This window comes from Mastacembelus armatus, chromosome 5 (genome assembly GCF_900324485.2).
Source record: "Mastacembelus armatus chromosome 5, fMasArm1.2, whole genome shotgun sequence".
In the NCBI taxonomy this organism is placed as follows: domain Eukaryota; kingdom Metazoa; phylum Chordata; class Actinopteri; order Synbranchiformes; family Mastacembelidae; genus Mastacembelus; species Mastacembelus armatus.
In genome coordinates this window covers 17,106,692-17,178,780 of record NC_046637.1, presented here as the reverse complement: position 1 = coordinate 17,178,780, position 72,089 = coordinate 17,106,692, and the positions used below count along the sequence as shown (strand labels likewise).

The 72,089-nt window shown below is 41.4% G+C and overlaps 4 protein-coding genes across 5 annotated transcripts; 1 reads left to right on the top strand and 3 right to left on the bottom strand.

Moving 5' to 3' along the window:
• Nucleotides 1-12,612: 12,612 nt before the first annotated feature.
• pdrg1 (p53 and DNA-damage regulated 1) lies at nt 12,613-23,260 on the bottom strand. Its single transcript, XM_026307951.1, has 5 exons — nt 23,105-23,260; nt 21,971-22,046; nt 21,779-21,853; nt 21,583-21,663; nt 12,613-14,002 (listed from the first exon to the last, which is right to left on the bottom strand). The coding sequence occupies exons 1-5, from the start codon at nt 23,186-23,188 to the stop codon at nt 13,920-13,922; spliced, it is 399 nt and encodes a 132-aa protein (XP_026163736.1). The 5' UTR covers nt 23,189-23,260; the 3' UTR covers nt 12,613-13,919.
• Nucleotides 23,261-24,382: 1,122 nt separating this feature from the next.
• On the bottom strand, nt 24,383-26,128 carry LOC113130751 (uncharacterized). Its single transcript, XM_026307585.1, has 3 exons — nt 25,949-26,128; nt 25,809-25,861; nt 24,383-25,733 (listed from the first exon to the last, which is right to left on the bottom strand). Exons 1-3 carry the CDS (start codon nt 26,045-26,047, stop codon nt 24,383-24,385), a joined length of 1,503 nt encoding a protein of 500 aa, XP_026163370.1. The 5' UTR covers nt 26,048-26,128.
• A 1,619-nt stretch (nt 26,129-27,747) lies between these two features.
• Nucleotides 27,748-63,264, bottom strand: aldh1l1 (aldehyde dehydrogenase 1 family, member L1). The gene is made up of 23 exons (XM_026306616.2): nt 63,163-63,264; nt 61,989-62,134; nt 60,225-60,459; nt 59,978-60,143; nt 57,893-57,994; nt 57,303-57,392; nt 55,736-55,873; nt 38,769-38,894; nt 38,581-38,672; nt 38,169-38,316; nt 37,951-38,070; nt 37,372-37,499; nt 35,425-35,575; nt 35,198-35,268; nt 34,724-34,829; nt 34,525-34,612; nt 34,325-34,418; nt 34,137-34,236; nt 33,333-33,431; nt 31,930-32,095; nt 31,708-31,813; nt 31,407-31,606; nt 27,748-30,255 (listed from the first exon to the last, which is right to left on the bottom strand). The coding sequence occupies exons 2-23, from the start codon at nt 62,113-62,115 to the stop codon at nt 30,200-30,202; spliced, it is 2,709 nt and encodes a 902-aa protein (XP_026162401.1). The 5' UTR covers nt 62,116-62,134; nt 63,163-63,264; the 3' UTR covers nt 27,748-30,199.
• LOC113130208 (zinc finger protein 436-like) lies at nt 40,294-49,629 on the top strand. 2 transcript variants are annotated; one of them, XM_026306617.1, is made up of 2 exons: nt 40,294-40,522; nt 48,024-49,629. In XM_026306617.1, exons 1-2 carry the CDS (start codon nt 40,324-40,326, stop codon nt 48,803-48,805), a joined length of 981 nt encoding a protein of 326 aa, XP_026162402.1. In that variant the 5' UTR covers nt 40,294-40,323; the 3' UTR covers nt 48,806-49,629. The 2 variants fall into 2 exon arrangements, with proteins under 2 accessions (XP_026162402.1, XP_026162404.1); XM_026306619.2 differs by lacking the exon at nt 48,024-49,629 and adding an exon at nt 44,554-45,346.
• Nucleotides 63,265-72,089: the final 8,825 nt, after the last annotated feature.

The following is a 72,089-nucleotide window of genomic DNA, read 5'->3' as shown; positions in this document are numbered from 1 at the left end:
ACAGAGCTGACATTTTTTTCCTTGTTTGAAGAAAATTTTAGAGTATGTGATAAACAAAAGGTGAAAAAACAGTCAAGGAAATCTCTCTTCCCAGAAATACACTATGTTTTTTTCCTATTGTGCCTTGCTGACTGCTGTTTATTTTATCTGAGGCTGACCACATTGTTATGAGATCTAATGTCCAGAGCAGATTCATCCAAGTAATACCACAACTATACATATGTGGTCAAACCTTGCACCATCATTGCTGAAATGCAAAATTCAACTAGCATCTGAACAGTTGAGCAACACACAAAATAGTTCAGTCTTAGTGAGTGTTTTCTGACATGCACCTTTGTGACCTTCTGTGATCATCTGTCTACAGGTGTGTCAGAAACACATTCTATTACATAATGAGTTCAGGAGTTGAGGGTGAACACAGTTTCATTTCTGGCTATTTGAAGTCTGCCGCTTTTACCACTCTGCAGGATTTCTTTTCTCCATTTCATCTGTAGGAATTGAAAACAATGCAATGTATGCACTACATTAGAAAACTTTAGCCACTGTTGTGCAGCAATAAGAAGCTGTGAATAAGTAAGTAATCTTTACTTATATAACATCTTTCACAGATAAAATTACAAACTGCTTTAAAAAGTGCAGTAAAATGAATACAAAACAATAATAAAATTAAAATTAAAATCAAATTAAAACACAACAGAGATACAACCATAAAAAGGTTGTTCCAGTCTGAGAGCCACTGACTTAAAAGACAGATCCACCGAGTTTTAAAACGGGACTTAGGGACCACAAGGAGATTTTGACCTGATGACCTCAAGGCTCTGGTGGACCTGTAGGTGATCAACAGGTCAGAGATGTACTCAGGGGTTTGGCCATGAAGAGCTCTATAAGTGAGCACTAAAATTATAAAATCAATTCAAAATTTGGGCAGCACGGTGGATTAGTGGTTAGTGGTACCCCTGCCTTTCATGCAAAGAGAGCTGGGATAGGCTCCAGCGGATCCCCATGACCCTAATTATGAATAAACAGGTATAGATATAGGATGAATGAATGATTCTAAATTTGATTGGCAACCAGTGACGAGAATATAAAACTGGTGTGATGTGGACTCTTCTGATGATTCCTGTCAAACACCTTGTTGCTGAGTTTTGCATAATCTAGATCATATCTTCAGCTTTAGATCATGTTGGTTAAAACAAATAAAAAGTGAAAGAGTCTAAACGAGATGAGAAAAATGTAAATGTGAACACATACTTCTTTTGTTTGAAAAACACAACAAAGGAATTTTCCCATCCTAAACATGGATTCAGTTGCCTAAAAAAATTGGAACGCTGTAAATGACAATGCACAAATAAAAGGAACCTGTTTCTCTCTTACATGCTGGTAATTTACACTGACTTGTGTGGTTGATCACCTTCATTATATCACTAGCCCTGTGGACCACAGTCTGGTATCACTGCACCATCTCATATAACAAAACTTCAAGTTGTAGCTCATTTGTCAAGATAAAGGGTCTGGTATAAAGAGCAAAGAGAGATGACAGATGAGTTCTTCTCTCGGTAGTTGTATTAAATGTCTCTGTTCTTTCAAAACATGCACACATCTGTCAGGGCATATGTTCTTGTTAATCAACAAATTGACAGAGACACCAGGAGGACTGTCGGATTTCAACATGGTCTTATGATCACATTAGATTTACAGTATCTCACAGAAGTGAGTACATGGAGTTTACCAGAGCTTCACAGGTTGCTACTGGAATCCTCTTCCACTCCTCCAAGATGACATCACAGAGCTGGTGGATGTTAGAGACCTTGAACTCCTCCACCTTCCGTTTGAGGATGCTCAATAGGGTTTAGGTCTGGAGACATGCTTGGCCAGTCCATCACCTTTACCCTCAGCTTCTTTAGCAAGGCAGTGGTCATCTTGGAGGTGTGTTTGGGGTCGTTATCATGCTGGAATACTGCCCTGTGGCCCAGTCTCCAAAGGGAGGGGATCATGCTCTGCTTCAGTATGTCACAGTACATGTTGGCATTCATGGTTCCCTCAATGAACTGTAGCTCCCCAGTGCCGGCAGCACTCATGCAGCCCCAGACCATGACACTCCCACCACCATGCTTGACTGTAGGCAAGACACACTTTTCTTTGTACTCCTCACCTGGTTGCGGTCAGACACGCTTGACACCATCTGAACCAAATAAGTTTATCTTGGTCTCATCAGACCACAGGACACGGTTCCAGTAATCCATGTCCTTAGTCTGCTTGTATTCAGCAAACTGTTTGCGGGCTTTCTTGTGCATCATCTTTAGAAGAGGCTTCCTTCTGGGACGACAGCCATACAGACCAATTTGATGCAGTGTGCGGCGTATGGTCTGAGCACTGACAGGCTGACCTCCCACCCCTTGAACCTCTGGAGCAATCCTGGCAGCACTCATACGTCTATTTCCCAAAGACAACCTCTGGATATGATGCTGAGCACATGCACTCAACTTCTTTGGTCGACCATGGCGAGGCCTGTTCTGAGTGGAACCTGTACTGTTAAACTGCTGTATGGTCTTGGCCACCGTGCTGCAGCTCAGTTTCTGGGTCTTGGCAATCTTCTTATAGCCTAGGCCATCTTTATGTAGAGCAACAATTCTTTTTCAGATCCTCTGAGAGTTCTTTGCCATGAGGTGCCATGTTGAACTTCCAGTGACCAGTATGAGAGACTGAGAGAAATAACACCAAATTTAACACACCTGCTCCCCATTCACACCTGAGACCTTGTAACACTAACGAGTCACATGACACCGGGGAGGGAAAATGGCTAATTAGGCCCAATTTGGACATTTTCATTTTAGGGTGTACTCACTTTTGTTGCCAGCGGTTTAGACATTAATGGCTGTGTGTTGAGTTATTTGGAGGGGACAGCAAATTTATACTGTTATACAAGCCGTACACTCACTACTTTACATTGTAGCAAAGTGTCATTTCTTCAGTGTTGTCACATGAAAAGATATGATAAACTATTTACAAAAATGGGGTGTACTCACTTCTGTGAGATACTGTAGTTAACCCTGAGGTAAAGACGACACGTTAACGGACAAACAATGATGTCTTTGTTCCTTCCCTACAACTTTTCATGCAACAAGGTTTACCAACAGCAACTTTACACAACCGAAATTTTCATACTGTAGCTGTCAGGCATAAATCTAAACATAAAACTGATTATTTAGAAATAAAAGGAAGGATCTAAAAGAAAGAAGATGGTCACGTGTCTATGTGGTCATTCCAACTGCATCATTCCTCCAATTCATACTGCCAAATATTAAGACATTCCCCTCTAATACTCTCTCAGTGGAGTGACAGGGGATTAAATCCACAGTCCTTGTTTGACAAGGAGTGGAGCTTGTGGGAAACTGAGTTCATATAAATGTAATTGCGCACACATTTTTAAGGTGGAAAATCAGGGTAGACTACTAAAGTACCACATTTGTTTTCTTTTTCCTCAGGCTAGTTTGTTTTCAAATGACAACTGGCAGGAACGTTTGAGTTTATTGCTTCAGCTATTTGACAGGGGTGTCAGCAAATTTCAATTATTCTGTATTCTTTAAGACTAGGAAAATCAATACTGAACTCACAAACTTTGAAAAGCCAAAAAATAATCAGTTTGCTTTATTGAAAAATAACCAGCTGCTCTTTCCCACTCAGCCTGCTTCTGTGGAAATGAATGGGAGATGAATTCAGTAGATATCATGCTGTCCTGTGTATTTGTTTCTAATGCATCCTAGTTATGATTTTGTTGTTTTACCTGCATTTTTCTGAGAAAATTCTAATTTAGGGGGTCGGTCTTCATGTAGTGTCTGTGTTATATTCATTAACTTTGTTTGAAAGATGCTGATATTTTGATTTCAAAGCCCTCTGAAAAGCCCTTTAAACTTTACATAGAATGACAATGCAATTTCTGTTCTGCCAGAAACAGACAACCAGAATATGATTTATTCCATCCGCAGAGTCAGCATTTGTGCAAGTTACTGCAGTTGTTATGAGTAGAAACAATGTAGATTGAAAATGTCTGAAACCAAAGTACAAACTAAACCACATTGTCTCTTTTATCTTAACGTTTTGCTTCTCAGTCCTGTTCAATAGTCTGGAAGGTGAGAGCCTTATGAGGTGCACAGGAGACTGCAGCTCACTCAATCCTCACGCTTTCCAACTTTCACTTGTGAATCCAACCTATCTGTTGTCTTTACAACACAAGCATAGAGCACAACACTCAAAAAACAAAAGTGAGGTTAGGCTATGTCCAATATCCTGTGAAAATAATTTTGCTGTCATTTGCCCTATATGTCTTTTATACCTTTCCTTTCATTCTTGCTGACACTCTTTTGTCACACATCACACCTGACACTTTCCTCCACCTGTTCCAACCTGCTTGCACACATCTCTTCACTTCTTTTCCACACTCTCTGTTGCTCTGGACTGTTGACCCTGGGTACTAAAAATCCTCCACCTTCTTCACCTCTACTCCCTGTAACCTCACCGTTCTACCTGAGTCCCTCTCATTTACACACATGTACTCTGTTTTACTGCAGCTAACCTTCATTCTTCTCCTTTCCAGAGCAAACTTCCACTTCTCTAGATTTTCCTCCACCTGCTCCCTGCTCTCACTACAGATGAGATGCTTGCAAACATCATGGTCCACAGAGATTCCTGTCTAACCACATCTGTCAATCTGTTCATCACCACAGCAAACAAGAAGGGGCTCAAAGCCGATCCTTGGTGCAGTCCCACCTCCACTTTGAACTCCTCTGTCACACCTATAGCGCACTCACCACTGTCTTACAGCTCTCATACATGTCCTGCATCACTCTAGACTTCCTCATATAAAACAGCTCCTCTCTCGGCACCCTGTCATACGCTTTTCCAAATATAATTTGCCCTATATTTACAGTAAACTCTGAACAGACATTAGCCATGGACTATGTACCACATATCATTTCAACATTTAAGTTAAATTGCGTCAAATAGACACAGTCTTATTTGCGTTTGGCTCCTCTTCAACTCAAGCTGTGTCAAGATGATTAGATGCCTTTGACCTTCAAACGTTTTCATATCAAAACCAGATACATAAAGTTTCCATTGCAGTACGCAGATGCAACACAATAGTGTTAAAGTCTCGATTGACTATAAGCAACATTTGCACTGTAGCTAAGCTGGCACAGTTTCTCTATAAAAGTTTCACTTTAGTGGAAAAGCGTGTTTCTGGTTTTTCCTGTGGGCAATTCATGTTATTTCACCATTTCTATTTTGGTTAGTTTACTACAGTCCATACATGTATCCATTATCTATACCCGCTTATTCTTATTCAAGGTCACACGGATCTGCTGGAGCCTATCCCAGCTCTCTTTGGGTGAAAGGCCAGGGTACAGCCTGGACAGGTCAGCAGTCTATCACAGGGGGGCTCATTACAATCCATGTTCACTAATTCTTGTTGCCCACACTACTTACTTTTGTATTCTTTAGTCAGTGTAATCTACAATATGTGCTCCCAGTGACATTTTTCTGTGACCTGCTTGAAAGACGTGACCACATATAAAGTGACTGCTCTGCATGTTCAAGGGATTACATTTCTCTCTCAAAGAATCCATTCTCTTCTGTGCAAAATTAAATATGTGTTTTCTGTGTATATTTATTTCCCTTTACATCAGAGATATGCAAAGAGTTTTTACATAAAAAAGGGTGTACAGGTCAGCACACAAAAGTCAATGCCTAGTGTGCACAGTTTATCCTCCCAAAACTCCTCCTGCCATAAATCGTCTCATCATGAAATTGATGATGTTGAAACTGTTTTAGAGAGGAATGTTCAACCCCTTTTGTCAGCCATTAAACAGAACAAAAATGCACTCAACTTACTGTAGCAAACTGACAAAGTCCAAAATACTGACATAGAATCATGCAGCTATTTGACAGCTACTCACCAGCACCTCATGAACACACAAAACTCTTTAAACCTTTAAACAGCTGCATGCATAATCCATCTCAAAGTGTAGCCTGTTTAAATGTGCTGATTTGCTGACCTAATGTATTATAATGTCATTTCAAATGAAATGCAAATGAAACGAATGGTCTGATCTTGGTTAAAGTTGAAAAAGCAAGACTGCTTCTATCTTTTTTTTAACATTATTAGCACTCAGCCTTAGCTAATGAATACTGACATTGCTGGGGCCACAAGGTGTCATTACAAATATTTGTGATATGAAGGCATTCAAACCTAACTTTAACTCTGAACTGTGACATCTCTGTAGCAAAGAAAATTTAAATTGTGTCTGTGAATGATTTGCCCCAGGAGTACCATGTGTATAGTAAATAAAGAGGAACCCAGAATAGACTCCTAGAGGAATCCACAAAATAAGAGGAGCAGGCACAGAGGAGTCCATCCATCCATCCATCCATCTTCTATACCCGCTTTTCCTGTTCAGGGTCACGGGGATCCGCTGGAGCCCATCCCAGCTCTCTCTCGGGTGGAAGGCAGGGGTACACCCTAGACAGGTCACCAGTCTGTCGCAGGGCCACATATAGACACACAAAGACAGACAACCTCACACACTCACACTCACTCCTACGGGCAATTTTAGAGTCACCAATCAACCTGACATGCATGTTTTTGGACTGTGGGAGGAAACCGGAGTACCCGGAGTAAACCCACGCAAGCACAGGGAGAACATGCAAACTCCACACAGAAAGGCCGGGATGCGAACCCACGACCTTCTTGCTGTGAGGCAACAGTGCTAACCACTCAGCCACCATGCTGCCCTCACAGAGGAGTCAATACATAAAATCCAGAGCCAGAATGCTAATCACCTGTGTGGTAACAACTTCTCTCTATTCTAAAGAGGAAAACATTTTTCTTTTAAGGGTACATGTGCTCACTTTTTGCATATATTTTGTTGTATTTACGTATTTGAACTAATGTATAAATATACCTAAGCAAATGGGATAACAGAAACAGAAATCATTGATGTATGGTCCTTGGTCCATTTACTTTAATATAACGTCAATAACCATTATTCCATCATCAAAACCACACCAGACTAGAAATTTTCAAACTGATGGATTTCAGTATCTACATGTTTTGTAATACATAGATGCACATATGTGACATATAGTATACAGTTTATGTATTGCACTCATCTGTACAGTATATGCATATGTATTGAGTTTAGAGTGTAGAATCTAGATTTAAGATGATAAGCAATGCATAAGCTAAAGTCTCTTTCTAAATCTAAAATCAAGAAAAAAAGTAGTGTTTCTGTTAATTGATGGTTTTAATGACATTTATAATAATCCTAAAAATGTGTGTAGAGTATTGGTACTATGATAACATGTGGTATCATGTCATAGCTCAAGATTAAGAAGATTTTTTACTGTGATATCAATATTTCATTTAAGATATTTTATTACAATAAGCTTTGCTTGTTATAATGTGATAAGCTGGTGTTTTGCTATCCACGCGCGAAGTATAACTTTTTGTTTTAGAGAAACACTCATATCACTCAAAAAATGTTGTTTTGTACAGCTATAGTATGTTTACATTTTGTGCAAAAGTAATATATATGCCTATTATTAATACATATTAAATGTATTTCCCCAAAGAAAACAACACTCTATGATTGAATATAGAAAAAAAATATAACTCCATAAAATAGTTAGCCAAATAATATGTCAAACCAAATGCATATTTTAAGCATGGGATCTACATGGGATCTAAGCCTGTTATGCCTAAATCAGGAATGTGTCCGAAAACAGTTTACAAAATGCTGATTACATACACACACGTCTTATCTATAAAACAGGCAACATATCCAGATATATCTCAGAGGCACTATAAACCATTTAAACAGTTTTTTTCACAAGTGGAGAGTGAACGCAGATGTCACATCTCGTTTATCGTGTGTAATGGTGAAGGCCTGAGGTCAGCAGCAGAGCCAGCACTGGATCTGAGAGCTCTCTCAATGAAAAACACCTCCCACCTTTCATCAACTATGTTGTCATAGCTGGTTTCTTGTTCACTGTAAAGCTTTTAAAGCTAATGGTTTCTTCATGCAGAAAATAGACAACTGTAATATAAGAATTATTTTTATATCATTTGTAACGATCAGATTTGGAGTATGTCTCCCAGTCAGTGTTCTAATTTATCCCATAGGTGTGGACTCCCTGCAGACCAATCGCATTATTCCACACCACACAGGGTAAACTGTTTCTTTAGGGAACTGGGTTTGTGCACAACAGCATCATTATGTTGACACAGGAAAGGGGCCACAAACTGTTTCCATAAAGGTGGAATCACACTATTGTATAAAATATCATCATGCATAAGATATTAGGACTAAGGAGATTATTTCAAACCATGAAAAATCACAAACAGACCAGGACCATTATCTTGTCGAAAGCACAAGTCAGGCAGCTAGCGCTCTCTTCGCATTTTCCAACACCAGATTTGACTCTCATGTTTCCATTGCTAGGATCCACTAGTGGCGTGATTTACAACACTCCAGCCGACAACTGGCATCTTGCACAAGCATCTTGGGATTCTGTGTTGCTGCTTAACACAATGTGTCAATGAGTTGAATTTTCTGTCCGATGCAATTTAGTACTTGGCTGTGAGGATGATAACTGAAACAAATGATTTATTCACTCTTTAACACTCAGTGTTTTTGTACTGTCAACTTGTGAGGTTTACTTACTGTGTATTGGCTGAGCATCTGCTGTTCATAAAACTTTGTCATAAAAAATCTTTGTCATAATTACATCCACTGATTCCACACCTTATGACTTATGCCCAGTGACAACAATCAGTACTATGTCATACATGTAATGATGTATGTAAAACTGGGGATGGGACAAAGACCACGTATGCAATCAGCAACCAGAAACCTTCATCACTGAAGCTGTACCTTCAAAATAAAATGTTCCTCCCTCTATGAGACAGATCATTAGCATGCCTTCTGCATTCCCTAATACACATTTTCTCACTCTAGGCCATCTCTCAGTGTGTTTTTATTACGAGGACTGCACTCCTGAAGCCTTACACACCATCACTCTACATAGAAAATGAAATCAGAATCAATGTAAAACTAAAACAACAGAAACTCTTAACACTGTCATAAGAATAATCCAAGGATGCACAAACTAAAGCTGAACCTGGACTACAGACTGCTTGTCTGTAGTCAATCTGACCCCACCCCCCTTTATGAATCCAACTCACTGAGGCAAAGAGTGTACATCTCTTCTCCTGACTGAAACACAACTCATTCAGCTCACAGACCCAAGTATACAATTGAGACGGAACTGTCAAAATTTGCTAAGCTTCATTCACATATAAAACTAACGACACTTGGAAGGAATTTGGAAAGTGTGTAAAAGAACTGACTGTAATGTGAGAGGAGGTGAATAAATGTAGCAGTAATCTGAGAGTTTGAATAATGCAAGTTTTTCTTGAAGCACCTGAGTAGCAGGTAACTCTTAAGGAGAGAGGTACCTGTGGTTAAACATCGTGCTGGAAGACATTCTCAGATCATTTACTTAAGAGGAAGAAGCATTACCACAATGTAAACATACAGAATTACAAAGGTCCTATATTCAAAATTCTACTTAGAGGTGCAAAGTGTGTGAAAAATGAAGAGTAAAAACAAGTAAATGTGAAAGATTTAGCAGCATCTAGTGGTGACACTGCAGAATTCACCTCTTTCCTGGTGCAAGGGAAGGGTACAGTGGCTGTCACTTTCAAAATAAAACATGATTCCCTGTCTAGAGCCAGGGTTTGGTTTGTCTGCTCTGGGCTACTGTAGAGACATGGTAGTGCAACATGGCTGCCTCCATGAAAAGAGACCTGTTCTCTATTTACATTTAAAACTCATTCTTAGATTGAGAAAATGCAATGGTTGGTATATTTTGAAGATTACAAAACAATGAGAATATATTTAAACTGCACAGTGTTTATTTATGAATAATATATTAAATTTCTGCCAGGAACTAGCATGAGAGATTATATTTGTTCTATATTAACTAAAATCCAGAATATAATTTAAAATCCTTCTCACATACAAATCCCTTCATGATCAAGCTCCTTCATACCTTAAAGACCTCATAGTACCATATCATCCCAGTAGAGCACTTTGCTCTCAGAGTGCAGGTCTACTTGTGGTTTCCAGAGTTTACAAAAGTGGACTGGGAGGCAGAGCCTTTAGCTATCAAGCTCCTCTACCCTCTTCCCTCCCTCTATGCTCCTCTTTCTATCCTTCTCTCCCCCCTCACATGTATATGCCATCATTGAATGTCACTAACTTTGTGCCTTCTCTCTCTTGTAGTTTGTGCTCTCTCTGTCCTCTCTCTCTCTCTCTGTACCTTCTGCAGGTGTCCCTGGTCCTGGAGCTGTATATTGCTGATGTGCAGTTACTGGCCCCACCAACCTGCACAGTGTTGATTTGTTGTGTACTGTTGTTGTTCTTTTCTCTCTCCTCTATCCACTCAACCCAACTGGTCAAGCCAGGTGGCCCCCTAAACTGAGCCCGGTTCTGCTGGAGGTTTCTTCCGTTAAAGGGACTTTCTTCTCTCTACTGTCGACAAGTGCTTGCTCATAAGGGATTTGGTGGGTTTTGTTTTTGTTTTGTGGGATGTCTTCAAAGATAAGGACAGCAGTGAAAAGACTAGAAAGAGTAACAAAAGAAGCAGTTTAAGGCTGTTTCTGATTTACATGCAACACCAGCAGTGTGGTTTTACCACAGCTGTCAAAAGGCTGCAGGGTTGCCAGAAAATGTGAAATACCTACCACACACAAACACCTCTGGTGCATGAATATTAAAATTCATCACATATAGTAAGTGGCTTTAAATGTACTTCAGTCCAACTGTATATGAAACTCCACTGTAACAGGTAACACTGGCCATCCAAGTCTTCTAGCTGAGTTTGAGTGGCCTGCTAATTTAGAAATCTTATCAGGTCAGGTCACCTACATCCCAGTGACAAGAACTATGGCAGCATAAGGTTGAATTTCACTATAAATATTTCTAAATGAAAACTTTAAGCACCACAATATATGTGACAAAGCAGGGCTGTGTCATTTGAAATTTTTTGACACTAACAGTAAATACAATACCATGTGTTCTGGTATAAATGCCAAACCATTTTTCATTTAAGAAAACTAACCATGCTCCATAAATGTTGCACAAGTAGCCAAGTTGCCCTGAATAAACTTCATTATATTTTGATAACATTAGAATTTAACGCTACATTCATTGATTTCCATAATGGAAGAATTATGGTTCTTCCCATCATGGCATCTTGGTTTATGCAGATTAAGGGTGTGTCATACCAGATAAAGGTGGGCACCTGCCTTGATGAGAAGACTGATAGTTTGTATTTCCATTTCACTTTTGACACCAAAATATGGCCATATGAAATGTAATTGACTTAGATTTCATTTCAAAAAATTCAAACTATAAAATTGCAGTTTTGCAAAATTATTTGCAAATTGAATAAAGTGGACAAAAACATCCATACTATAATGTTGATATGGCTCAGGTATCTGGCAAACAATTGCCTAATCAGATATCCAAACAGTATGGAGCCACATTTTGGTATTATACAACATGCGAATCGTTGAATAGTCCCAGGCAGATGTCTCAGTAGCAGAGATACCACTAAGTGTGTGTCCTTCGGGTTATTTGGGTGTACTGGCCCCCGAGAATTAGACTGGCATTGCTGAAAAAAAAACCCCTGCAAATGTAAATCAGCAGGCAAAACATCTCACTTTACACATTCTCACTAATAAGCACTGAAGTCTCCAATTAAGTTTGCTGACGCCGCTCACATCCACGTGTGTAAAAAGAAAAATATCTGTCCCACATGTGAAATCATGGCTGCCCTTTAATCTGTTACTGTCACTATAGGTTTTGCATAGATATGTGTTTGGCCTTTAATACATCTCAATGCTACCCTGTTAAACCCACTGTAATGAATCATAGTTTATAGTTTATTTTAATTCCACTTGGGTGTGAATTATTTTGACCCTTTAGTCTCTTGTGTGGGTTATCAAAATGTCCTGATATAAAGTTTCCCAGGTGGAAGACAAATGTAAAGCATCAGCATGTCATTTCTTAACATAGCACTGTTGCATGTCATGTTTGGTATAATTGTCTAACATTTAAGACCATCAGCACGTTCCAATCCTTTGACTCATGAATTCATTACTGTGACCTGGTTCCTGTGCTGAGTGCAGTCGCACGCAAGCAAACTGTGAGGAGAGTGAACTAAAACCACTATCACATCTGCACACGCACACACTGACAAATATAACTGCCATTGTTCCCCAACCCTCCACCCACCCCTCATTGCCACAGGCTTTTCATGTTCTGTCACGCTCACTAGTGTTTCAGACTGCGGAATTAACACACCTATTTATATTTATCACCCACATTGTGACTAAAGATGTATGGTATGTCTCATTTCAAGAAAGATATAAACAGAGAACAAACTGAAGAACAAAGGCTGTATAAAAAATATAAATGAGACAAAAATACCAACTATAAACACATTTATTTAAAGATTTGATATTAAATATAGGTGCACAAAACAGAAAAAAGTTAAAATGTTTTTTTATTCCATGCAGAATAAATTACGTGAATGAGAAAAGCAGTGCAATAATACTACAGCACTTAAAAACTAGTTGTGAGGATGTGGAGGCAGTTGGTAAATCAAGGACACATCTGTCTGCTGCACACCTGGACTGCACTGCCATCTTGTGATGGGGAACCAACTAAATGGCCTAATTTGATTTTCATTGAACCTAAACTGGAGGATCTCGCTTTCTTATGTTCAATCCCACAGAGCAATGTGAATTTTAAAGCACTTTCAAGGAAAACATATATTTCTTGTACTGTACAAAGTGACATGACACAGATGCTATAACAAATATACAGATTAACCTAATGTATTTGGAGGAGAAAATAAAGGCAGAAAGTAAAATAACCCCAAATGTGACAGATCATACAATGGGGGATTATTAGCAAAAATAAGGCTTACTTTCAGTTTGTCATTCTTGCAGACCCATTTAAGGTCACTGTGTTCTGAGATTTCAAGAAATGACTTTAGTGAGTACAGTACTGTCAGACAAAAATAAAACCATAGTTTTACTGAAACATGTTTTATTTACAGTTTGCTGGAATTTGATCGCGCTATGTTTATGATCAGAAAAATCCCTGGGGTGGATGTGGCTAGAAGTTAGCTGGCTGTAACGTGAGCTTTCAAGCTGAGGCACTTGACTACAGAGCACAGCCACACCACCGTTAATGTTTTTCAACCATAACAAAATATATCTAAAATTAAACACATCCAACAAGACACCAAGGTAACACTGACACTGTTAACATGTTTTGTTTGTACAGGATTTGAACATGCTGTCTTAGAAGAGACATACAATTTATACTGTGATGACTGTCCTTATAACATCTGTGCTTGTGTTACAATAAGGCAGTCCTGTAAATCACTGAACAGAACTGATTTATAGCAGTACTGTATTTTTAGATTTTTTGCATTAATACTATGAAATATTTTCTTAACTGTGTACATATATAGAGATTTGGCGAATTTTATGCATACTTCCCAACCCTTAATTTGAGCAGGCAAATGACAAAGACGAACAACTAAATGCACTTCCTGTCTCAAATTGCGTTTGTAGCTGTTATATGACGTTGGACAAAACTATAAAACACAGACCATAGGCTCTCAAGTTTCCAGATGGATATTGTTGATTGTTCTGGATAATAACTGACTGTTATCAGAACCTCCAGGACATCACAGCTCCACAATTGCAGGCAAGACAACTTCTTAACTTGTTTTCTTTGTCCTCACGTCCCAGAACTATGAAGCTGTTAGCAGAGCTGACGTCATCTCTTTAAAAGGCTGTTGATACCTTTGATTTCATCAGTAGACAGAGGGGAAAGGTTGTAGCCTCTTAGCTCAGGTTTACCTGCAGATAAACAGACACTCATCATGCTCACCTTTCTGGGGGCTAATGGGGTGATACTCAGTGTGGTGTATTGACCAGATTTGACTTAATTTATTATAAAGTCCTAAAGCTGTATCAGTAGCAATTACAATGGTTCTACAGCTATCTTACTGAACATAGACATTAAACTCTGCTCCCGCACCCTCTTCCAATAACTGAATCACTGGGAGACATTCAGAGCTGAAGTTGCATCAATCAGAGATGCAGCAGAAAACACTTGATTTCCTGTACAAACATAACAGTGGATTCCCCCTTTAGAGACTGCTGAAAGTTTTCACATGAGAAGTGACAGCCCTGGGGTTTCATTTATAAAACTGTGTGTAGGATTTAGAAATCACACACCACCCAGAAGTGTTTGAATGTGAAACAGCCTCATATCCCACCCTCATATCATGCACATTTTTAACCACACACGTGAAGGACCTCATGAATGCTGATCTGCATATTAATTGAGTCTGGCAGGCAACTGTTCTTTTCTTACAGTGAATTATGGAGACAGGCAAGAAAAGAAAGTATGCAGTCAGGCCATCTCCTCCTCCTCCTCCTCCTCCTCATTCTGCTATCCAGTGGACAATGTGACAGTGAAACAGTACTATTTACATATATAGAATCAATTTAAAGATTTGAGTTGGATTTTAAAAGAAAATTTTAACATCACTCACTGCAAGTGCAAAGAACACTTCTGAGTTTAATCTTCATGATGATGTGGATCAAACATATGACATTGAGTGAAATTACATGTGTGTGAAGCATAAATACTTACAATTGTTTCTCTCACATGTAATTTTCTACAATCTGACTTCAGTTCCACACCTCACCATCTGTGTTACCACTTTTGTCTCAGAATGCATGCAGTTTGCATACAGGTGGGCACAATCTATCTTCAAGTTCCTTACCTGCTACTTATGAAAAGCTATTTCTCCAGTCATCCTTACAGATTTTATCTTACTACTGAGCTAAAATTCAGCTTCGTGCAGAAATCCTGTTAGCATGACAAACATCCAATGAATAAAACCTTTTGAATTATATCAATGACAATGGAAGCCTTCTTTTTTTGTAACAAAGCATGTAGTAAACAATGAGGCTGTATTGCCAGTACAGCCTCAAATCATATTCTAAAACTACTATTTAGGCAAGAATCTGAATAAAGTAACAGAAACACCTGTTAGCTGAGAGTGTGGTCCAAAAGAACATCAATGCCATCTGCAGCCTTAAAAACAACCAGACTATTACTACAATTACAGCTTAAATGTTGTGAAATTACTTTCATCTGTGAGAGCCTTGAATGAACAGAGAACTGTTTTTGGACTAACAACAAACAGACGGAAGGCATCACAGATGACTTTAAATGCAGCACAGTGTCAGTGCCTTCATTCTATGTATACAGTCATGTTTTATGCACATTTCTTTACAGTGTTAACAGTTTGTAAAGAACCTAACACCAGAAGTTTAAAGTGTTGTGGAGTTGAATTTCAGTATACAGGATTTCTGGTGCTTTTATGATCAGAGTTTATGATCTGAGCCCCCTTTCTGCAAGAATATCTGGAGTGCAAGAAAGTATTTTAAAAAGAGAAAAGGTAGAATGCTTAAACATACCAGGAATTGAGTACTGCACAATCTACTTCTGCAAGTGCCTTACAAGTTACTAGCAACTCCCACCCATCTGTACTCCTAGAATGTGTATATGTGTATATATACATATATATATCCATCCATCCATCCATCTTCTACCGCTTATCCGGGGCCGGGTCGCGGGGGCAGTAGTCAAATCAGGGATACCCAGACTTCCTTCTCCCTGGACACTTCCTCCAGCTCTTCCGGGGGGACACCGAGGCGTTCCCAGGCCAGCCGGGAGACATAGTCCCTCCAACGTGTCCTGGGACTTCCCCGGGGCCTCCTCCCGGTGGGACATGCCCGGAACACCTCCCCAGGAAGGCGCCCAGGAGGCATCCGAAACAGATGCCCGAGCCACCTCAACTGACTCCTCTCGATGTGGAGGAGCAGCGGCTCTACTCCGAGCTCCTCCCGGGTGACCGAGCTCCTCACCCTATCTCTAAGGGAGCGCCCGGCCACCCTGCGGAGGAAGCTCATTTCAGCCGCTTGTATCCGCGATCTCGTTCTTTCGGTCATGACCCAGAGCTCATGACCATAGGTGAGAGTAGGAACGTAGATTGACGGGTAAATCGAGAGCTTCGCCTTCCGGCTCAGCTCCTTCTTCACGACAACGGACCGGTACACCGACCGCATTACTGCTGCCGATGCCCCGATCCGTCTGTCAATCTCACGTTCCGTCCTTCCCTCACTCGTGAACAAGACCCCGAGATACTTAAACTCCTCCACTTGAGGCAGGATCTCTCCCCTGGCCTGGAGATGGCAAACCACCTTTTTCCGGTTGAGTACCATGGCCTTGGACTTGGAGGTGCTGATTCTCATCCCAGCCGCTTCACACTCTGTTGCAAACCGCCCCAGAAAACGCTGGAGATCCTGGCTCGATGGAGCGAACAGGACAACATCATCTGCAAAAAGCAGAGATGAAATCCTGTGGTCCCCGAACTGGACTCCCTCCGGCCCCTGGCTGCGCCTAGAAGTTCTGTCCATGAAAGTAATGAACAGAACCGGTGACAAAGGGCAGCCCTGCCGGAGTCCAACGTGTACTGGGAACAGGTCTGACTTACAACCGGCAATGCGAACCAAGCTCCTGCTCCGATTGTACAGAGACCGGATAGCCCCCAGCAAAGAGCCCCGGACCCCATACTCCTGGAGCACCTCCCACAGGATGTCACCACGAGGGACCCGGTCGAATGCCTTCTCCAAGTCCACAAAACACATGTGGACTGGTTGGGCAAACTCCCATGAACCCTCGAGCACCCTCAAGAGTGTGTAGAGCTGGTCCAGTGTTCCACACCCAGGACGGAAACCGCATTGTTCCTCCTAGATCCGAGGTTCGACCACCGGCCGGATCCTCCTCTCCAGCACCCTGGCAAAGACCTTCCCCGGGAGGCTGAGGAGTTTGATCCCTCTGTAGTTGGAACACACCCTCCGGTCCCCCTTCTTAAAAAGAGGAACCACCACCCGGTCTGCCAATCCAGGGGTACTGTCCCCGAACAGTCTACTAACATATAAAAAAGCTCTCCGTAAAGCCAGAATTGCATACTATTCATCACTAATAGAGGAAAATAAGAACAATCCCAGGTTTCTTTTCAGCACTGTAGCCAGGCTGACAAAAAGTCACAGCTCCGTTGAGCCCAGTGTTCCCTTAGCTCTCAGCAGTGATGAATTTATGAGTTTCTTTACAAATAAAATCACAACTATTAGAGATAAAATTCAGCAGATGCTTCCTATACCTGCAATAAATGAATCTTTTACTACAGTAGCTCTTGAATCATCTGTAGGACCTCAGTTATGTTTAGACTGCTTCTCTCCTATAGATCTCTCTGAATTTACATCAGTAGTTGCTTCATCGAAATCATCAACGTGTCTCTTGGACCCCATCCCGACTAGACTGCTTAAAGGCACCCTGCCATTAATGAACTCATCTTTATTGGACTTGGTAAATTTATCTCTAGTATCAGGCTACGTACCACAGGCCTTTAAGACTGCAGTAATCAAACCTTTACTCAAAAAGCCTAGTCTTGATCCAGGTGTCTTGGCTAATTATAGACCAATATCCAACCTGGCATTTATTTCTAAAATCCTAGAAAAAGCTGTTGCTAAGCAGCTATCAGACCACTTACACAGGAATGAACTATTTGAAGATTTCCAATCAGGATTTAGAGCACATCATAGTACAGAAACAGCACTGTTGAAAGTTACCAACGATCTTCTCTTAGCGTCAGATAATGGACTTGTTTCGATACTTGTCCTCCTAGACCTTAGTGCAGCATTCGACACCATTGACCACAACATCTTATTACAGAGACTGGAGCATGTGATTGGTATCAGAGGAACAGCGTTAAAGTGGTTCCAATCCTATTTATCGGACAGATTCCAGTTTGTTCATGTCCATGATGAACCTTCCACACGAACAAAAGTTAGTTATGGAGTTCCACAAGGTTCTGTGCTAGGACCGATTCTGTTCACCCTGTCCATGCTTCCTTTAGGATATATCATTAGGAAGCACTCTATTAATTACCACTGCTATGCGGATGACACTCAGTTATATCTATCTATTAAACCTGTTAACACAAACCAGTTAACCAGACTTCAAGCCTGTCTAACTGACATAAAGGCTTGGATGACCAGTAACTTTTTACTTTTAAACTCGGAGAAAACAGAAGTCATTATATTTGGGCCTAAAAATCTCAGAAATAACTTTTCTAAAATTATAGCTACTCTAGATGGCATAGCCCTGGCCTCCAGCACTACTGTAAAAAACCTTGGAGTTATTTTTGACCAGGACATGTCCTTTAACTCACACATAAAACAAATTTCTAGAACTGCATTCTTTCACCTGCGCAACATTTCCAAAATTAGGAACATCCTGTCTCAAAATGATGCAGAAAAACTAGTCCATGCGTTTGTTTCCTCAAGGCTAGATTACTGTAACTCATTACTATCTGGATGTCCTAATATCTTAATAAAAAGCCTCCAATTAATCCAGAATGCCGCAGCCAGAGTCCTGACAGGAACTAGCAAGAGAGATCATATTTCTCCTATATTGGCTTCTCTTCATTGGCTCCCTGTAAAATATAGAATAGAATTTAAAATCCTTCTTCTCACATACAAATCCCTTCATAATCAAGCTCCTTCATACCTTAAAGACCTCATAGTACCATATTATCCCAATAGACCACTTCGCTCTCAGAGTGCAGGCCTACTTGTGGTTCCCAGAGTTCTCAAAAGCAGAATGGGAGGCAGAGCCTTTAGCTATCAAGCTCCTCTCCTGTGGAACCAGCTCTCAGACTGGGTTCAGGAGGCAGACACTCTCTGTACTTTTAAGGCTAGACTTAAAACCTTCCTCTTTGACAAAGCATATAGTTAGGGCTGGCTTCAGGCAACCCTGAACCATCCCTTAGTTAGTTATGCTGCTATAGGCCTAGACTGCCCGAGGACCATCGGTGCACTGAGCTCCCCTACCCTAACCCCCCCCCCCCCTTCTCTCCCACCTCATGTATATTCCACCATTGAATGTTACTAACCTTGTGCTCTCTCTCTACCCTAGTTTGTGCTCTCTCCCTCCCTCTCTCTCTCTCTCTGTACCTTCTGCAGGTGTCCCTGGTCCTGGAGCTGTTTATCGCTGATGTGCAGTTACTGGCCCCACCAACTTGCAGTGTCTATTTGTTGTTTATTGTTGCTGTTCTTTTCTCTCTGCTCTATCCACTCACCCCAACCGGTCGAGGCAGATGGCCGCCCAAACTGAGCCCGGTTCTGCTGGAGGTTTTTTTTTCTTCCGTTAAAGGGAGTTTTTTCCTCTCCACTGTCGCCAAGTGCTTGCTCATAAGGGAATTGTTGGGTTTTTAGTTTTAGTTTTTGTAAAGTGCCTTGAGATGATTTGTATTGTGATTTGGCGCTATACAAATAAAAATTGAATTGAATTGAATTGAACGCCACGCGATGTTGCACAGGCGTGTCAGCCATGACAGCCCAACAACATCCAGAGACTTGAGGTACTCGGGACGGATCTCATCCACCCCCGGTGCTTTGCCACCGAGGAGCTGCCGAACTACCTCAGTGACTTCGGCTTGGGTGATGGATGGATCAGCCTCCAAATCCCCAGGCCCTGCTTCCTTTATGGAAGACGTGTTGACGGGATTGAGGAGATCCTCGAAGTATTCCTTCCACCGTCCGACAATATCCCCAGTCGAGGTCAGCAGCTCACCACTTCCACTGTAAACAGCGTTGGTAGAGCACTGCTTCCCCCTCCTGAGGCGCCGGACGGTTTGCCAGAATTTCTTCGGGGCCGACAGGTAGTCCTTCTCCATGGCCTCACCGAACTCCTCCCATACCCGAGTTTTTGCCTCCATCACAGCCTGGGCTGCAGCACGCTTGGCCCTGTGGTACCTGTTAGCTGCTTCGGAAGTCCCACAAGCCAACCAAGCTCGGTAGGACTCCTTCTTCAGCTTGACGGCATCCCTTACCTCCGGTGTCCACCACCAGGTTCGGGGATTGCCGCCACGACAGGCTCCCGAAACCTTACGGCCACAGCTCCTAGCCGCCGCGTCGACAATGGAGGTGGAAAACATGGTCCATTCGGACTCAATGTCCCCAGCCTCCCCCGGGATCTGGTAGAAGCTCTCTCGGAGGTGTGAGTTAAAGACCCCTCTGACAGTGGGTTCGGCCAAACATTCCCAACAGACCCTCACAGTACGTTTGGGCCTGCCAAGTCTGTCCCGCTTCCTCCTCCGCCAGCGGATCCAACTCACCACCAGGTGGTGATCAGTTGACAGCTCTGCCCCTCTCTTCACCCGAGTGTCCAAGACATACGGCCGAAGGTCAGATGACACGACTACAAAGTCGATCATTGACCTCCGGCCTAGGGTGTCCTGGTGCCATGTGCACTGATGGACACCCTTATGCTTGAACATGGTGTTCGTTATGGACAAACTGTGACTAGCACAGAAGTCCAACAATAGAACACCACTCGGGTTCATATCGGGGAGGCCGTTCCTCCCAATCATGCCCCTCCAGGTTTCACTGTCGCTGCCCACGTGAACGTTGAAGTCCCCCAACAGAATTATGGAGTCCCCGGTAGGAGCACCTTTCAGCACCCCCCCCGAGAGACTCCAAAAAGGCCGGGTACTCAGCACTGTTGTTCGGCCCATAAGCCGAAACAACAGTGAGAGACCTATCCCCGACCCGAAGGCGCAGGGAAACGACCCTTTCACTCAGGGGGGAAAACTCCAACACGTTGCGGCTGAGCTGGGGAGCTGGGTTCCAGAGCCCAGGCTGTGCGTGGAGGTGAGCCCGACTATCTCTAGTCGGTACCGCTCAACCTCCCGCACAAGCTCAGGCTCCTTCCCCCCCCAGTGAGGTGACATTCCATGTCCCTAGAGCCAGTTTCAGCATCCAGGGATCGGGTCGCCGAGGTCCCCGTCCTCGAACACTGCCCGATCCACTATGCACCAGCCCCTTATGGATCCTCCTGCGGGTGGTGGGTCCACAGAAGGACGGCCCCACGTCACTCTTTCGGGCTTTGCCCGGCTGGGCCCCAGGGGGGAGACCCAGCCACCAGGCGCTCGCCTATGAGCCCGAACCCCAGGCCTGGCTCCAGGGTGGGGCCCCGGCTTCGCCATGCCGGGCGACGTCACGGTCCTCAATTGTCGCTCCATAAGGGGTCACTGAACCGCTCCTAGTCTGGTCCGTCACCTAGGACCTGTTTGCCTTGGGAGACCCTGCCAGGGGCATATAGCCCCGGACAACATAGCTCCTAGGATCATACGGGCACTCAAACCCCTCCACCACGATAAGGTGGCGGTTCAAGGAGGGGTATAAATATATATATATATATATATATATATATACACACACATATATATTTCACAGGAGTAGTGTGTGTTTCTGGAGTAAACTTTTAAACGGAACAGAAAAAATGCACTCCATACCTTGCATCTCATTGAGACAATTGACTTTTGCTTTCAGTGCTTTGCGTAGATCATTTATCTCCTTGTCAAGCTGCTCTTGGTCTGTGTACGAGAAACAAAAATCAAACAGCTGTCAATCAAACAAAGGTATAGATTTTACTCTAAATATACTCAGCATATATATATATATATATATAATAGATACTGACAGTTTTACCTTTGTGAATCATCTCTTTTGTCTTTGATTTAGAAAATTTGATGAACATGCTTCCAAAGCAAACCTTCACTTTTTCTGCAAATGAAAGCAGTGGTGAGTATCATTTTATTAATGGCACATCCCTAAGCAGGATTACTACATACTATATGCCCGGCTCATATCAAGATCACAAAAATTGTTGTTTTCACTCACCTGAATCTGAGATTTCAGTCTTTAGTGCATTCAGTGCTTCTCTGTTCCTGTTCCTCTTTGTATCCAGATCCACAATCTGAAACGATGACAAAGCTCATTACCCCTCAATATTACACAGGAGGTAAGGGTCTAATCTCAGTGTGTTTTTTTCTTTACATAATGCAAAAAAAGTAATAACAGCTAATATCATTATTTTGGAGTAATAAACGATGGCCATATATACTATGGTTTTACAGTAGTTGTAGAATATAAGTATGCATTAACATGGAGTACAAATCACTGTAATATTGTCAGGTGCCAATTTTAAATGTCTGTTATCACTCTTGGATACTGAGTGACCATTAAAGCTTATGTCAAATATCATCTCTGTCAAACACTGTGTTCACTCTGAGGATGTAGCATGTTTGTGGTACCGTATTTATGCTCTTCTGTGTAAGTAACTGCAGTGGTAATGTTACCCCGATTAGAAACTATTTCATTATAATACAGTCCAATAAAGTTTCAAGCTCTACTTCCAGGCTAGCTTCCATCAAAGTTTCTGTAAATCTGAAACAGAATATGAATGAAATATGAATACACACTTTCAGAGAGAAATTTAGGGCTGCGATTAATCGGTTGGTTATGTATTCGATTAATCAGATTTTTACACAAGAATATAGAGAAATGTGTTTTCAACGTCTTATTGAAAAAATTAAACGAATTTGCTACACAGCAAGTGTATATTTAGTGTACACAGCAGTCTAAAATATAAATACATTTTATGTGTAATGACATTCAAACAGATCCTAAATTTTGTTACATTAAAAAGGAGCTTGTTTACTGGAACTTCACACTTAAAGCAAAAGTGAGTGGGGCATTAATCCAAATGAAGCGACATGCTTTCTGACATGCACTTGGACATTGTTAGACATTATCCTGGTGAGCTGCATGTAAAATCACAACTGTCTTGACATAAGTAAACAGAGTAGCCTGCAGTCTTAAAAAAACTAACGTGAACGGCTTAGCTACATGACTTAGCTTAGAAGCTAACTTCTCAAACATATTCTGTTCGCTGCTAGTTATCCATCCTCCCTGCTGGCCATATTATGCATATTACACGCAGCTTGTTGTGAGACAGCCTAAGCATTTAGCTACCTGCTGTTTAGTGGTGAGAACATCCTCTGCCACCTCCTCAACTTCTGTTAAATACTCCAAAACACGCTGGCACCCAGCGTCCATGGTGGCTGTGTCACTACAAAACACAGCCGGTAGGAAACGACTGGAAACAGAAAGGACCGTGTCTTCTTATTCTGCTTCTAATGGATTTCCGACAGGCAGTGTGTTTTTTGGAGCAATGCTGCCCCCTACAGATAACCTTGGAATATCTGACAGGATTTTAAATCTGTTTTTACAAACATGTCAACGGAGCAAAAATACATTAAAACTATTTTCAAATTGGCTAAATACTTTTCAGAGGATAAATAAAGTCCCAAATCAATTTCTTCACAAATCTACTTCCCTAAAAAGCTGTTGCCTTTTATAACTATCAAATATAACAATGGATTGATTGCCATAAATTGCCATACTGACAAATACCACAAGTTTGTCTAAACCTTCTAGCTGATTAGGCCACAGTGACGTGTGTCACTCAAACTAGCGCTATATCCCTTTTCAGAGAGTACACAACTAGTCTTCTCCCTTTAATAGTGTAGAGAAAAATAGTGCCTGGCCTTCCCCCTGCAGTTGGAAGTGGTTTTCCCAAAAGAACCATCAGATCTGGTGTTGAGATCCTTTAGCAGTCTTGCCAACAACTATCGTTTCCCTCATCCCATGCATGTCCTGGCACCCACAAAACTTTGGGGTTTTACAGCTGAAATCGTATATGTTGTATTACTGACTCCTATTAGGCTCAGTCTTCCTCAGTGTCCACTTATTTTGACTCATGTAGTAATGCGTCCAGCTTCTTCTAGAAAAACAGGTATAACTGTTCTGCACTCAACACTGCAAACCATTTAACCGTGTTAATGCTCAAATGTTAATTTCCAAAAAAATGACCAAAAACAACAGTGATACCTTCTTTAATTGCATCACTATTAGTGAAAAACCTTTTGTATAAACATATACATCATGTATTGTGCTGGCAGGAGCTTACTGGGTTAACATGAATCACAAAGAAACAAACTGAAATTATTTTTATATAAATATCCACATGCATATAAAATTTCAAATGAATTGTTGACATCCACTGCAGCATCATTTAATTAAATGGCATCGGATTAACAACTATAATTAGCTGAGAAAAACATCATACATGCTGAAAAGAAAACATTTGTCTGTTTCATTGAGCAAAATGATAAAAATTTACATTCATATTGGAATATTAATTATTATGCTGACTGTAGCATACAGATTACACTTACAGTACTCAAGTTGTTACGTAACAAATTCCACCTGTTTGGGTTTGTTTGGTCTGTTAACAGGAGAATGTTTGGAACCAGGTAAATTGTGCATTATTGCAGTGACAGCATCTGGTTTTATTTCCTGTTCCTTAAACTCATCTGTTCTCCTTCTCTCACGTCCTCCTATTCTACACACAGAGCCACTCCGCTTTTTTTCTGAGCCATTCTGCTGCCTTTCTACTCCTCTTCTCTGCTGCTCTGACCCACTCCTTTTCCTAAACACCCTTGTCCTGCAGTCCATAACATTCCCCCATGCTCCCCTACAGTCATTCCCAACACCAGCACTCACATCCCTGGCAGAAGTATGAGGCTTGTTGCTAGCACCTTGAGCAGGGTTGCGGATGTTTCCTGAAGCTTGCATTCTCTGCAGGTGGCTGTTGGCCCTAACGGGGTTGCTGATATTCTGAATTTGTGATGCTGAGCTCCTGTCTGAGGAGTGCACCCGGCTCTCGCTGTAACTCCTTTTGGGAAGTGACACAGGCTTCCTACGCTCCAGAACAGGACTCACTCTGGACTGACGACCATGGCTGTGTATGGAGCGGCAGCATGACATGCTACAGGTAGAGTAGTGGATGCGACATGTGGTGCAGGCACAGCTGGAGAGCAGGGCAGAGTGACTGACCAGGGAGGAGAGGAAGGTGAGGGGAAAGGCACGCTGACACTGGAGGATGCACTTTGGAGAGCTGAGGCGTGATGAGGAGGCGGCAGCAGGCCTGTGGGTGCTGGGTAGAACATCTGCCACTGCTGACTTCCCACTCTCCTCCTGGACAGTCTGGATCTGATGCCACTCCAGCTGCAACAGCCTCTCCAGGTACTTTTCCAATGTGCCAACAGGCCTGGGTCGAGGGGCCCCCCGGCCCTCCATGTTGTAGAAGACAGCCAATTGACTGAGGCTCCAGGAGTTAAAAGGTGGAGGAAGAAAGTCTGGGAAGTTGAAAGCACCGTGCATCTGTCGTCTGGGTCTGTGGCTGTGAGTGGAGCAGTCTTCGCCTTCAACAACCTCTGGCCTCAGATCAAGCTTTGGAAGAAACCGAGCAGAAGGTAACACAGGAAGTCTTTCAGCTTCAGACAAGTCACTGTCACTGTCATCACCGTCTCCTCTCAGGCTTCCTATCTCCAGCTTGGGTGAGTGTCTGTCCAGAAGATCAGGGCTTGACTCAGACAGACGGTGGCAGGGAAAGGCTGGCGTGCGTCTGATCGCTCCAAAGCCTGTGTGCTTCTGTTGTCTGTGGCCACAGCGCCGAGCAGCTGGCTGCACTTTCAGCTCCATGGTGTACTCTCCAGGGGACAGTCGACTGGCCTTTGACTCACAGCTTCCCTTAGCACTAAAGACAAAAGCAGCTTGTATTATCACTCTGGCATCAAGACTCATCTAACATTTGTAAAAACAGAAATCTCACCTGCATTTTAATGAGGGTGTGTTAGACTTGTGCTTTCTTCTTTGCTGCAGTCTCTGTGATGACAGACATTTTTTTTCACATCTGAAAAGCTAGTCAGTCAGTATTTCTACTTGAGAAATGATCCATCACTGCACACTTACTTTCTCATTACTATTATTTTCCTGACTTGGAGAGGTGTGCTGTGGCTGCACGGACTTCCTTTGTGACTGCCGCCTTCCCATTCTGTTGCTTGATAACATTAAATATAAAAAGATATTAAAAACCACCAACGATCCAAACAACAAAGCACAAGAAAATGAAATCAATAAGACAATAAGATGTCTACGATGTCCTGTGTCGCCGCTGACACGACGGACGTGATAATAATTACGGATATGAAACAAAGACATGTAGATATCAAAGTGCATTGACGCTCTAACCGGTAAAACGGGGCCGTAATGGGATTAGAAGAGCATCCCTGTCTCCACCGGTTCATACCTGGACACATTAGGCCTGTTGTTGCTCCACGACGCCTTCTTCTTCCAGTCCCTGACACAAACCTTCTCCAGGCACTGCTGTGGTACTCGCTCCTGCAGAATGGTACCCATCCCAGTTTACAGAAGGCACCAATGAAATGGGCGAATGGGCTGTTCACGCCAAACACGGCGGTGAAATCATAACGTGTGGGGGATGAAATGAACTAAATGAATCTCTGTTCATTAAAATATGTCGGCGTGATGGGCGATTCCGCTGGCGTCCAGCAGGGCGCGGTACAGAGGCGTACACTGACAATGCCTGTTCATTTCTTCAAGGGTAGGAATGAATGATTAAAGCCTATGTATTAATGTTTACACACATGTATGGGCTTATAGATGGCTTGTGTAGGCCTGCGTATGGATGTAACTAGGCTAAACCATATAAGTTTCAGTACGGTTTAAATAGTAGGCACATGAAGTTAACACAATCAGTCTACCAGCAAAGGATTTACTGAATATCCAGAAGTTGAGTCTTCTTCTAGTAGTTAGTAGTTAGTCTAGTAGGTAGAAATACTTCACCACCAATCCAAGTGGTTTTCTTCAGTCTGAGGTAAACTGGCAATGTCCCCAGCCCCCCTCGGGATCTGGTTGAAGGTCTCTTGGAGGTGGGAGTTAAAGACCTCTCTGACAGGATTCAGCCAAACATTCCCAACAGACCCTCACAGTACGTTTGGTTCTGCCAAGTCTGTCCCGCTTCCTCCTCCTCCAGCGGATCCAACTCACCACCAGGTGGTGGTCAGTTGAAAGTTCTGCCCCTCTCTTCACCCGAGTGTCCAAGACGTACAGCCTAGGGTCAGATGACACAACTACAAAGTTGATCATCGACCTCTGGCCTAGGGTGTCCAGGTGCCATGTGCACTGATGGACACCCTTATGCTTGAACATGGTGTTCGTTATCGACAAACTGTGACTAACACAGAAGTCCAACAACAGAACATCACTCGGGTTCAGATTACTTGTTTCTTGTGTCTGTTATTTTATTTATATTTTTTTTTTACCTGAATTTCACTTTTGGTATTAATAAATTTTATCTTGTGAACACTCACTTCTTCAAAGAAAAGTGTTGAAAGCAGTGTAAAAGTGATGGATTTAGCAGCTACAGTATAAAGACTGGAGCATAAAATTCCCATAAGACCACAGGATGTCTTTATACTTGCAGAATTTAAAAACATTATGATACCTAGTGAGCTTCAGAGGTGCTGAAAGGAGGTGTTTTACTTTCACCTTTCAGAAAAACCTTTCAGTGTAGCTGATACCATTTCCAAGTCTTTATGCTATCTCCTGACTCTAGCTTTGTATTAATGTATAGATATGACAGTTTCTTTTTACTGTGCTTGTGAAGAACACAAATCAGTGTATTTTCCAAAATGTTGAAACTATCCCTTTAAAAGGCATTATGAAAAGATGTAATGACAACAGGAATAAAGAGGTCCACAACAGTAGGGTGCTCACCAAAAATGTTATTAGAAATGTTACACTCCCTAAGACTTTTCTGACCTAATATAAACCACATTAGAAATTGATACAATCTGTTAAAATTTACCACAGTCTCTTGCAACTCGATCACATAAATACTCAGAAGAATATTTATTACCTGATTCAGGTGAGTGTTTTTGACAAATTTAATGTCTTAAGCATTTTCAAGAGTTTTCAAGTTGGTCTGAAAACAATACTGACATTCATGCGAATTCTGCCACTGTAACTTTTCCTACTCTCCATGCAAACCCTTAAGCTTTTCACCCAGAACATGTAAGAAATGAGGGCCAAAATACACAGCCCTCATGGAAAATACACTCCAAAGTTTGTCTGAGGCTCAAATGACATTTCACCTGTCGCACAAAGCTAACTGGAGTTGGCATCTTTCAGTTAGTTGACCCTTACAAAAAAGAAGTTTATACAAGTGTGCTTTTAGTATACTTCTTTAAACTTTAAATAGGATAGTATACCATTTCTTTTGTATGTACCTATCAGAGATATACTAAAAAAATTTATTCAAGTATCCTTGGCCAATACTGTAGCAAGTATACACAGAAATTGAAGAATATTTGGCTTGTACATGTACTTATACTTGTGTACAGTACTTTGCTTATACTGTCAAGTCTACACAGAAGATCTAAGTGTATTTCGTTTATATTGTACTGTATATAATTTTTAAATTGAATGCTTATTTAGGTACAATTAAGTATTCTTGTGTTATGCATAACGATTAAGTATTTTTGTAGTTTCTGGTGTAATAGCTTAGAGTAAAAAGTACATGCGTAGAACTAAACCATTAGTAGCAAAAGGAGCAAGTCTACTAAAACATAAACCACTGGCAACAACACTGGATTTATAATATAACTCATGACTGGTCTTTTAATCCTGTTCTTATCAATCTCACAAAGGTACAACTATAAGTTCACTTATAGTATACTATACAATGTGTAATAGTGATAATAATAATACAATGTGTTGAAGGAGTAAGATGGGTGAGATTTTCCAACATGCCCCAAGGATAGAAACTGTGTTTGACCACTGTTATTGCCTGAGTTCATATTGTTCGGGTACATTCTTTATGATGTGTGTGTTTGTCGCAGTGTACGTGGTTATTATTTGTCTGAACCAATGTAGTAGCATAAGATTACATACACGGGAGACTACAGATGACATTATAGACAGGAGGACTGAAGTCAGAGTATGAAGGTACTGCCAAACATCAAATATCAACATTGTTCTAAGTGGACACATTAAAATAAGATATGATGAACCTTTATTGGTTATTATTAGTAATGGGGAAACTAATGGCAGTGTATGTGGTTATTAATTCATCCTGTGTTGCAGTTAGCCTTGCCGATTATGATGTCTGGTCCTGCACCCAAGTGTAACATTTGTCATGATACATGTGCCCTTTTGTTGTGTGGAAGAGTTGTTGTTATTTTACTGAGCTTTCTATTGGCCTGCCAAAATAAAAGGAAGTTGTTAAGTTTTTAGTTGTCACAGTTTCCTGCCCAGGCAATACTTCATAGAGTGTAGTTCTTAAAAATTAGTTGTTAAATTAGTTGTGTACTCAAAGTTGACTAGAGTATTTCCTGGGCTATAAGTCACACTTGTTTTTTACTCCCCTGTCTTGTAGTGCAACTTATATAGTGAAGCAACTTATACGTGTATAATTGATGATAATATTATACCACTGAAAAAGTAAAAAGGTTTATATTCACTCTAAACTACAACTCAGGTGTAACACAGGTAGAAATGCTGCCCTAAAGAAAGAGCTATACTGCAGAGTTCAAAGTGCAGATAATAAAGTCTGCAGCTGCAACAAAGTTTGGAGTGAGTGTCGGCATTCAGACAACCTGAGACAGGAGGAGGCCACACTGCTTCACCTTCCTCCCCGATGTTGGCACAGTTATTTAAAGTTACTTGAATGAACGTCATAATGCACTTCTGCTTGTTGCCTACACTCTACATAAGCAAATTTAGACTATAATTAGTATAATTACAAATGTAACTTATACACCAAAGCAATAGTATACTTGGGAAATATAAATGATATAATACCTGGGAAATATTAATGAAATAAACTCTAAATATTTCTTTAAGTGAAAAGCCTCAGGGTCGGTGTATATATATATATAGGGCATATAAATATTGTTTTAAAACCAACATGAAAAATCCTAAACTAATCAAGGCACACTAAATACTACAGTTAGTGGTCACTAATGGCAGAAAAATAACTCTTGGGACACAACTACATGTATGAGTTAATTTTGTGATTGCATCATTCCATCCACATGACCCTGTGCATCTCAATGCATGTCTCGACTGTCAGTGTCTACACTCACATCCCTGTGAGTAGGGAGATGATGTCCTTGTCCTTTGTGTCTACTATGATGTGGCCTAATACTCAATGGTCACTGCCTTTGTCTTCAGGTATTCATTGAGAGCCTCTTGTCCTGTGGGATAACAGAGAGACTGACATTAAATATGGATCTTAATCAAGGCAGGTTGGTGTACACTTCCCAAATGCAGCTAACAAGAAAACATGAATGGATGACTATGAATATAATATGCTCTTTATTTTATTTGTTTAAATAGCAGAACCTGCACATATCTTACATAACTTACAAATGTCTGCATTTTTGAAGAATGCTTTTTTTTCAGGTTTGATTTAACCCTCAGGGGTCTGAGGGTGTTTTGGAGCCCTGGACAAGTTTTGACATGCACTGATTGACTGATGCACTTGTGCTTTTTTCAGTTGCTTTTAAACGTATTAATGGATAAAGTCTGGTCAATGTGGCTGAGAGGGGATTACTGCAACATAATACAATACAATGCAGATCCAAACGTTCGTCATTTGAGTCATGTTTTTCCTCCGAGGAGAAAGTCTCTGTCTGGAACACACAAAACTCTTCTTCACCACTCATTTCTTGGGGGCGTGCACATAATTACCTGGTTCACCTCAGATTATTTACATGTGAACAGTGCGCTCAGTGAGAGGCAGGATCAAATTACCTGTAATGAGGTGAGACAGGAGAAAACTTACTTCTCCTTACGTTCATACGCACTAAAAATAAAAAGTGATGATTTGTTTTCGACTTGAATTGTTTAATTTCAAAGAAAACATTCCAAGCTTTCTAGCCATATATTTCTTATTTTTATGAGGCAAGTATTCGCTGAGATTCTGGTTGTTTTATTTACGTGTCTATGAAGAGAGACACAGAAGACAGAGAGTGCACCCTGTCTGCTTTCTTTATTTAACAAAAGTACAGCGTTTTGTTGTTATTATAAGGGTATACAACTAAAACTAGAACCTTTACAGATTCGATATTGCTTTTATCTGTACGATCAAAACTGACGGAGTAATTTAAGTTTGTTTCTGCGTTATCAGAAGAAGATGCCACAAAATGCGACCCCTGAGGCTATATTTTACTGGGTTCAGTCACAGTGTTGGGAGGTACTGTTTAGATAAATAGATGAATGTAAGTATTTGATCAGACTCTATCATCACTCTATCATCATATAACCAATAATAAAAGACTAGCATGGGAGCCCAAAAAAATGGACCAGGACATCACTATGGTCTAGCAGTAGCAGTTTTTCTTACCTAGGTCTTTGCCAAATCCAGACTGTTTAAAGCCTCCAAAAGGTGCAGCCACATCAGTCTTGTTGTAGGTGTTGACAAAAACTGTACCAGCATTGAGCCTTTCACTGACATACAGAGCTTTGCTGATGTCTCGAGTGAAAACACCCGACGCCAAACCATACTCTGTAGCATTGGCCCTTTTCAGGACATCATCCACTTCACTGAGGCAGGGAGACGGGGAGAGCCAGAGCAGAGAAGGATAGTCACAAGGCTTAGGATATACGTAGTTTCAAAGTGTGATGTAACCTTGAGATAGCCTTACCTGCCCTTGAACTTGGAAATGATCATGATGGGACCAAATGACTCATCTTTAGCAATGTACATGTGGTCTTGAACATCAGTGAACACTGTGGGTTGAAAGAAGAAACCTGAAAGGAGACATAACATAGAATAACACATTATTGCATCAGCTTTCAAATCAGAGGTGAGCCATACTGACTGGTTGATATCTGAGACTCACTACAATCATTCATGTGTGGCTTACCTGGTCGCTGTACCTGTTTGCCACCACAGACCAGTGTGGCTCCCTCCCTGACACCAATCTGACAATATTCCACCAGTTTGTCCAAGTGGGCCTTGTGGTTCTGAGGGCCGTGGTCTGTGGAGCGGTCTAGTGGATCACCAATCTTCATCTTCTTGACCTCCTCTACCTGAACGAAAGACATCCAAGGAGTCAACTATAATTGTCATGTATCATCCTTTTTCAAAGCTATTCCTTTCAAAGCCGTTTGTTAATTGATTTACTGATGGTTCATCAGCCTGCTGCAAGGTCGCAAGTTTAACTGGGTCAGGTTTGACTTTGCTTGCGTTTCCCTTAGATAGGGTCTCTGTTTCTTGAAAAATTAATATACGCATAACAGTTTTGGGTCAGTTCCCCACTGGCCTGTTTCAGCGCCCAGCGTGGCAAGACACAAAGAGACAGTACACAGAGAGACACACCCAAGTTTTGTAGAGAGAGTTTTAGAGATTTTCAGATTTCCAGATTTTCCAGATTTGAGGGTGTGCAGACTCCTGAAGACCTTCTCTCTCTAAGGAGAAAGACCCTCAGAAAGAGAGCACCTGCAGAACAATGAGGTAGAGACTACTTTTACCGCCCACATGGAGGAGAGACCCAAAGACATCCTCCCCACATGTGGCTGTCCTGTAGCAAACTGTAGCAAACAGCTGAACATCTCACATCAACCAAACTCCAAGGAACAACCCTGCGGCAGCCAGACGGAGAGTGAGGAAAGGCGACTTCAGACTTCAGGCCTGCAGCCGAGGACTTTGAGGAACACCTACACCTCTCCTGGAAACCCGCCGGCAGACTACAGTCGGACCAGCCCACAGCAGAACAGACCAAGCCTCAGTAAACCCAAGGTCAAGCAAGGAACCCATGGCTAGTTAGAGCTTCATCATAAAATGCTCAAACCTCAGACTCAAATACAGAACATAAATTAATTTCAATATTTCTTTTCCACCACTGCAAATGACTTACAGTTATACTAATATGTTTTATTCTTTAATTCATCTACTTTCTCTGATCAGTTCTCCCTTGTTTCCCCCCTATATAAATAGCATGTATCTACCATGTAAATTGTTGAATAAATCTTAAAAAGACATCTGTGACAGGCATCATTTATGTTATTTCACACAATAAATATGTCACTGAATCAGGGAACTCTCGCTCAGATTGTAGACTGATATTGTTAATTAATGGACTGGTTGATCTGCCATCAAAGAATCTGGTGCCCCAAAATTGTGAAGATGGTTTATGATATTCATAGTTCATAAACCAGACAAACACATTCGTGTTCAATACATGTATATATTTATGTTTGTTAAAAGCAAAAAATTAAAACAGAGAAACATCAGCAGTGTGAGAACAGAAGACACATAGACACATACCACTTTCATTACAAACTGGTCATGAATGGTGTCTTCCACGAACAGTCTGCCAGCGGCAATGCAGTTCTCTCCTTTGTTGAAGAACACCGCACTCATTCCCTGGAACACACACAATAACACAGTAGTTGTACCACTGAACTTATTTAAAGTGCAATGTCATCTAGTGGTGAGATTTCAAAATGCAACCAAAGGCGGGTACAGTGGCTGTCATCTTTAAAAATAAAATGTAATTTCCTGTGTGGAGCCAGTGTTTGGTTTGTCTGTTCTGGGCTACTCTAGAAAGATGGCAATGCAACATGGCTGCCTCCATGAAAGGAGACCTGCTCTTTATGTACATTTAAAAGACTAATTCTAAGATTAAGAAAATGCAACAGTTGGTATTTTCTGGTGATTACACACTAATAACAATATATCTATGAATAATATTTTAAATTTCTGGTAGTAGATCCCTCCAAATATTACACATTAAACGTTTAAGGCTACTATTAGTTATGTAAATCAAGCTAGCACAAGCATGAGACTCAAAAGTAAACCAATCTCAGCTCCATTATGCTCCAAAATTTCCAACAGTTTCAGCAAACTAAAACATTATGAGCTTTACTAAGATGTTATGGCAGAGCTGTTTCACTGATATGCATTTAATTGTACAGGTATACATAATAAAGTGCTCAATGAGTGCATGTCGTTTTCATTATTAGCATGTAGTGGCAAATTCCTAATAGTGTTTAACTTAGTTAACTTAGTTAAGTTGCATACCACAGCTTTAAATCTGCAAAATAACACCCTTGAATGAATGTACTGTACCATGCGCAAAGCCTTGTCCATGTCACAGTCACTGAAGATGATGAGTGGAGATTTTCCTCCAAGCTCCAGAGACACTTTCTTCACATTACTGACTGCACAGCTTTAAATGGATAATAACACAAATACACAAAGATGAGCAGTGGTGTTAAATCCAGTTTTTCATGGAGTTTTATAAATGTGCTTCTCACCTTTTCATAATGTGTTTACCGATTTCAGTGGAACCTGTGAAGCCCAGCTTACGGACGTCAGGATGGTCAGACAGACGCTGACCCACAAGAGCCCCTACAATAAAAGAACAATTTTAACACAATCTATTCATTAGTCAACCTCTGGCTCAGAGAAGATTTATGAAATGCACTGTCCAGCCAGGCTGGATGTGTGTCCCAACCTGATCCAGGCAGAATATTAATGACACCCTTAGGCAGTCCTGCCCTTGCGGCCAATTCAGCAAACTTTAGAGCTGTCAGTGGAGTCACCTGGAAACAAATATATATATATATTTTAAAAAAACAACAACATGGTATTCCAAATAACACATTTTTATTCAGTCCTGTATGGACAGCACCTGACTCACTGTGGAGGCTGACCTGAGCTGGTTTGAGGACTACTGTGTTTCCAGCTGCCAGGCAGGCTGCTGTCTTCCAGGCCAACATCATCAGAGGATAGTTCCAGGGAATCACGATGGCACAGACACTGAGATGAAAGGTAGAATGTTTTTGCTATGCTAATCACCCACAGCCTTTATATAATTCTCTTAATTTACTTACCAGTGTGTATATAATGAAGAAAAAAAGCTTAGAATGAATGGACTAGCATGTTGTGTTCTCATAAGTCTGAGGGGTTGTACAGCATTAACAATACTTGTTATTGATGCAATGAAGAAATGTATCCAGAGCATTTGGCCTGCACAGTTTTTTAGGAGCACAGAGCAGTGCCCACTGTAAAAATCTACCAAGTTACTGAAATTACACTATAATCACAAATATCATGTAATTGTTTTCTATAAACATGTGATTAAACAAAATGCGTGTAATAATCAAGCCTGTCCACTTGTTTCTCACCCTATTGGTTCCTTTTTGGTGAAGGTGAGGTTACGATTGGGTCTGGCCTGGTTGATGGGGATTGTGCTGCCCTGTGAAAAGATAACATCATACATTTCTCTGTATATTCCATTAGCTGTTAGCCATATTTTGTTATCATTTGGTGGTTGCATTCATCAAAAGTTCATATAATAATTTTATGAGCGTCACTTGCACAGTTTAAAAGCTACATGACTTTAAAAGCTTACTTGTATTTTGTCACACCATCCAGCAAAGTAGTGGAAAGTCTGGATGGACATGCCTACATGAGTCTTGAGTGCCAGAGTGTAAACAGCTCCAGAGTCCAAGGCTTCGATGGTGGCCAGCTCCTCTTGGTACTGCTCCATCAGGTTGGCCAGCCTACAGAGAGGGAGGTAGATGGCAACTTTATTATCCCCAAGTATCAAACTACGGAACAACTGAAAACTGTGTAATGCACCCAACGCAGGATTAATGTGAAATTAAAGTATATTTTCACATTCCATCACTGATGAATGAATTTATTGATCTGAAACTAATAATCCATGTGCCGAGTGACATATAAAGGTAACAGCAGGAGGTGGCACAACCAAATGATCACAAGCAGTCTACAGAATTAACATATTGGTTCTAACTAGAAGGGCCCTTTGTAACAAGCACACTCCCACTGGTCACACCGGCCAAGCATGTGTTCCCAGATATGACCTGAAACTATGCGATGACTCAGTATCTGCTCTTGTTATATTTCTGCTTCCATTGCTAAATATGTAACATATGTGAACCGACCTACTGAGAGCATTGCTACTAGACTACAATGTTAGATGTAAGGTGTGCTATTTATTTGTTACTCGTGCTTGTGACTAATTCACTTACCTGTGTGACTTTCACTGACATTCAGTTATGTTGCTGCTGACCTATTGACTCTGGTTACTTGCTGTGTGTGTTATGGAAATGCTACTGAATGATCCAGAGGCATATGTGTTTGGAACTTGCTTGGAGGAAAAAGTAAGTATTATTCCTGTTTTAGAAAATACTTATAAACTGTGTTACACATAAAAGAAAGATTGATCGACTGTGTCACACAGTGCTCAGAGCAGTGACACTGCACCATCGCAGTCAGGTGACTGTGAACCAATGACCAGCAAGAACACTGGTCCCCACGCGGAGGAGAGAATCCAAAGAGTTGACTGCTAAGTTGTGCCCGTCCGCATGATGTTGTTTCATAGTAAAATGCTCACCTTAAATTGATATTCACAGCGCAGCGAAACTCTACTAAACAATCAGGGAGGGACAATCTGGTCAGCGGTCAGACAAAGACACTGAATCAGCAAATGAAACGCACAGAACGCCAACACTTCTTCTTCAACAGACCCGCAGGCCAGACTGCAGTCGGACCAGCCCGGAACAGCCTGAACTTGATCCCGGTGGTCAGATAAGTAGCCACTGGTCTCCTTCCTCCTAAACTGCTGTTTAGACCTCAGACTCAAACCCGAACATAAATTGATTTCAAAATATCTTTTCCACCACTGCAAACCACTTCAAGATGTTTTCATTTAATTCATCTAGTTTCTCTGTTCAGCCCCCCCCTTTGTTTCCCCTACCATTTAAATAGTTGAGTAAACTTTGGCACCATTGATGTTCTTCCACATAGTAAACAGATCACTGAATCAGAGAACTCTCACTCAGAGACTGATATTTCATATTGCTTATTTGCTGACTTTGCTTTATATTGTATTTAAAGATTGTTTTTCCTAAATAAATATGTAAATTGCACAACCAACTGACAGACAGTGAAGTGGCTTGCTGGGCCCCTGGGGATTTGCTGCTTTGCCTCCTGGGTAATCCAGCCTTGCCCCTGGTCCTACATCAGTGCAAAGACAGTCATAATAACAAATGTTGTGCATAATGCGGTGTAACAATTTAACCACAGAGCACCCTTTCTCTGGTAAATGCATCTTTCCAATAATATTTTCCAAGTTCCCCCAATAAAGGGGATTAAAGTACAAAACACACACTGTAGTGAGTGATGCATCCAGGGAAGCCCACTGTTGCGATGTGCTTATAGTAAAAATGTAAATGCCTCACAAAATAGTGTGTTAATGTACAATCCCATCGCTCAAAGTCAGGAGCTGAAGAAAATATGTTTACATGGCATTGAAAGCTGCAGAGTTACTGACTTGTAGATGAGTCTGCCTCTGTCTCTTGGGTTCATCTTGCCCCAGGCTCCCTCTTCAAAGGCCTCTTTAGCTGCAGCCACTGCTTTGTCCACATCACTGATCTGGGCCAGAGACACATCACAGATGGCCTGCAGGACAGTCATAGGATCAGATATCATACATATAGGAGAGAACAGTGGTGCTCCAACCTGAGGCAAGAGAATTCCCCCCTCCTGTGATAACAGTTTAAGATTACAGCAATAGAATAGATGATGCCTTCTTTTTTTATTTGAATAGTGGAAATAAAGACTTCTATCTTTTTCAGTTATAATCTTGAAGAAATCACTCTTCTTTATTATATCAAAGTTCATAAATTGAGACAGACTGGCAGACATGTAATATCTAATGAGAAATAATATTTAACTACAGTAACACCTTTGGATTTTTGTGCCCTAGCAACCACTGGTTTTCTACTGGACAGAAAAATAAATAAACACACTACTAAATAGACACTTCATCCACTCCCTCCACACTAATCCTCTAAATTAATTCAGTAGTTCTCACACTGTCTTCATTCTCTGTCTGTTTTTGGTGTCTTACTGTGCCATCAGTGGGGTTGATGGTCTTGTAGGTCTTTCCTCCCTGTGCATCAACAAACTCCCCATTGATGAACAGCTGATGAGGCATCTTTATTGTCATATTGTTGATGTTCTTCTCCACCTGTGGAATTAAACAGCATACATGGTAATTTTCCTTAGGTCATTCAGTACTAAAGATCAGCCAGTAAGTGCAGTTCAATGAATTTAAATTGCACTCACATAGTCGACAACCAGTTCCTCTTCACCGTCTTCCCCTCTGAGTTTTCTGACACACATTTGGATGAAATCAATGAAGGTGGTGTTCATGTAGACATCCTCGTTCTGCAGCTGGCAACTACTGGCCCGAAGCTTCACCTCCTCCACAAGCCTTAATTGGGAGTATGTGACAAACAGAACAATGTTGTAAAAAAGAACACAAATACCAAGATAGTAGGGATTACACTTCCACACATTTTAAACTTCAAAATATCAAGGTTATTTTAGTTGATACCTTATCGTAACAGCCCTAATAACATTAAGATAGTTAGCAGACTCCATGGTGCAAAAGAAGCTTTAATTAATGTTTTTAAATTCTACTCATTATTTTACATTTTAAAACTTATCTTCTCCTGGGAAAACTAGTTTTCCTTACCTGACCACATCCATTGAAGCAGCACCAGACTTGAAGAAATCAGTGGAGTCTTCAATCTGACTAACATTAGTCAGAATGTTCTGCCACACTGCCTGTGAGGAAACACTATCAAAAGTCAGCATGGGGAAATTTTGTAATTTTAGATTTTTTTTTCACTTTCCTAAAATTTTTAAGGGTGGATGCCCTACCCTCATCTGCTCAGCAAAGGTTTTCTCCTCCTCTGTGAGCTCCACAGCAGCACTGCTCCCAGAGTGGAAGTACTGTGCTGCAGCAATCATCTTCCCATCCTCAAACTGCAGATTTTTCACTAACAGCTGCAGAGAAACACAGTGAGACAGAGAGCACAACCAAATTAAATATGATGCCAGTTTCACCCGAAAATGAGTTAAAAAAAAAACAGATTAGCTATATTACAGCCTGTCTGTGGAGGTGTAAAGTACATATATAGCAGGGGATCTGTGCTGAACAGAGACAACAGACGAGTATTCTACTTACAATTTTGTACTTTACTCGAGTATTTCTATTTTCTGCTACTTGGACTTTACTCTGTTTCAGAAGCTAATCCTGTAGTTTTTATTGCAGCACATTTATTTTATAACTTTAGCACTACCTACCTTTCAGAATCACATATATTATGATTATACCTGCGCAACATACAGTATAATCATAAAACCTTATTGATCTGGGCAGAATGTAAAGTACTGCAGATTATGTAGCCTATAAGGTAGGCTAGTTAAGATTAGCTACACCAGCTTCAACATTAAAGTGATGAACAAAATAATGCATCAATAATTCTTCTTCTTTTCCTTTCGGCTGCTCTCTTCAGGGGTCGCCACAGTGAATCATCTGCCTCCATTTAACCCTATCCTCTGTATCCTCCTCATCCACACCAACTATCCTCATGTCCTCCTTCACTACATCCAAGAAGCTCCTCTTTGGTCTTCCTCTAGGCCTCCTTCCTGGCAGTTCTAACCTCAGCATCCTTTTACCAATGTATTCACCGTCCCTCCTCTGAACATGTCCAAACGATCTCAATCTGGCTTCCCTGGTTTTTTCTCCAAAACATCTAACATGAGCTGTCCCTCTGATGTACTCATTCCTGATTCTATCCTTCCTCGTCACTCCCAGAGAGAACCTCAACATCTTCAGCTCTGCTACCTCCATTTCTGCCTCCTGACTTTTTCTCAGTGCCACTGTCTCTAAACCAGACAACATTGCTGGTCTGGCCACTGTCTTGTCCACCTTTCCTTTCATTCTTGCTGACACTCTTTTGTCACACATCACACCTGACACTTTCCTCCACCCGTTCCAACCTGCCTCCTCACTTCTCTTCCACACTCTCCGTTGCTCTGGACTGTTGACCCTGGGTGCTTAAAATCCTCCACCTTCTTCACCTCTACTCCCTGTAACCTCACCGTTCTACCGCATCAATAATTACAATAAAATAATACAATGCATACATTCATGTGAGTTGTGCCACTGTGCACTTTTATTTTAGCTACTTCAAGTATATTCAGTTAATACTTCTGTCCTTTTACTTAAGCAAAATTACAGTGGTATTTCTATTTTTGCATAAAGGGTAGGAGTACTTCTTTCACTAGTGAATATGGCAATGCACTTGGCCTATCATATTTGCCAGTGTTATGGACAGTCCAGTACAGTAGGGGGCAGTACGTCCCTTCTTAGATGTTGTACCTTGGCGGAGGCTGCTTGCACACGGAGAGCTAACAGTGAGGTAGCAGGATGGCCATCGCAACGCTTCAGACGTTCAACGTGTTTCTGACAGAAAGATTAACCGCAGCTGCGGTAGACATTTACGGATTCGTTGAAAAGACAATAATAGACTACCAGGAAGAGGTATACCGGACGAAAATGGAGAACCAGAGGCTGCAACGCCTGCTGGATCTGGTCTACAAACCAGAGATAAGGCTGCACAGAACAGGTATGTGTCTCAGCTCACCTTACGTTATAATGAAGCTTGGACTAAACCACATCAGGCAGCAGCGTGGGAAACCAGCTTAGGTATAGGATTTAGAGTCGCTACGTGCAGCTACATTGGCAGTTTGTGTAGACAGTTTAACGTCGGACGTTTCAGACACTGGGTGAGGTTAATCCTAAATAACTTCTGAGTGAGACCCTTGATCCCCGCCAGAATTGTTGTGCATGGCAGAATAGCGCTTTGCCGATGTTGCGCAGGTCGCGATCTTATGATGAAGCGTGATGCTTTGAAAACTTTAAACGAAGTCACAGTGCACAGGGAAATTGCAAGCTGAAGTTAGGGACCGTGTCTAAAGTGCATGCAGAGTGGCGAACAGGGCGTGTATTAGTTTTCCCATACATGGCTGGTGATGCCTTCTGGATATTTTCAGATCAAGGTCATGTCCGCAATGCATATACGTTTCCTACTTTAGGTATTTTCCCCTGAAACACATTTGTTTTACCTGCAATATGGATGTTTTTTGGGTTTCATTCAATTTGCTATTAAATTTGCAACTGGCAATTGAATATGCAGTTTAAACATGCAATTACATGCACTTGACCAATCAAGTCCCAGGCAATCAGAAAAGGAGTGTATCTTCAAGCCTTTAGTTACAGAGAGTAACAATATGGAGAAGTCGGCAGAAGAGGATTCTTTGAGGGACTGCAGAAGCTCTGGATGAACCAAACGGGCATTTGTTTTACTCATTGATCTCCAGACACACAGGACTGTGTTGGCTGCTGGCACACTGGCTCATGAAGCCAGTTAGAATCAGCGTGGGTTAAATAATTGAAAAATTCTCAGATACAACTGCTGTGTGCAGGATAGTGCACATACACCAACAGCAGGTTGAGGTTCAGATAAATAGTTACGTGCAGATACAATCTTAGCAGTGGTGTTAATTTACAGAGCAGGACTTTTCTGTAGGTTTGCAGGTAACCACATGGCTACCTAGCTAACAAGCTAATGTTAATGGGTCGTCATGAAAACACAAGTTGTCCTGGGACAGACCCAGGAGTAACCACATCATCTTTGCCCTGGATGACCTTGAGTCAAAAATATTAACACTAATTACCTGAAAAGTAGAAGAGCCAACTTATTTCAGGGTTTAAATACCACATTTTCTGGAGTCACACATTTTTTACTCCTCTGGCTTGTAGTGCGACTTATATAGCTTGTAGTGCGACGTGTATGTTTATATTTACAGTAATTTTGTCGAGTAGTCACTAGAGTTAGATGACACTCTTGACTCAATTGAAGATAATACTGTATTGCCAAAAAAGTAAAAACACTTACGTTTATTCTAAACTGTAAGTGTAACACCTGAAAATGCCGTGCAGGTAATAAAGTCTGAAACAGAGTTTGGAGTTGCATTCAGGGAACCCAAGAAATGAGGTTGGCGGAGTGTAACGTTACTTGACATGGATGAATAAATCATATAATAAATCATAATGCATTTCTGCACTGCTTGTTGTTATGCCTGGTCTACATTCTTCATAGAGTAATTTAGACTTTAAGTAGTATAATTAGAAATGCAATCTGTTTTTTTTGTATACAACAAGGCTGTTTTTGCTAAAAGCAACTTATAATCCAGTGCATCTTAACAGTGCGAAAAATACGGCTGAATGGTTCTATAAAACACAAATCTTGTGTTGCATTGATTAAGTGGCCTATGAGCCTTCATATGTTTTCAACAAAGGGACACCATTAAAGTTACATCAGAGCCAAGACTGCATGCAAAGCATGCAGAGGATCTGCTTAAATACCTTTACAGTGAGCCTTAAAAAAATGGGTGCATGTTATTAATTGACGAACATGTGTTAATAAATTTGTTCAATCACTGTATTAATAGGTAGTTATATGCTGTACCTGTATTTTGGAATACTTTTGTAATTTGCTGTTTGTAACTGTAATCACTGTAACACATTTCCAGTGTCTTTACAGCACACCAAAATGTGATTCCATTTCATGTAGTATGACTGTGGGACAAAGTCAAATTATTGTCATGGCAGGAGTGAAATAAAGCTGCACAGTAGCTAAAAATACAGATTAAATTAGCCAGACAGTGTGGAGCCAAACTCAAAAAACTATGTGGGCACAAGTAAACTGCATTTGGAATTACATTATCATGGATCTACCGAGGGCATGGTGTGGATGAGTGGTTAGCACTATTGCATCACAGCAAGAAGGTCGTGGGTTCGCAACCCGGTCTTTCTGTGTGGAGCTTGCATGTTCTCCCCGAGCTTGTATGGGTTTACTCCAGGTTTCCTTCCACAGTCCAAAAGCATGCATGTTGGTTAGGTTGATTGGTGACTCTAAATTGCCCATAGGAGTGAGTGTGAGTGTGGTTGTGGTTGTTTGACTGGTTGTCTGTGATGGACCTGTCCAGGGTGTATCCCCTGCCTTCCACCTGAAAGAGAGCTGGGAGCTGAGCAGATCCTCGTGACCCTGGTCAAGGAATAAGCTGGTATAGAAAATGGATGGGTGGATGGATCTACCCATACATGGTTAATGCAGTGTTCAAGCCATATTGCAGTTTTTGTTATTACATGTTTTCAGTTTGTAAACAGTGTATGTCTTACAGTAACAAATGGGAAGCAGGACAAGGAAACCCTGATTTACCAATACAGAAATGCTCAAATATCGACCTCTTATCAATAATCAATAAGTGTAACCAAAACCAGAATTAATGTGTATGATGCATAGACTGTATGTAAAGATGGATGACACATCACCACCTCCTGTCACTATGCAAAATGGCCAAAACATCGCAAATACATCTCCATCTTGTTTAAGCTACACATTTGGCAACCAGATTCTGCACAGTAGTGACTGGGGAGGGGTTGCAGTAGAAGCCACCGATCAAACTATCGAAATACACCTGTTTGGCAACCAGATTCTGCACAGTAGTGACCGGGGAGGGGTTGCAATAGAAGCCACCGATCAAACTATCGAAATACACCTGTTTTTGTATCATATATAACTTACTAAAAACAGAAAATTGCCCTCTGGTACATAAATCACCATGGAGGGAGCAGGGTTTATGAACTATGGAAGCTGGCACCAGGGAGCAATCAACTTATGGTGGCTTCACTTCTGGGGAGCTGTCACATTGTGCATCTTTTTATACAGTCTGTGGAATGGTGTAGTATTATCTATCAATTTTATTCCTAAAATGACTGTGTATCTGTATCTGTAGCTGCGTCTACTGTATCACAGGCTAACGTCTGATCTGTTGCAGGGGAGCTGTTTTCTATCTAGCATTGGGGCAATGCTAAATTTACTAATATAAATGTACTATTTAAACCAAAAGAAATAAGAAGTTAAACTAAAAGCCATTTGCCGGGATACCTTGCTATGTGAATTGTATCTCCTTTGGAGTGAGTGATCACTTTGATCTCTTCTCTTAAGTAAACTCACACTTACATTTGGAGTTGAGACAAAGTCTTCAGTACAGCAAATCTTTAGTACAGCAATAGATTCATATGGAAACTTTACACCAACCAAACATATAGGCTCACTTGTATTTGCTAAAATAAAAGTGATACTGGATGAGCCAGTCTAAGATAGAAAACAGCTCCCTGCAACATTGTGTGACATTAGCTTTGTTTTAAACAATTCATGTCAGCTTTCACTGAGTTCATAGTTAAGATGTAATGTTCATGCAAAAATCTATGTTTTGTACGTCAGTGTATAGTACTGATTATCATACTATGAATTCTGCTCAGTAATCATGTGAGCTTGTAAACCACACTTGCATCACATGCACTGTCTATGGTGTTTTTGAATCTTTATTGTGCTGTAAACACAGTTTTATTAGTCTAGTCACTGCTGTCAAACCATATCTTTCATTTGACCTCTCTGCCGCTGTTAGGACGAACGCCATCGCTGTGGATCGTGAAGTTTCTCAACACCTAGTTCATGTGTGATCAGAGAGGTGAAGTTTTTTTTTTTTCTGGCTGCAACCAAAAACATTTTCCTATTCACTGTTACAGATTCAAGGCAGATCGATTTGCCCACACGAACACAGGAGGTTTGTGCTCAGGAGCAGCAGATACACAAGGAGTGTATTCCCAGTGGGGCCAAAGAGGAGCCAGTCATCCTGCCCTTTAAGGAGCAACAGATTGACCACTGAACCAGGTCTGCGAAAACACCTGTGTGTGTGGCTTACAGCAGCACTACAGATACACTAACTGAGATAGTCACAGTTGGTGAACATGAAGAAAATCAGATGCCAGACAACCAAACTCAGGTTGTGACACTTGGGGAGCACAGTGAATATGGAACGCCATGCAGCAGACCTCAAGACGAGACAGTTGGAGAGAAGTGAGAATACAAGACACCATCACAACACGACCAACAATCACCATGCTTTGAAGTATTTCCAGTATATACAAAGAAGAAAAACATGTTTTTTTTGTAATATTTGTTGTCAGCCTTTTCTGAAAAAGGTTGAGTTTAAATTGCACCTCACAGCACATGCAGCAAAAGGTTTATCAAAGCCTACCAACAAAGAGTTCACCTATTTTGTCTGTGGCAGAATAACCGACACCAGGAGTCAAATGACCTGCCACATGAGAACACATACCAGTGAGAAACCATTTGGCAGTCTTATCTGTGGTAACAGATACAAACTAAAAGATCATATGAAAGAACATATAAGGACTCACACTGGGGAAAGACCTTACAGCTGCTACATCTGTGGGAAAAGTTTCAACAGGTCTTCAACCATGAGTAAACATGCCAGAATCAAACACAGGGAAGACGTGCCATTCAAGTGCATGCATTGCAGCCAGCGCTTTCCTCTGCTGGTGATGTTCAAACATGAGATGAAGATGGTCCATGGCATTACCTTCTCTGTGTGAAATCCTGCTTATGTACCGAATGTTAATCAGGAGACCTTGTGTTGAATCAAATATTGGTGCAGTTGTCTCTGTGTATGTTTTTGTTATGATTGTGTGACTTTTAAGTTGACATGTTTGTCAATAAGCTCTTTTGATTCATTGCACTAAGACTGGACACACACTAGATGATTTTAAGCCCGATTTCATGACCGATTTGCCCCCTCCAGTGATTGTGGGGGCGTGGCCTGATTCCTGGTTTTTCACGACCGATTATCTGTCTAAAGAATCCTCAAGTGTGGAGCCTGATCGTAATTACAATTCTTGGTCGGGGGAAGCTCCAACGGAATGCCCCCAATAGCCAAAGAGAGAGAGCAGTCCGAAAAACGTCACCAACCGAATGTTGCGTACCTTAACGTCTCACAAACATCATAGCAAATCAAAACAACACAAGTTTCTTTTTAACATATTGTACATGAGATAACGTTACTACAATAGGGCCGACAATGAAAAGGCGACGCCTCGTTTGATCTCGTGAGTGTTGAAATCTCTGTCTGTGGAATCGCTAACTACAATCGGCAATTGTGTGGTCTCCTGGTCTGGCCCAATCCTCTAGTGTGGGCCAAAGATTGTAATATTAAAAATCGGCGGAAACTGTCCTTATTTCTGTGGTCACCCACGTTCTTAAAATCGTTTAAGATTTTAAAATTGTCTAGTGTGTGCCCATAATACATCTTCTGATACTGTTCAGATGCTCTTGTGGAGGCTAATTACAGATCTATGTTCATCATTCAGAGGATATATACAGAAACATGATGTTCAAAGCAAATCCTTAAATAACTGCTAACAAATATGTAAGTATGTTCTCAAATAAAATGCATTTTGGGGGTTTTCATTATTTCTTACTTTAATTTATTTGTGACTTTGTAATTTTTGCCTTGCAATTCATTGTTTTTAATGTACTACGTTGAAAAGTGCCATGCCAAATAAAGTTACAGTATAGTCTCTTTGAAAAAAAATAGACCACACCCCCACATCAATTCCACACTTTTTGTTTTAAGTGAAATTTGAGAAAGATAAAATTGCCATTTTTATCTATCAATTTACAATAACTATAATATTTTTTGCAAATTCATTAAAAAAAAAACAACTAAAATCCATTTTTTACAAGTATTTATTGCTTTTATTTGTTTTAATTTTGCTTGATGTGTATGGAACTGAATTATTGATGATACAGTACAATCTAAGAGTTCCCATGAGCACAGCAGCCTCAGTAACTGAAATGGAAATTAAATTAAAAGACAGAAGAGTCATGATGAGACTGGAATTTGAGGTAGACACCAATATTGATGCTATTGATGGATTAAAAAAACAAAAAAGATGTTTTTCACATAAACATGTATAAGGATTACAGACTACTACCGTGCTGCAGCAATCTAAAAGTACCTTGTGGTGTGCCAAATGTGCAACAAACTTGAAATGTTCAGACTCTGAAGTAAATCTAAATGGGAATTCCAATATATTGATTAAGCACTATCATGCTTCAAAGCAGTTTCCAGATATTGGAGAGTGCTACTGCATATGTCAAAAAGATGCATAAAGCGTTCTGTCTCCAGATGGAGCTGTGTGAAGTCCTGTAGTGATGTCACTTGAGTCAGTTCTGTTGAGATGAAGACTGGCTGGAAATGAAAAAAAATTTGGGCTGATGTGTCACCAGCTATGTTGCTTTGTGGATAAGAATATGTTGAATAAAAAAAAAATCTCTCTAGTCTTAAATTGACAGTGTTCTCTGATGGACAATCATCTCTAAGGCAGCATCTTTGGTATTTGTGTAATGCAGTTCCTTGAAGTAAGGCTCAGTCAATAACGTGAATACAAATGTGCAATACATAACATTTTACCAATAATGTGCTAATGCACAAGTTGTGCTCTAAAATAAGTGACCAGCAGTTCACTAGTGCTTAGGGAAATTATTTTATAGTTGGAATTACACTAATCTGTATGAAACCTTAATACAAATTAAGTTTGATTGATTAATTAAATATACATACTTGAATGCAGATCACTTTGACCATCATTGACATTTTTGTGATCCCTTATCATCATACTGCTATAAATGAGTGTTCCAAATAAATGCAAAGTAAATTTAGAGGCAGCATGACTGCATGCAGTCATCAGAAATATGTCAGTGGTGAAAATAGATGCTTCAATATGAAGACGCACATGCACATGATTTGAAAATGTCTAGGTTACTAGTTACTGTTGCCTCTGAGACTCTGGAGAGATTCAGATAATGTTTAGGTTATAACATATTTTCAAGGCAACACATATTCATGTGTCTAGATACAGACACAGATAAGTGTCTTTTAAATTCATGTCTTAAAATAAAATACTAACTGATTTTGGTGCAACTCAAAAACTAGAAAATTGTTCTTAGGTTGTTTCTCATGTGAGCTGTGTAACAGTTTTCACTCTTTACTAATTTTTCTTGTTATGAAGTTGATTAAAATGATCTTGAAGCTAAACTTCCCATCAGGAATGAACTGATTGGACCATGACAGTACCGTGGCCATGTCTTTGCTGTGTTCTGCAGGTGTAATGCATTTCTATTTATATCCATGCAGATGTCAAACAACCAACTGTGCCTACATTCACAGAGGAGGTTCTGCCTAAACAGGAGTGGAGCCCAGATCTGTGCCAGGATGAGCCAGGGCCCTCCCAGATTAAAGAGGAGCAGCAGGGGCAGAAGGAGGAACTCTGGATCAATGGGTGTGAGGAGCAACCTTCAGCAGAGGACAGCGATGACGGTGATGCATTGACAAAAGAACTCATAAAAACAGTGCAGCAGTTAGAGGATTGTCGAGCTGCAGAGGAAAGTAGAGAGACACTGCAAACAGCTGAGGAGGATCCAAAACACTCAGAAGAGAGGACTAGCACTACCTTATACCGCTGCCACATATGCAACTACATTTTCACCAAAAAAACTGTGCTTACATGGCACCTCAAGACACATGAAAGCAAGTCACATGACAGCAAGGGAAACTTTGACTGTCACATATGTGGCAAACACATCCCTTGTCAGAGCAATCTGCAGAACCACATGAGAGTACACACAGGAGAGAGACCCTACAGCTGCCATTTCTGTGGCAAATGTTTTAAACTGAAGGGACACATGACGGAACATATAAGGACTCACACAGGAGAGAAGCCTTTCAGCTGCCACATCTGTGACAAATCCTTCAACAGAGGTTCAACTCTGAGGAAACACGTCTTAGCTAAACATAAAGAGGAGAGACCATACAAATGTGGCGATTGTGACGAGTTATTTACTGAAAGGTTGCTGATGAAAAGGCACATGCGAAAAATTCATGGGATCAAACTGTCTACGAGCCAAAGCCCAGTCTAAGAGAACTGGACATTATTAATGAGGCATGTTGCATATAGTCCAAATTCTAAGCAAAAAATAGGGCTTACTGTTTAAAAAAGTTTGATACTGGCATCAGTGAGTTTAGGTACAAATAGCAGAAGCAATTCTTTTTGTAGGGAACCTTGCTTTAAAGATTTTATTTCAACTACAAAATCGTTTTTATCATTGTTTATATGTGAGTTTGAGAAAGCTGATGCTTATCTTAGGTTATTTTAGCTCAGCATAAAGCAGGGGAAAGAGGCTAGTCTAACTCACCTCAAAATTAAAGAATACATGTACCAACACGTCTAAAGCTCTTAATACTTTGTACCTTTATTGGTTTAATTTGTACACCAATACAAATGTGAAAAGGAAAAAAAAATCGTTTTATGGGAAGTTACAGGCTGTTGAGTTCTTGGGCTAACAGTGGCCTTGCACTGTGACCTCTAGGAGAGTTGTTGCTGCTCAGTGTTATGTGCAAATTTTACTCAGTACCAAAAATGTATTAAAGTTTATTAACCAGCCTACACAGAGCCTTGGTACATTCAAAAAGTCATGAGACGAGCAGCTGCATGTTGCAGGATTTTTAGTACTGTCTCACTGCAGGCACTTACTAAGCTCCAAATGTGCTTGATATTTAAATTCTATAACAATCATTTCTACAGTGCTTATACCCATTGTCAGTTCAATTCCTTCATTTCAGTCTGCTTTGAACATTTTTTTATCCTTATTAATGTGCATATACAGTATAGAACTATAGTACATGGTCTGTGCAAATGTTCTATATATTTATATATTGTATATATGGGTCATATTGTTTTCCTTTTGCCAAATTTTAGTCATATTATAAAACTGTTGTAAATTTGCTATGTAGATACAAAATTATAAAGCTTGAAAAAACACATTTGAATGTGAAAATAAATGGGAAAAATATGTCACTGTCATCTTTTTCCATAGCTGTAGCACATATTTATGTAATGCAACACTGCTATTTTCTCGGAAGGATTACATTAAAATTGATGGACAAATGAATTAAGACGATGGCTTGTGTCTGGTGGAGGTCGGTGCTAAAGAGGCCTTGTTGCCATTGTTCCTGAATCAAGTCTCTGAGGTCATCTTTTTATATATCACTTCTATTTGGCATCAGTGTTATCAGACATAAATCATTTGGGACTATAGGTCCTCTTTTCAGTTGTTGAGAATAGGATAGAGAAATTTTACCCTTTGCAAATTGACATGTGACATGGTTTCATAACAGGGCCAAAACGCTACATTGTCATTATTTTGTTTAGGGTGTCTGTCACTTGTGGAAGATGCTTCTCAATAACCAGTCCAGTACAGTATTCATCATATTAAATTTATAATCCAGTGCATTATCTAAATTTCTACAATTTGTGCCTGAGCAGATGGCAGCAAAGTCTTGTGGTTCCTGAAATTTTTTGTCTTTTTTTACATATTTTTGACAAGTCATGTTCTATTTCATTTAACCTATGAATATTACTGTGGGAGTCACCCTACTCCAGCTGATCTGAAGAGGTCTCCCTCCCAGCAGAGCTGGTACTAAAGTAAAGGCTAGGAGATGGAGATACAAATCTTTCCTCCTATTCATCATCATGGGGAATGTCAGCTCTTTACTGAACAAATGGAGGTACTGCTTAAGACCCAGAGAGAGAGAGAAAATGATATTCTAGGCACCCTCAACATCTGTAATGCGGACATTGAAGTGGTGCCAATCTACAAATATCTAGGCGTGCACCTGGGCAATAAGTTGCACTGCTTACTGAACACAGATGTTCTATATAAAAACGGCAGATATGCCTTTTCCTTTTCCTCATGCTTAGGTCCTTAGACCTCTGCAGGAAGATGCTGCACATGTTTTACCAAACTACAGTAGCAAGTGTGCTGTTTTATCCTGCAGTCTGCTTGGGAAGCAAGCAGACTGCAGGATAAAAAAAGGAAGGTAGCTGGACAAACTGATGCACAAAGCTGGTTCAGTGACTGGAATGAGGCTGGACTCACTGGAGGCTCTGGTGGAGAGATGCACACAGAAAAAGGTTCAAGCCATCCTGGAGTATACTGACCATCCCATTCACAACATCCTGATGGACTAGAGAAGCAGCTGCAGGGGATGACTCACTGAACTGCAGGACTGAACAATACAGGAGAGCCTTCATCCCCACTGCTATCTGGATCTACAACACCTTAGCCAATGTCAGATGACAACTGACTACTCTTACTACTGACTTACTAATTAACTACAAGACTTCTTGAATTTTCTTTTCGAAATAAAATAAGGTTTATCTTATATATGGGGCAGTCGTGGCCTAATGGATAGGGACCTGAAGGGACCACCTTCAATACCACGACTTGCTGTGTGTGTGCACTTGGGTTTGGCTTAAAAAGCAGAGCACAAATTCCGAGTTGGCCAGTTAAGTCACTTTCACTTATATCTGACAAAAACTATACACCCATTAACAGCAGAGCAACAAAAAGTAGAGTGTCTTTTTCAAGTGTTGGTGCGGGGAGCTGGGGACAAGGAGAGGCAGTAGGACCCAAATGCAGACCCAAAAAGCTTCATTACTCCTGGGATCACCAGGGCAGGGAAAAAAATACAAGAAAGAGAACCAAGTGAAACGGGAAACTAAAATCTCAGAGTGAGACGGAAAAACTAGAGCAAGACCGAATAAGACAGTCCACATGCAAATACTTGCAACACACAAAAGCGGAGAAAAAGGGAAGTCTTGTCATAGTAACGGTCCCCGGCAGGAAGTCCAAAAGGGGAATCATGACAGGATCCCCCACCCAAACCTGGATTCCAGACGGCCCTTACAGTCCATGAAGCAAAATCCAGGGTGGGCGGGGAGGGAGCCGAGATCTAGATCCTGAGCCGTTTGGGAGAACGGCCTATGAGGCGAGAGAAGGTCCAGGGACGGACGGAGGTCCGGGGCTGTTTGGGAAGATGACCTCTCAGGCGGGCATGGATCCTGGACTGCCTTGATGAATTAGGCCCGAGAAATCAGCCATGGAAACACTAACTGAGGAGGCGGCACTGGAGACGCTGGCTGAAGAGGCGGCACTGGAAGCTGAGGCTCGGGCTGCTGCTGAGACTCTGGCTGGGCGGCGAGGCGAGACTCTGGCTGGGTGGCGAGACGAGACTCTGGAAACAGGTCGACCATAGCCTGAGGCGAAAAGCTCAGGCCAGTTGGAAACTCAGGTGAATGGCCAGCCGAAGACTGAGGTGAGGAGCAGGCCCAAAACTGAGACAAAGGGCTAACCGGAGGGTCAGATGAGGGCTGGGCCATAGACTCAGGAGAAGTGTTGGCTGGAGACTGAGGTAAACAGCTGGATGGAGACTCAGGGGAGAGGCCTGCTGGAGACTCAGGGGAAGGTTCTGGCCAGAGACAGAGGTGAAAAGCTGGCCAAATATACATAAAAATAACTCCGGCAGCGAGAAGGCAGCTCGGGAATCAGGCTCAGGAATCAGGATGGGAGCCTCAGCAGGGCCGCTGTCGTCAGCACCCTAAGGCTCAGGAATCAGGGCTGGAACCTTAGCGGGGACACTCTCGTCAGCACACTGAGGTTCAGGTTGCTGGTGTGGAACCTCAGCGGGGATGGCCACGGGCATCAGGTGCCAGGTCTGTCCGAGACTAGAAAAGGACCTCAGTGGGGACGCAGCGAGAAGGCAGCTTGGGGCTCCGGCGACGAGAAGGCAGCTGGAGGCTCCGGCGGCAAGAAGGAGCTGGCTTCAGGTTGCCAGACCGGCGAAGCAGCCACCCTTCTCTGACGACGCCACTGTCGGTGGCGACTCTGCAGAACTGCAGAATCTGGCTGGGGAAGAGAGGGAGTGAAAGGAGAACCAGACTGGGCAAGAGAGAGAGAGAGAGAGAGAGAGAGAGGGAACCCAGCCTGGGAACGAGAGAGAGAGAGGACCTAGGCTGGGAACGAGAGAGAGACGGGGGACCCAGGCTGGGAACGAGAGAGAGAGAGAGGGGATCCAGGCTGGGAAAGATGAGTGAGAGGGGACTCAGGCTGAGGAGAAAGATGAAACAGCTCAGGCTGAGGTGGAACGAGAGGCTCAGCTCAGATTGAGGGAGAAAAAGAGGCTCAGACTGAGGGAGAGAAAAAAAAAACTCAGACTGCGAAAGGGAAGAGATTGGACTGGGGCGAGTGGCGCCCTTATAATAATAACAATACTTTTATTTTTAAGGCGCTTTAAGAACAGCAAGAGCTGACATGAAGTGCCGTACACCAAAACAAACAGAAAAATAAATATACATAAAACAAGAATAAATAAGAATTATAAAAATAGGTTGAAAGTTTTATAAAAAATAAAAACAGTAAAAAAACAGTCCATAATCAATCCATCACGTCGGTCGAAAAGGCCATTTAAAGATTTAAAAACAAATAATAAAACCTTAAAATGAACCCTAAAAGACACTGGCAGCCAAGGGAGTGCAGCCAGGATTGGTGTGATGTGCTCGTTTTTTCGCGTTCCAGTTAAAAGACAAGATGCCGCGTTTTGGACCAGCTGGCGACATGAAAGGGATGCCTGACTAACCCCAACATACAATAGTCAAGGCACGATGTAACAAAGGCATGGATTACTAACTCAAAGTGCTGCCTTGACACTAGAGGTCGTAGTTTTGTCAAATGCCTTAAATGGAAAAAACAGGATTTTAAAACAGCACCAAATTGCTTATCAAATTTAAGATCCACGTCCATTTTGAAGCCTAAATTAGTGACCAGTGGTCTAAAATGTGATGTAAAGGGGCCCAGATTAACACCGGAAGATTCACTAGAAGCACTGGAGCCGACCAGCATTACTTCCGTCTTAAGTGGGTAGTTAAAGTGAAGAAAATTTAACGCCATCCGGGCTGTAATGTCGTCAAGACATGAGAGCAAGCGTGTAATTGAAAAACCCTCCTTTTGTTTCAACGGAAAATAAACCTGGGTATCATCTGCATAACAATGGAACGCCCTTGTCCGAAAAAGAAGCGGAACTCGGACCACGGCGAGTGGCGTTCCGGACCGAGGAGGAGGCGGAACTCGGAGAGAGGCGAGTGGCTTCCCAGTCCGGAGAATCGGGAGGAGCCGAGGGTGTGGAGAGCTGCAACACCGGTGAAGGGGACTGAATGCAGCAAGGCACCTGCTCTTGGCGTCCTGGAAGCAAAGCTGCTGCTCCCTGCCTTCCCAGCAGAGCCTGTAGGGAGGAGAAGAGCTGGGACATCATCCTCACACTCTCTTTGGCGGTGTCCGGCGGCAAGTGCAGCAGACCCTGCAGCTGTTGGGTACACACCACGAGCGCTAGCGTGTAGTCCGGGGCGAAACCCAGAAAAAGCCAGAGAGCGGTGACACTGTCCGTCAAAGCCCGCTCGGGGAACAACTCCTCGGCCGGTCCTGCTGGGCCCGTCGAAGGCTGAAGCATTCTGTCAAGTGTTGGTGCGGGGAGCTGGAGAGAAGGAGAGGCGGTAGGACCCAAATGCAGAACGCACTCAAGCTTCATTACTCCTGGGATCACCAGGGCAGGGAAAAAAATACAAGAGTGAAATGGGAAACTAAAATCTCCGAGTGAGATGGAAAAACTAGAGAAAGACTGAATGAGACGGTCCACATGCAAACACTTGCAACACGCAATAACGAGGCTTACACAAACTAATGCTTCAGCACAGAAAAAAGGAAAGAGGGAAGTATATATAGGGAGAACATAAAAGGTGATGAGACACAGGCGAACTAGTGTAGTAACTAGTAAATAGTGTGAAGCTGCCGGGGACCACATAAATCTTTAACAACCACATGAAATAGTGTTGCCATTAAGGGAGATTTTGCAGAGCAAGCAAATTCACTTCCTGTTGCTAGTGTGTTGTGCTGTGTGTTTCTGTACAGCTTGTTAACAGAAAACTAACATGATTCTTTGTACAGCTCCTAAATCCTGCTTGATGCGCCAAAAGATTAGTTATTCCCCTTTAATGATAATGATATCTGTAATATGTGTAGGCTTCTGGTAGCTTTGGAGGCGAGGGTCAGTGAAATGAAAGTTCTGCAGCTATTACTAGGTAACAGCAGCTATTACACACCTATTACTAGGTGTGGAGCCACGGAGCTCAGGACCTGTTAGCTGTCTGACGGCAGCTCCAGAGCAGCTGGGATAATTAGCCTGGAACGGAAACATACTGCTAAGCAGAAGCCCAGGGCTTATCACCTGCCTGTTCACGTTTCTAATTGATTTCCCCACTCAGCAACACACCCACTGAGAAACCACCTCTGATAAATGGCAGCTCCATAGTCAGAAACATGAAGCTAGAGACTCTAGTGACCATAGTCAAATGCATTCCTGTTATTATTGTTTGATTGTTATTTACATCGGCAACAACAACATCCGATTACGGCTGACTAAAATCAATGTTGAGTCAGTGTGTAACTTTGCCATTGTACTGCCCTGTCCTGCATGTTTTGTACTGTGAGAGGAAACCAGAGTACCCGGAGTACAGAGGGTGAGCATGAAAACCACACAGAAAGGACCCTGCCGGGTTACAAACCTGGCAACAGAGCCAACCACTAAGCAACCATGCTGCCCAGCCAATCATATTAATTTACACCTAAATGTATATCATAATTATATGGCTGTAAATGAGAAAATCATTGTAAAGCATACTGCAGATACCATCTATCAACCAATTTATGCATTATCACAATGCTTCATTTTGACTGACGTTTTTTAACTGAGCAGCAAATATGCTCCCTAGTTTTGAACAAGACAGGGAGGAAGACATTATTCTGTACTGTGTTTATACACAAAATGAAAGGGAACCAATGTGTTCTTTTAGGACTGAATCTGCACAGTCAAATATCACAACCAAATTCTAATCAAGCTTTTTCATTGAATACATCACTAGTTCGCTAGTGGTTTTCAGTTTCAATAAGCTGACATACCGCCTTGCCGTCATTGCCAAACAGAACCAGGCCTGCCTTGGTGATGATGCCAGGTTGGCTCGCTCCAGGGATCTCCAAGGGCTGACCATTAGCTGCAGTGCCATTATCCACAAGAGAGGAGCCATAGAAAGTCACTTTCTACAGGAACAGAGACACAATATATCACCACTTTGGTGAGGCCAAAGTCTATTAGAACTCTTTTGAAAATATTTGTATTTTTAGTTTAAATTAACATGCCAGTAACTGAAACCTTTAAACCGTGTTTAAATTAATAAATAGATGATTCAAGCAGACATCCATCCTCTGAGTGAAAAGGTATGGTATACTCTGTTAAATTACTGAATCATTGTAGTGATCAGTGGTATAACATTCAATACATCAGTACACAGACCACTGACGAAGAAAAAGAACACAATCCAAGACAAAAACACATTTTTTATAAACCTACTTGTCATGAGTTCCCCCTGGGACTTCCTGCCAGGGGACCTTTATTTTGTAAAGACTTCCTCTTCCCCTTGCTCTGGTCCCCGGTAGCTTTACGTTAGGTATTTGTGTTTATTAGTTTCACCTGGGTTTAATCATCTGTTGTGTTTCTCCCTATTTATACCTCCCTCCTTCTTTTGTTCCCTGCCGAAGCATTTGTTGTAATCAGTCCTGGAAGTTTTCGAGCAGTTTCTGTTACCGTCCTATCAGGTCCGGTTCCCTAGTGTTTGTATTTTAGTTTGTTTTCTCCCCTGGAGTTCCAGGGTTAATAAAGCCTTTTGTTATCCAGCGTTTGGGTCCTATCACCTCTTTTTTTCTCCACTCCAACACCAACTCGTGACACTACTGTTCAGCAATACTTCTTCGGGCACTACAATTAACTTCAGTGTATTGGTAGGTGAAAGCTAATTTATACTATTTTGATTTAAATTACTAATGACTGTTTGGAATTACAGTCAACTTATTTCACTCTTTTATTATCTGCTATGTTTAACAGTCACTCAGCTACAGGATGTGTGTGTAGTGTTAGGTGGTTCCTGCCATCAAGGCTTAGACATTTAAACATTTTCAAATAGATTAATTTATTATCCCTTTAGTTTTGTAGGCAGGTGAGTTAAGTTACAATCTGCCATACGAGGTGGCCACAACATAAAAATGTGCCAGTAAGAGCAGTCCTTTTTTTAACCTGATACCATATATCCTTGTCATGGCTGTATGCTGCATAATTTACACTAGTTTCTTAATTATTTCCTAATTCCTTAGCAACAATCAGATCAAATTACATATAAAACCATCTTTGTTCATCAGTCCGTGATTACTTGAGGCTAAACAAAATCGGACATAATGTGAAACCCACAATGTTGTAATAGTGATATGAATTCTTCAGCAATTTCACTGGCTGTAATCACAGTGAACTTAATTTTATATTTTGAGGAAGAGTGTGTGCCTTAAACGTGATTACGTGTCAATCATGTATATGACTCGAGCAGCTGTGTATGTTAAGCGCTGATATCACCTGATGCTCTTTCTTCTCGACCTTACTTCATTATTTGAAACATTAAAAGTCACAGATGTGTCTTATTACCTGTCCATCAACCTCTGCCCAGGCACCAGGCACTTTGTCATTTCCTCTGATCCAGTTGTGAAGAGCCACAGCAGTCTGGTTCCAGTTAATCTTTTATAAAACAGATGCAACACAAAATATCTAAATCAATACAGACTTGTTCCTTCAAAACCTTGCTCTCATTTAAACATTTTACCTGTTAGTATTGAGTATTTGGTTACTACATACCCTAAATGGAACTTCATACATTAATAGAATAGAATTAATAGAATATTCCTAGTTCTGAATGTTTGTTGGGGCACATGTATAATAGGATATTTCCCTCTGTTAAGTGACTGACACCAAAAAGCACAGCCTTCCAAGCAACTTGTGTCTTATGAGCTTAGGTTTCTGTTTCCTGAGAGACTTTTATTTTGTTTTTGTTTTTTTTTTCCTGTGTTGGGCTTATGAGTTACTGGTAACATTATGTCTTGTTAGTTCATTAGTTTCACCTGTTTGTCATTAGTCTTGGTTCTGAGTCTATTTATATCTCCTGTTTTTCTTTGTTGAATGTCGGAGCATTGCATTGCGGGAATATGTAAGCAATCTGTGTAGATGTCCTTATATATTACCATAGCATTTTCTTTCTTCTGGATGCACTCATATGTGGCTCCCTCCTGTGGCTGGGTGATCCTTGGGGCTTTCCCCTCTGCTATCAGCCTCACTGCTTCCACCTGGAACCATAACACCATGCAGTTCAGATTGCTGAATTGTTGATTATGTAAACCACGCTGTTCTGTTAAAGATTTACATGTATGTATGCAGCTACCTGCTTACAGGTATGGAATCAAAATCTACAAAGTGACTAATGTATATATTATACATATATATGTAAAAGGTTTAAATGTACATTATGTTAGATAAGATAGTAGCTGTGCAGACTGAACTGTGAATAATATCTATACTGTGTGGTAGGGAGTCTTATTTTTTCCCATTTCTAATCCTAAATGATGTACCTTTCAGACAGAGATATTTGCAGTGGTAGACAAAGTACTCAACTTCATTACTTATGTTAAAGTATAGATCCTCCTGGTCAAATATTACTCCAATACAAGTAAAAGTTGCTCAGTTCAAATTTCAAATGAGTGTAGTAAAGAATCTTTCTCACTGTAGTTATTTGCAGTATTTGTACTAGTTCACTGGTTTTAATATTACCTATAGTTTGTATCTGTTTGTACAGAAGCAGTAAATGGGAAACAGTAGAAAGTTTGTGTAAACACAGTCACTAGGATTTAAAGACAGAGGTGGCACAGTTATAATGAAATCAAACAACCTTTTTATTAACCATTGCTGCAGCAAGTCTATGGAAAGCTAGTACTTATATTTTTTTTCTGGAGACATGTCTAAACATTAAACTGAAATGAAACAGGGCAAAATCAGGTCTAACCCAGGATTCATGTTAGCAATATTAAACCAGGACAAAACAAAGGCTAAAACAGGACTTGACCAGGATTAAACCAAGACTGAACCAGGTCTAAATCATTACCGCCACGCATAGTACAAACTGCCTTATCTGACCAGGATGTAACTGGTACAGCAACACCATTGGGACAAACCTTCTTCTTCTTGGCGGGTTGCAACAAGCGATCAAAGGTGCATACCGCAACCTACTGTGCTGGAGTGTGTAGCTTTAGGGCGTGTGTCAGATGACCAGATTTTACCTTAGAGGTCAAACAAAAACCTGTTAACATTTGGCAGGTAAATACAATGATAAAGCTTTGTGAGAAAAGACACATGGTTGGTTTTGGTGTTGCCAAAACAAAGCCTTTGATGCTATAATTGGAAGACCGTGACAGGACTGGACAGACTTTGAATCTAAAGCAAAGAGTGATCCGTTTAGTCTTCACATTTCCAGACCATGTTTACAAAATTCTGTCTATAGGAATTAAACTCATTTTTTTCCAGACATAAACTCATTTATGTCATTTTTTTGAAGCTTTTACTTTCAATTGACACCACGGCATTAGTTTACCAGAATTTACAATGTTGTTACACTGCAACTCTTCTGAAACATGGTACAATGTGGATATATGTCTGGTAATAAACTGAATGTGGAAGGGAATAAAAATTTAAATGAGCAGATTAAATCAAATCACAAAGGGTGAGCAGTGGTTAGCATTGCTGCCTCATGGCAAAAAGGTTCAGGGTTTGAGCCCATAGTCAACCCCGGGCTTGACCGGGGCCATTCAGTGTGGCATATGCATGTTCTCCCAATGTCTGCCTGACTTCCGCCACAGTCCAAACACATGCAGGTTAGGTTGACTGGTGATTGTAAATTGCCCGTAAGTGTGAATGTGAGCATTTGCCTGACTGTGTGTCAGCCCTGTGATAGACTGGTGATCTGTCCAGGATGGACACCGCCTCTCACCCAGTGTCAGCTGGGAATGGATCCAACCCCCATCTCAACACTTGACAGGAACAATCAGTATAGATAGTGGATGGATGTAAAGAATCGGGAAGCCTGCTAAAAATGCATTTAATCTTTTTACTCTGTTTTTCTTGCATTAATTCTTTATTTCCAAAAAGATAATGAAAATGATATTATGGCAACCAATTTACAGTGGCAGCTCAGAAGGCATCTATTTATGTTCCACCACTACTTTAACTTAGCTTTGGTTATTTCCACCCACAATGCCTTGCCCCTTCATCACACTTACTGTGCCTTTGACCCCCTCTGGGAAGAGGAACCTCTTGTAGATTGTATTGACTGTGTCATTGGGTTCAACATCACACTCCCTCTGTAGAAGGATTGGCCCGGTATCCAGTCCATCATCAGCCCAAAACACTGTGAACCCGCCTTTTTTGTCACCATGGATCAGGGTCCTACACAAAGAGAGCAGCTAAAATACTGGACTTGTCACTGAGCCCTCCCTCCCTGATGTGATGAACACAGGCACTGCTCACCAGTTAATAGCAGAGGCTCCCCTGTGGCGAGGCAGCAGAGATGGGTGGTAGATGATGGAGCCATGTTTGGGGTGGTTGATGACCTCCATGGGAATGAACTGGGAGCAGAAGGGCAGGACATTGAGCTCGGCACCTGTTGCCTGGTACTGAGCCACCACCTCAGGGATCGCCTGGCCCTTCACACGCCAGCGGGGAAACTTAAACATGGCCACACCATCTTTCTCTGCCTCAGTGGCTATTGGAATAAAGAATGAGCACACTTATAGTGTCATCCAAGAGTCAATAATGTAAAGAGGATTTTTGTAAGGACGATGAAACTAAATCTAATCGGTTTTAAAGCTTTAAAATAAAATGTTTTACTTATTAACAAAAACAAATAAATTGTAGAAAAAATTGGTACTATGTTTTGCTAAAATTATCTTCAAATGATGTTGGTAAGTTCAAAGCTTTTGACAGGAGCTGTGGTGATGCGTGAGACCAGTACATGCGTAAGAAATGTGTAGCTATCAAAGAGAGGCTAGCCATACAGGAGGCAGTTCATAGCACCATTAATCAAGAATGAACCAAAATATGAAATGATAACATGTTTGCAGCATTTGTTTTTTTGTTTTTGTTTCTTTTTAGCAGTTCTGACTGCACAAAAGTCATTTTGTCAGAATTGTGCGATGTTTAATAACATGTAGAATGTAAAATTTAATAGGCTAGATTTTCAGTTTCAGCATTTCACCCTTTGCATCTTCAGATACTGAGTTTCAGCTTCCCAGAGGAAGCATGACAAAGAGCATCTGAAAAAAAAAACAATGGACCTAAGGTCAAACGATATGCTGTCCAGATACAATGACAATGATCTGATATCATTACATGCAGTGTGAAAAAAACAATGGCAAAGGCAAACTGCACTTGGACACAAAAACTTATAAAACTTTTCTGAATGTTTACCACAGTGGTCAAACCAGAGGTGTGAATACTCTAAATTTCATTGGCGAAATAAATCTGTTTATTCCAGATATTCTAAAAATCACTCAGTATGGCTTTAGTGACATTAGTGATCATGTTGATTATCTTGTTACTGTGGCACCTGCCAGCATCTCCCAAACTACAGATCTTGTTGGGTGTTCCTGCTCTGCAGTGGTTAGTACTGACCAAAAGTTGTCTAAGGACAAACAGTGAACAAACCACAGGGTCATAGGTGTCCAAGGCTCATTGATGATGAGGTTGTCCTACTGCTGATCAAACTTTCAAATTTTATTTATACTTTTCAAAAAATCCCATTTTCTTTGTATCTTTGTTGCAATGTTTGAAATAATGTACATTGGTCTCTATGAAGAGAAACATTCAGTGACTGTTGTGGTGATATCACAACTAGAGTGGGGAGAATGTTGAACTTGTCTCTAACTTCAGACTGATGAAGCTACTTGATGGGTAGTGAAACATTTCAGCCTAAAAACTAGAAGCCCAGTTGCCATGACTCAACCTCTAGATAATCTCGTACTTGTCCTCATGATCACAGTTTTCACTCCTTTTGATATGTATTTCACTGGATGGTGGACAAATGTGTGCTCTTCCTGACAGTGGAACTATCAGAGCAAACAGATTTACAGAAGATGTGCAGTGAGTGACACAAGAGCCATCCTACTGCTGGACTGACTCCTGTGCACACAGTGTTAGGCAGGTGGTCATAATGTTATGGCTGATCGGTGTATGTCTTCTATGTATTTTGGAAAAGCATTGGAGTTTGGAGGTCCAAGTCAACAAAGCTCTCACCCAGTGGGTCAGCCTTGCCATCCTTGTCTGGGATGGTGAAGACTCCTACAATGGTGTGACCATCCTTCTTCAGCTCCTTGTACACCTCCTGGCCAAAAAGACTCTGACCGATCACAGCAATCTTCATCTTTACACCTCACTGTGTTCTGGAGAGGTATTAACAAGGACAAACAGAAAATGTGTTTGTCATCAGTCCAAGCAATACAATTATAGATTACTTATATGTACATTTATATAAAAGCGGGCCTTTTGGGGGGCAGTTGGGGCAAATAGTATCAGATTGCACCACTCCTTGTTTGGCTAAAGTACATTAAATGTTTAAGAACGTCATCTAATTAACCAATTAGATGCCCAAAATAAATGTAGGTGTATATATTATTATTATCTGTGGTTATATTATTATTAACAGATCTGTGCTTTCATTAGGTGTGTATGTGTGCAAACGTCATGATAAAGCTCATTGACTTTGGGTTGATTAGTGAAGACTGATTGATTCACACCTTGTGTAAACATGCCCAGTCCTTTACTGTATGTCTAGGTCCAATCAGCTGTAACATGAAAATGTATGAAGAACCATAAGTTTGTACAGAGTATGCATATATATTTTATAACAATGGGTTTCGATGTAGGTGCAGATGCATTATTATTTTATTTTTGAATAGATAAAATAAATGCATTTTGAGTATATTTATAGCATTACATATGATATATTTAAGGGTGCTCTGTAAGCATGACTGTCTGACAGTTTATTGACCCAGAATAGAGAGGGGTTAGGCCTGTTTTATTGCCCAACCCCAGCCAATGTAGCTCATGCTTCAGGTGTTGGCCAATCAAATGTAGAGAGAAGATGACAGAGCTTGGCATCCCATTAAAGAGATAAGACTCAGAAAGACAGCTATAGAGGTGAGGACATTTATATGAATAATAATTATAACTAAATAAATATTAACAGTGAATAAGAATACATTCATATTGTCAACAACGCTCTTCATGAAGTCACACGCAGCTATCCAGTGATATTTATATCCCCACCTGTTGCTGCAAAAGCTGTTCAATGCAAAGCCAAACTTGGTAGTAATAGCAATTAGCAGTCTGCACTCACATTAATAAGCATTACGCTTCATCAAAGAAACATGGAACAGAAAAGAAAAGGAGTGTAGTATACTGTCCTTACCACTGCCTGCGGACCCAGCACTCCTCTGCCTGCCGAAAAAAGACCTACCACACGGACATGTCTTCCCCTCAGCCGCACATGCAGGCGACCAATGACATAACAGGCGCTCAAAGCGGGGTGATTGGACAGGACGTCCGCGACGCTGGGGTACGCCTATCAGCTGCTAATCTGGTTGAATGAACCGGAGTAAACCCAATCACACGGTGCAATGGTTACACGCTGTAACTAGAGGTTCTATGAGGACATAGCTCAGCTTAGAGCTGCTGCATTGATGTATAAATGTTCTCAGGCTCACATATGACTGAATGGAAATAATGAAAACAATCAGTTGCTGAAAGACATCAGATGGTCCTCCTCTATATTAAGCATGATTTAAATGGGAAATAACAGTAGATCTTTAAGAGAAACAAATATTCTGTTGAAGAAAGAAAGACCATGGGGCTTTTTTGTGTGGAGTTTGCATGTTCTCCCAGCGTACTGGGTATTCTGCCTTCCTCCCACAGTCCAAACACATGCAGTTTGGGGTTGAGTTCATTGGTGACTCTAAACTTCTCATAGGTGTGAGGTGTCTGTCAGCCCTGTTATAGACTGATGATCTGTCGATGGTGTACCCTATTTTAGTATCAGCTGCAATCAGCTCCAGTTTAGGTCTGTTTCCAATCAGCAGTCTGCACATCAAAGTAATGTTTGCAGTGGGAAAAAGATAAGACAGCAATAGACAGTCTTAGTAGGTCATTCAAACAGCCATAAACTCTAAGCAGGTTAATTTTTACTTAAATGTTAAACTCAGCCAAAACTTCCTCATCTGTGATAATTGTTGCACAACCTGTTTGTGAATCATTAATTGTGAATTGAGCAGAACTATGACCAGTGATAATTCACAAGACAAATTCACACAAGAAGGTGAATTATTAAAAAGTCAATAACTTTGATTGCTCCTGTTTAGAAAGGTCAGAGAACGAAAATGTCAAAGTCTGGGCATCAAGGTAAAAGCTGTAGACACTCAGCATAGACAGAAAATGCTACATTATTTTGTTGCAAGTTCGTTACAGTCAGTATTCTATTGCATTTTCACATCAGTTCATAACCTTTGGTTTGTGCCAGCTTAAAGATGTTTTCTATGCAGAGATATATTAAAAAAAAACTGCAGATGTGCCTTTAATAGCAGAGATCCAATCATAGAGCAGTTTTCTCTGCAGCATCAATTGATAATGTAAAGGAATACACTGAAAGTCAAAAAATAATGAGGTAGTCCTGCTTGTGTTTGACCAAATGTAAGTTTTAGCCTTTGGTTTCCATTTCCTTTTAAATTTTCTTTTATTTAACCAGGTAAAATACAAGAAATCAAGTCACAACAAATACAAGTGTCACACACAATATAAATGTACACAATATCTATCTGAAATGTGATAAAAGTATTCAAATATCTGAAATTAAGGAGGAAAGACAATGCAGTTAAGATGCAGTAGCCTGTATAATTCTTGAGGCGATGTGAAATAAAACAAGAACAATACCTTTGAAAGCAGAAACACTACTGAACAGTGCTGTTTTCTAGATTTGACCACAGTTCCCTAACACTCAACAGTTGTGACAGGAAGGACTTGATAGTTACACTATAGTATTTTTTAAAAGGCATTATTTTTGACCCACATTTGCTGTAGTATATGTTACTTTAACTTCTGCTATTTCCTCAGTGCTTCTGTCATTCAGTTATCTCTCAAGTTAATGATCAACTCAGAATAGAATGACCTGACCATCTGACCACCTCTTCACACTTGATATGTGTGTGTGTGTGTGTGTGTGTGTGTGTGTGCGTGCGTGTGTGCGCGTGTGTGTGTGTGTGTGTGTGTGAACATCAACAAAAGCTACAGTAAATAATAAATCTAAAATCAGTAAATATCCATCCAAACATTATCTATATCCTCTTATTCCTAATCAAGGTCATGGGGATCTGCTGGAGCCTATCCCAGGTCTCTTTGGTTGACAGGCAGGGGTACACCCTGGACAGGTCACCAGTCCATCACAGAGCCACATAGAGATGAACAACCTCACACACTCATACTCACTTCTATGGACACCAATAAATATAATAGAATCATTTCATTTTAATTTTTTCATTTATTATTTTTTGAGATTAGTCATTTTCATGTCATCTGGTAATTGCCGTCATTCATACCAATATCAACTGGCTGCATTAAGTCAAACTCAATACTATAATCTTTATTCATATAGAGGGGGGTAGCACTGTACAATAAAAGACATATAGACTAATACAGCAGAGCACTCTGATACAATACAAACTCATGTATGGAATATATAAAATAAAATATATGAATTAAATATTTGATATATGATATTTAAGAGACATTATGTTATTCATAGGGAGATTTTAAGCAAAGTGCTGATAGACAGAGATAGACAGTTATACCGAAAAGATGTTTAGACCAAATCACAGAATATATTCTGAAGTTCAAAACAAAAAAAAGAAAACATCATTTTTTGGCCTATAGTACTGTATGTGTATGCACTGGGTGAGCATCATCTCATCATTAACACAAAATAGGGAGAAAGAAAGATTTTCTGACTTTTCACAAAAGACCTACTTTAACTTCTGCTGTTTCCTCAGTGCTTCTGTCATTCAGTTATCTCTCAAGTTAATGATCAACTCAGAATTGAATGACCTGAGCATCTGACCACCTCTTCACACATGGTGTTTGATATGTGTGTGTGTGTGTGTGTGTGTGTGTGTGTGTGTGTGCGTGCGTGCGCGCGTGCGTGTGTGTGAACATCAACAAAAGCTACAGTAAATAATAAATCTAAAACCAGTAAATATCCATCCAAACATTATCTATACCTGCTTATTCCTAATCAAGGCCATGGGGATCTGCTGGAGCCTATCCCAGCTCTCTTTGGTTGACAGGCAGAGGTACACCCTGGACAGGTCACCAGTCCATCACAGAGCCACATAGAGATGAACAACCTCACACACTCATACTCACTCCTATGGAGACCAATAAATATAATAGAATCATTTCATTTTAATTTTTTCATTTATTATTTTTTGAGATTAGTCATTTTCATGTCATCTGATAATTGCCTGTCATTCATACCAATATCAACTGGCTGCATTGAGTCAAACTCAATGCAATAGTCATTCCTTTATTCATACAGAAGGGGGTAGCACTGTACAATAAAAGACATATAGACGAATACAGCAGAGCACTCTGATACAATACAAACTCATGTATGGAATATATAAAATAAAACATATGAATTAAATATTTAATATATGCTATTTAAGAGACATTATGTTATTCATAGGGAGATTTTAAGCAAACTGCTGATAGACAGAGATAGACAGTTATACCGAAAAGATGTTTAGACCAAATCACAGAATATATTCTGAAGTGCAAAACAAAAAAAGGAAAACATATTTTTTTGGCCTATAGTACTGTATGTTTATGCATTGGGTGAGCTAATTTATGCTAATTAAATGTGATAACGTATGCTCATTGTTTTATAATTATGTTTGTCATCATAAAGAACATAGAACAGATGGATGTTCTTATCCATGTAAGAGATATGTGATATCATAATCTGTACATATTTGTTTATACTGTCTTCTTTCTGAAGAAGTAGTTTGCACTGGAGCACGTAGAAGTATATACAGTCTATAATCTGGTTGTTCAAATTTACTATCTGTTGATTGTGTTTTATATTTTATATAATTCTTTGTATAAAATGTACTACTTGTACCGACATAAAATAACGTCAGGAAACACTTCACCCTAACCAAAGGATTTGGCCTCTCATATCATCCTCATGTTGCACCTTCTGTGACTGTAAGAGAAAACATACCTGATTGGATCATAAGGAGTTATTCAGGCCTCGGCTTAGACTCAAATTCATAATGAAAATCCTCCATTTATAAATGAAGAGTGGAGGAATGTGTAACATAAAGATGGAAAACACAAGATCCATGGTTTTTGTAGCACTTCTGGAGATAGCCAGTCAGAACAGGTACTGGACCCAAACACAGAATACAGAGATAATCTTAATTGACTGATTATGACAGACTCAAAACACGACTGGAAGAGCAACAAGAAAACATGGGGTCACAAGTGGCTGGCAAAGAGTGAATACAGGTAGCTTGTCTACATACAGGTGAGAATGGGTGGAATTGGGTGGAGTAGATCTCAGGAGGGGAAACACTTAAGCAAAGACATGGGTAAGGACAACCCAGACAAGGACAAGGTAATATGGGTTGTATGTTGGCAGAAGTACATCAAAATAGAAGTCTTAGCACAGGAAGTAGTCAAAAATCTTCTGACATCATGACAGTTTGGGAACTTTACACATAGGGAATAAAAGTTTCCTGCTGTGGAGTTTGTCTTTCTCTTGATTTATGATAGGTTACTTCTCTTTATAGCCGAGTACATATATTTAAATGTGTTTGCTGTGTATACAATACATTAGCAGTAAAAAGGGTGGTCTGTGCTCTCTGGTGTGGCCAGGAGCTCTGTGTATCCATCATGCAAATTATAATTATAACTTATGTGTGTGTTTCTGTCCTGACTGGCCGATAGCTCTCAGGTGGGGTCGCTGTTGGGTATCTAGGCTTCTGAGCGTATTTTCACACCAAACTCAGCCTCTATGCTGCTGGAGATTCAAAGCCTATAAATACACAGCATGTAGGGTGTGTTCTTCATCAGCTTTCCTGGAATAAACTGAAACACCTGCCCCGCTACACAACAAAAACACAGTCTGTCTCACACTTGCACTCACTCACACACACATATACACAGTCTTGGGAGTAATAGCTGTAATATGTACAGCTTTAAAGGAAAATTCAATAAAAGTCAAACAGAAATGAAAGCAAAATGTATCTGTGTTTGTTTTCAGTTTGGTCAACAATCTGTCCTATTTTAAATGGGTCAAGAGTAAATTTCATTTCATTTTCATCGTCTTACATTAGGTGAATGTATCCATGGCAGCTTTTTAATCTCAACATTTTACACACATCTAAACTGCAAAATTCAGTAACAATCGGAGCACATGCAGTTCTATAGTGACTTTATATGTGTAACTGAAAGAGCAAAAAGCAGTGAAAAAGATAGAGAGATGTGTGTGTGCTGTAAGTGTTTACGTATTGGCATCCTGTGACTTTCTAAAGCCTGGTCCAGGAGGACTGTGTTCACCTTGGCATCAGCTGCTGGGCTGGCAGTTTTGGTACTTGCTGACAGCACCAGAGGTATAAAAATAATATACAGCGCAGTTAATAAAAATCCCTGGATGATGCCAGGAGTTCAGACCCAACGCCTTACGTAATCCCATCCAGCCACAGAGCCAAATGGAATAGAGATGGAGCTGGCGGGTGGCAGGGGCTAATGCAAGAAAACTTTTACTGAAATGAGATGAGACAATGAGAACTTCCTAGAGAACTACTGCTGAGCAGAAGTCTTTGTAAACTGTGTCACAGGTGCACATCAAGGTCAGTTTAACAGTCCCAGTATATTTTATTACATAGTTTAGTGGAGCTTTGACAAGTCTGAGAAAATAAGCCTGGTGATGTAACCTAGGCTACCTCTACTGCTGTTACACTGTGTGTGCGTTTGAAGATATGAGAACCCACATGCAGAATACCAGAAAACAGAGTTTATTATTGATTGTGCTGGGGTTAGACGAGCAGTGAAGAGGTCCTCAGAGCAGTGGAGCTGGGTCGTGATGGAGTGTCCGAACAGCTCACTGTCAGATAGCGAAGATGATAATCCCTAAGTGGAAAGGGGTGGCGAAGACAAAGCTAGTGACCCGAGAAGAGATAATTCCTCAATTAGAATTAGAGAACTCAAGTTGAGGAGAGCCAAAGGTGAGACACTACCGTGTAGGTAGACTGACGAACTGGCAATCTGAATGAGGAAGTCCAGAGCTTATATTGCGTAGGTTGAGTAGTGGGGCGTGCCCTCTCACTTCGCGCACCTGGGAACAATTTAGATAGACAGACGACCAGACACGGGTGGAAAAGGGGAAAGAGAAACAAAAAGGAGCTGAAGAATGACTGAGGGAACGGCAACGTCTGTCTCCTGGGAAGGGAAACGAGGTGGTAAGTAGCTGATCAAGGCCTCGAAGGGGGTTACCCCGGTGGCGGAGCACAGCAGCGAGATGTGGGCATATTTGACCCATGGAAGAGTAGAGCTCCAGGAAGCGGGGTTGGTGGCAGTCAGACAGTGTAGATCTGCCCTCCAGTTCCAGGTTCACTCGTTCACCCAGCTCGTTTGACTGTGGATGAAAGCCCAAGGATAAGCTCACCGAGACCCCCAGTGCTCTACAGAAGGACTGCCAAACGCTGGAGGTGAACTGGGCCCCTCTGTCTGAAACTATGTCCTCAGGAATCCTGTGAAGCCGGAACACATGCTCTGTGAGGAATTTGGCCATCTCCAGTACAGTAGGGAGTTTGGGGAGAGGCACAAAATGCACTGCCTTGGAAAAACGGTCTATGATGGTGAGTATAGGGGTGTTACCTTCCGAAGGAGGCAGACCAGTAACAAAATCCAAAGCGATGTGTGACCAGGGCCGAGATGTTACCGGCAGAGGGTGAAGTAGTCCAGCCGCCGGACGATGAGACACCTTGACCTGAGCGCAGACTGTGCAGGCTGCAACGAACCTCCACATATTGGCATCCATCGTGGGCCACCAGAACCGCCGTCTCAAGATGCTGTAGGTTCGTGAAACACCCAGATGGCAAGCGACCCTGGAGCCATGGGCCTTCTGCAAAACCTGCGAATGCACAGAGGTTGGTACAAACAGATAATTAGGTGAATTCCCTCCTGGATCAGGTTCCTGACCCTGTGCCTCCCGAACCTGGACCTCCACATCCCAGGTTATAGCCGCTATAACCCGGTGTGAGGGCAATATGGTCTCAGTGGCCTCTTCAGGTGAGTGCGGGAACTGGCGTGAGACTGCATCGGGCTTTTGGTTACAGGAACGGGGCCGGTAGGTGACTGAGAAGTTAAAGCGACTGAACAGCAGCGCCCACCGAGCTTGACATGAGTTCAGTCATTTGGCAGAGTGTCCAGACCAGGAATGGCTGTTCCGCCCCCTCCAACCAGTGCCTCCATTCCTCGAGCGCGGGTTCTATTGCCAGCAGGTCCCGATTACCAACGTCATAATTCCGTTGGTGTTCGCCGCTTGGAGAAGAAGGCACAAGGATGCATCGTATTGTCCACCTCGGACTGTTGGGAGAGGACGGCTCCTACTCCGACATCAGAGGCATCCACCTCTATGATGAATTAGAGGGTCAGGTTGAACTAATATGGGGGCTGAAATGAAGAATTGTTTAAGGGCGTTGAACGCCTCCTCGGCTAGCGGCGTCCAGTGAAAAGGAATCTTGACAGACGTGAGGTGAGTGAGGGGCTGCGCCAGTGTGCTGTAATTTCGGATGAACCGGCGATAAAAATTTACAAAGACCAAAAAACGTTGGAGCCCGCACCGGCTATTGGGTTGCGGCCAGTCAACTACCGCTTTGATGTTATCGGGATCGGGCCGGAATTTACCGGCCTTGATAAAAAAAAAAAACTAGGAAGGTAGGAAGGCAACGTCCGCCCAATGGAACTCGCACTTCTAAGCCTTGACAAAAAGGCGATTTTCAAGAAGGCGCTGGAGAACTAGATGCACATGATGGGTGTGTTCTGTGTTCTGAAAAAAATCAGAATATCGTCTAGGTACACAAAGACAAATTGGTGAAGGAAATCGGGTCTGAAACATGGCTGGGGCATTGGTTAGACCGAAAGGCATATCCAGATATTCAAAATGTCCTAATGGGGTCTTAAAAGTGGTTTTCCACTCATCTTCCTCCCTAATTCGGACCAGATGGTAAGCGTTCGTAGATCTAATTTAGTAAAGACCGCCACTCCCTGCAAGGCCTCAAAAGCCAAAGAGAGCAGTGGCAGGGGGTAGCGGTTCTTTACCGTAATCTTGTGGAAGTCAATGTAAGGGCATAGAGTCCAATCTTTCTTCTGGATGAAAAAAAAATCTAGAGCCGTGTGGGGAAGAAGATGGTCGGATAAGACCAGATAGTAGGGAATACTTGATGTATCTTTCCATCGACTCTGTCTCAGGGCGGGACAGGCTGTACAGTCTGCTAGATGGTAGAGAAGCACCTGGGAGAAAGTCGATGGCGCAATCATAGGGCCGGTGTGGGGGAAGAGATACTGCCTTATCCTTACTAAAAACCTCCGCCAGGTCATGGTAGAATTTGGGAACATGAGAAAGATCTGGCGGAGATTCAGATAAGGAGCTTGCGGGTTCAGCAGGAATAAGTGCGGAGCATAGACAGGTGGCATGGCAGTAGCAACTCCACCCAGTTAACTTGCTCCAAGCCCAATCGATCTGGGGATTGTGCAGAGCTAGCCAGGGATGTCCTAAGACAAGTGGAGAAACTGGCAAAGATCTTTCACCTTCACCTCTCGGTCAAGGAGATTAAGGTGTCTTAGGCTCTGACTGGAATGTCGGCGAGGCCAGGTGAGCGGTGAAAACCCGCATCTGCTCAGTTAACTGCGGTTGGTGGTTGGTCTCCATTAGGGTGCGCAGAGTCTTGTTCGCCTAAGAGCGAACCCTGGCATAGGAGCGCCAGTTGAAGATCAGGTATATTGCTTAGGTTGAGTAGTGGCGCGAGCCTGCTCACTTCACGCACCTGTGAACAATTTAGACAGACAGACGATCAGACACGGGCGGAAAAAGGGGAAAGAGAAACAAAAAGGAAACAGGGGAGAGAGAGCGTCCAGCCGCCTCATGACAACTGCTTTACAACTATTAAAATCTGTCTGTTGCACATACCACAAATTTATGAATGCAAACACATGTAGTTCTAGCATAAATCTATTGAAAGGTATCTAGAGTACATGACCAGTGTTTTAATAGCATTTCAAAGA

Coding starts and splice junctions, on each gene's coding strand:
- aldh1l1 (XM_026306616.2), bottom strand. CDS start 62,115: ATGAAGATTGCTGTGATCGGTCAGAGTCTTTTTGGCCAGGAGGTGTAC. Junction 55,874..57,302: donor GGGCAGAGGTTGATGGACAG/GTAATAAGACAC, acceptor CTGTTCCTGTAG/AAAGTGACTTTCTATGGCTC. Junction 34,830..35,197: donor ACCAAAAAGGAACCAATAGG/GTGAGAAACAAG, acceptor CTTTCATCTCAG/TGTCTGTGCCATCGTGATTC.
- LOC113130751 (XM_026307585.1), bottom strand. CDS start 26,047: ATGTTATCAAGCAACAGAATGGGAAGGCGGCAGTCACAAAGGAAGTCC. Junction 25,862..25,948: donor AAAATAATAGTAATGAGAAA/GTAAGTGTGCAG, acceptor CTGTCATCACAG/AGACTGCAGCAAAGAAGAAA. Junction 25,734..25,808: donor ACACCCTCATTAAAATGCAG/GTGAGATTTCTG, acceptor TTTTGTCTTTAG/TGCTAAGGGAAGCTGTGAGT.
- LOC113130208 (XM_026306617.1), top strand. CDS start 40,324: ATGGCCATCGCAACGCTTCAGACGTTCAACGTGTTTCTGACAGAAAGA. Junction 40,523..48,023: donor GATAAGGCTGCACAGAACAG/GTATGTGTCTCA, acceptor ATATCCATGCAG/ATGTCAAACAACCAACTGTG.
- pdrg1 (XM_026307951.1), bottom strand. CDS start 23,188: ATGGACGCTGGGTGCCAGCGTGTTTTGGAGTATTTAACAGAAGTTGAG. Junction 21,854..21,970: donor GACTGAAATCTCAGATTCAG/GTGAGTGAAAAC, acceptor TTTCATTTGCAG/AAAAAGTGAAGGTTTGCTTT. Junction 14,003..21,582: donor TTGTCTCAATGAGATGCAAG/GTATGGAGTGCA, acceptor GTTTATCTGCAG/GTAAACCTGAGCTAAGAGGC.